The sequence below is a fragment of the Ambystoma mexicanum genome, chromosome 6p, assembly GCF_040938575.1.
Source record: "Ambystoma mexicanum isolate Mex_15411 chromosome 6p, UKY_AmexF1_1, whole genome shotgun sequence".
Classification (NCBI taxonomy): domain Eukaryota; kingdom Metazoa; phylum Chordata; class Amphibia; order Caudata; family Ambystomatidae; genus Ambystoma; species Ambystoma mexicanum.
In genome coordinates, this window is record NC_090935.1 from 1,084,200,510 (window position 1) to 1,084,272,598 (window position 72,089).

At 46.2% G+C, this 72,089-nt stretch overlaps 1 protein-coding gene across 1 annotated transcript; it reads left to right on the forward strand.

Moving 5' to 3' along the window:
- Nucleotides 1-7,217: 7,217 nt before the first annotated feature.
- LOC138510189 (cryptic protein-like) lies at nucleotides 7,218-39,348 on the forward strand. The gene is made up of 6 exons (XM_069625673.1): nucleotides 7,218-7,420; nucleotides 19,098-19,144; nucleotides 19,236-19,415; nucleotides 21,332-21,446; nucleotides 23,769-23,881; nucleotides 39,094-39,348. The coding sequence occupies exons 1-6, from the start codon at nucleotides 7,395-7,397 to the stop codon at nucleotides 39,219-39,221; spliced, it is 609 nt and encodes a 202-aa protein (XP_069481774.1). The 5' UTR covers nucleotides 7,218-7,394; the 3' UTR covers nucleotides 39,222-39,348.
- Nucleotides 39,349-72,089: the final 32,741 nt, after the last annotated feature.

Consider the following 72,089-nt stretch of genomic DNA (forward strand, 5'->3'; position numbering starts at 1 on the left):
TAGCAGTGTGCAGTGCTATGGGCTACGTGTTGGAAGCATGTTGCTACAACAAGCATCAGAGCAGAAACATTGTGTCAGAGACTCCTCAACCCTCCTTCAAAGACGTGCGGGATCCTCAAAGCAGTCACAAAGCGGTTGGAAAGTGGTAGCAGTCTGCAGTGCTACAGGCTACGTGTTGGAAGCATTTTGCTACAGCTACAGCAAGCGTCAGAGTGGAAACAGTGTGTCAGAGTCTCCTCCCACTCACCTTCCAAGACCTGAGGGATCCGCGAAGCAGCTGCAAAGTGGTTGTAAAGTGTTAGCAGTCTGCATTGCTATGGGCTCCGTGTTGGAAGCATTTTGCTACAGCTACAGCAAGCGTCAGAGTGGAAACAGTGTGTCAGAGTCTCCTCCCACTCACCTTCCAAGACCTGTGGGATCCGCGAAGCAGCTGCAAAGTGGTTGTAAAGTGTTAGCAGTCTGCATTGCTATGGGCTCCGTGTTGGAAGCATTTTGCTACAGCTACAGCAAACATCAGAGCTGAAACAATGTCTCAGAGATACCTCCCACCCCTTTCAAAGTCCCCGGGATAGGCAAAGTGGTTTTAAAGTGGTAGCAGTCTGCGGTTTGCGAAAAGCCACAGTGCCAGCAGCCGCCCTGGTCTTGGTCGACCTGGGGGAATCTAGGTGGGTGGTTTGAAGTTCCTCTCCATTTGCCGAAGGATTGCCATCTTTAATTGCAAGTTTCTCTCCATGTGACTGTTCATCCTGCTAAATTACTGCTGCGTTTGTGAACTGATACACCAGCACGCCAGAGGCATGTAAGCACTGCTTCCATTCAGGCTCACGACGCCCGGGAAACTCTCCCCGGCAAAGCCTATGAAGGGTCAAAATAAATGGTACCATTTGTAGAGCAAGGGTATAACCTCACCTGCTGAGGGGACGAGAATCAGCCCAGGCCGAACGGGGAAAGCCGCTCGGCCTCAGGAACAGGGGAAAATGACAACCTTTTTCCCACAGCGACAAAGTAAAACATATCGTAAAGCGGTGCACCCTGACCACACAATTTCAGATCTCTAGATGACGGGTGTCATGGCGGTGGGTGACACTGTTTCTGAAGTTTCAGGGCCGGTTCTCAGTTAAGTAGAACACAGATTGAGCATGTCTCTTTTAAACGACTGCGTCAGTCTTGAGACTGAAAATGAAGCTATTGAAAGTGTCAACACCGAGCCTTCTCAACACCCAGGACGCCAATACCACTCCTGACTCTACAAATCATGACTCTGATGCCGGCTCAGACTCCTCTGTCAGGATAGGTTATTCTTCTCTTCCGTTCCAAGGGAACGTAACTTCCTGCAAAGACCACTCTAAACGTAGCATGAGTTTGCTGGCTGATTTGAACATTGTCTTGCAATCGTTCATAGGGTTGTATGATACAGTGGCACACGAGGTCAGGGCAAACTCGGCCATCTTAATCAAAATGTGTGCACTCTTGACGGCGCAAGCATATAATCAACCTGAAACAACCATAAAGGTAGTCATGCCTGGGAAGAAAAAAGATGATGAAGTGAGGTCAGGAGGTTACCTCAACTCTACCTCCATTGTTGATTCAAATACAGCTCCCAGGATCTGACAGAATGAGCATCTACCAAATATCCCATTGGCAGGTGAGAGACAGGATACAGCTACAACGCCCATGAAGGAAAACTCGAAGAACATCAAGGGGACTTCTAGGCAGAACAACAAAGGATCAAGGAAATCCTTAAGAAACATCCTATACGCTGTTGAGAACAGATCAGCACAACAAAGAGGATGGCCTGTTGACGTTTACCATCTCTGACAGTCGGGGGTATAGGTATGTCAGCTGGAACAGCTTTGAACACTGCATTAATAAAGTCAAAGTATACCCTCAAAGAATTCAATGTGGGGAGTGTGAAATAACAGAGAATGGTAGCCAGTGAAATGGAGGAAATCAAAGAGAGACTTGAGGACGGGTTGGGGTTGTGCGTCCGATGCACCTATTTTATATATAATTGTTCATTTATAATGCGCTTAATACCAGGAGTGGTTTGTAAGTGCAGGATCGGGATTCGAACCTATGTTGCCCTGCATTGTCTTGCTTCTAAGACAAACACGCTGCCCCTGAGCCATTCTTCCTCCCCCTACGTGCACTCAGACGAGCATGACTTATGAACTTGACAGGAATCCTCTGAGTACAAGATCCTGTAATAGTCTGGTCACCAGTGCATTTGGCACCAACGTTGTAGTGACAATTGTACAGCCACTCGATCCCTGGAAGGAAACAAAACCAAGGATATTGTGTCCATACAAGCCCACAGCCTTAGTGAGTCAAATCCAAGGAAGACTGGTGAAATACCCACTAGAAACAGATCAGGGTCGCTGCAACCAATAATTGTGTAATCGGTATTCGAAGCGGTTCGCAGCCTCTCCTTAAATAGATCTAGGATATTTACCTTACTTTCATCAGTGCCTGAACTAAGTTATATCGCATCCCCGATATAAAATATGGGCATCTATTTGACACATTTTGCAAGGGGAAATGCTCTGTCAATTTTTCTTCAAAATTAATTGAGAACCATGTGTCCCATTATTAGGAAACATCCTGCTAAAAGGATTTGAAAGTTAATATGTCTAACAATCTGAAGGTCTGGACCAATATCCTCGCAAGAATCTTACAGTGACCTGCTAATTTGAAAACGATCAACGGAGGCATACCTACAGAGATCAGTCCTCATTAGGATAGGAGTTGCTTGCCAATGCCATACCGGTGATCCCAGCTTCCAGACCAGGCTGCTAAGATTTCTGTTTTATGTTGGAATTCACGTGGCTAAACTCTTTCACACAAGGCGAGCAGTTTAACGCCTTGAGTAAATAGGACTTTGTTTTATTGCAAGAGACATGGTTGACCGCCTGTCCATTGATTGACGGGTTCATTTTGAATAACAAACTAGAAAAAAAAGTCCACGTGGGCAACCAATGGGGGGCTTGTTAACTGCCATAACGATCAGTAAAAATCGCTTCCTACAGAATTGGAAATGTCTGTGAGAAGCCTGCTGGCCACTGAGATCATTGATAGTAACGATAGCAACACCTCACATATTCTAATAATAAATATCTACTTCAATTCCATTCGATCAGAGATAGATACACTGTTAGATGAAATCTAAAATATACTGAAAAAGGGGCAGATTAAACCTCCAAAGAGTCAAATTATTGTAGGAGGCTAGTTTGACTGTGATTGTAATCTTAACGAGGCTAATCTGGTTTTATCTGAGGAGAGCAAAGTTACCTCTGTCTCATAACCTGGTGGTGCAAGGAAGAGGAGTACTTACAGTAGAGCTTGGTCATCTTTTTTTTCTAGATGGGGATTTTTACAAACAAATCAGCTATTCAAAGGTCAATGGATGAAAGTCCTGACTTGGCATAATTTGGTAGCAGCAGCCACTATTGACTATCTGTTTCTTGGGAACAGAGACAAGTTGAATGTCGGTATGTTTGAGATAATAACCACCCCCCTGAGTAACCAAGCAATGTCACATCTAGTGCTCATCGTGAGTCACACAAAGGTAGTTGAATTGGGAGGCCCACAAAATGTTGTTGTGACTAGTAAAAACAACAGTATTCTGCAAATTGGTAATAATAACAAAGCAAATACCAGATTAAGAAGCTGGTGGGTCACCCTATCCAATGAGGGAAAGGACGTATTTTCATATCCAAACAAACTTCCATACTTTTTATCTAAATTGGGAAAAAAACATCTATTAAACAGAGCAAGAGCATGTTTTCTTGCACACCCTTTGCCTCTGGCATCGAAATTGGTTTGACATAGAAATAAATAACAGGAAGGAAAAATGAGCTGCGGATCTCAATTAAACTATTGAGGAAAAGATCAGTAACATCAAATGGGACGAAATCATGAAGGAAAAAACATACTAAAAGAGGCTTACCATAGATGGCTCAAGTCCATAGAATTCAACAATATATCAATAAAAATCAGCTTCTGTTTAAGAAATTAGTAAATAAAAACACATGTTCAATATGGCGAATTTTAAACGACACTGATGGCTCCCAACCCAAGATGAAGTCCTGTTGTGTGTCAGAGGAAGTCTGCGTAGAATATTTCACTAGCAAATTTAAAGCAACCTCTGGTCAATCAACACATTTTGAAAGTAATGCTCTGACCGTAGCTAGCTGGACGCTTCCATTTGACAAAACAGACATTGAGTTGTTCATTGGGGAACTAAAAACATCTCCAGAGCTAGCGGACCGGATGGAGCTGCAAATCGAATATACAAAGATGATCCTGCACTATGGGTGGACCTTATATTTAAACTCTTTTAGCATATCGCAGCAGGAGAATTCTGCCTTAGCTCTTGGCAAAGATCCCTAACGCAACTGTGCGCCTACTCCTTGGCTCCGCTAATAGAGCTTTATAAATTAAAGGTAACTGCAATGTTCCTATATAGCTGTGAGTTGATCCCATTCAAGAACAGGGCATTCTTGGACTGTCTCGATGCGAAAATCTGGACATCAGTTCTGGGCCTTCCTAAAACAGTCCCAATTAGTGCGATCAGACTCGAACTAGGCCTGACATCATGGTGGGCACAAGATATAAAAAGAAGCTTGTCCCTTTTATATAAACTAATACAGTCGGAAAACCCACTTCGGGTTTCTATTTGTATGACTGTTTAATAAAAAAGCCTGACTCAAGTCCCTTCTTGATCCAATTCTATAAGAAAGCAGTATGCCCTGAGCAGCAGGGGCATTACCGACTCAGGAAATGCCCCGACGCTCATAGTTATTAACGAAGGGCCCGGGGCATTACCTGAGTCGGTAAAGCCCCGCCTCACCCCGCGAGGGGCATATAGCTATTACTACTCCGGCCTGCAAGAACTGCATGACCGGCGCACTAAAAGCTTTTTTTTTGTTCCGAAACGCTGCCCCCCCCGGAAAAAAACAGAAGGTAAGTGAGATTGGGAGGGCGGAAGGCAGGGGAAGGGAAAAAAAGAAAAAAAAACAAAAACCATACCGCGGTCTCCAGCGGGGGACGATGGAAGCCTCCAGCCATGTGGAGGCTTGGAGCGCGGATGGCCCCGCTCCGAGTCTCCACACGCCTGGAGGCTGCCATCGTCCCTCACCGGGGACCAATGGATAGAAAGGAAGTGGGGTGGGGTGGGGAGGGCAGGGAGGTTCGAGGAGGGAGGAAAGGGGAAAAATAAAATTAAAAAAGCCTTACCTGAGTAAGGCGACATTATTGGATGGAACATGCGGGGGACACACCCCCGCAACCCCCAATTTATTTATTTATTTATTTATTTATTTATTTATTTATTTATTTATTTATTTATTTAAGGGGGTTGTGTGATGAGCAAGTAGGAAGAGACAGGAAGATGAGTGAGGAGCATATGGGAGGATGAGTGAGGAGCATATGGGAGGATGAGTGAGGAGCATATAGGAGGATGAGTGGGGAGCTTATGGGAGGATGAGTGAGGAGCATATGGGAGGATGAGTGGCGAGCTTATGGGAGGATGAGTGAGGAGTATATGGGAGGATGAGTGAGGAGTATATGGGAGGATGAGTGAAGAGCATATGGGAGGATGAGTGAGGAGCATATGGGAGGATGAGTGAGGAGCAAATGGGAGGATGAGTGAGGAGCATATGTGAGGATGAGTGAGGAGTATATGGGAGGATGAGTGAGGAGCATATGGGAGGATGAGTGAGGAGCATATGGGAGGATGAGTGAGGCGCATATGTGAGGATGAGTGAGGAGCATATGTGAGGATGAGTGAGGAGCATATGGGAGGATGAGTGAGGAGCTTATGGGAGGATGGTGAGGAGCATATGGGAGGATGAGTGAGGAGCATATGGGAGGATGAGTGAGGCGCATATGTGAGGATGAGTGAGGAGCATATAGGAGGATGAGTGGGGAGCATATGGGAGGATGAGTGAGGAGCATATGGGAGGATGAGTGAGGAGCATATAGGAGGATGAGTGAGGAGCATATGGGAGGATGAGTGAGGAGTATATGGGAGGATGAGTGAGGAGCATATGGGAGGATGAGTGAGGCGCATATGTGAGGATGAGTGAGGAGTATATGGGAGGATGAGTGAGGAGTATATGGGAGGATGAGTGAGGCGCATATGTGAGGATGAGTGAGGAGCAAATGGGAGGATGAGTGAGGCGCATATGTGAGGATGAGTGAGGAGTATATGGGAGGATGAGTGAGGAGTATATGGGAGGATGAGTGAGGCGCATATGTGAGGATGAGTGAGGAGCATATGGGAGGATGAGTGAGGGTGCCTTGTGTCGAGCTAGGTGGAGGAATAACTATGTCCAAAGTTCTGATCATAGTAGTATAACATGTTACTGCCTCGTGCCAGGTCTCAACTGGTTTTAAGAGCTCTAACGCCCATCAGCACTCAATGTATCAATTTCGCAAAGAGGCTCTAACCTGTGACTGCAGCCTGCAGACACATCTAAGCTGCGAGTCCTTAACTCGTTGAGCAACCTACCAGCATCATTATGTATAATGCACGGGGGGTAAGGAGGAGGTATGGTAAGGGGCGTAGATGAGTGACAAGTGATGCTAATTAATGTTAATCGTGTCCTTAAAGGCTGGTGATAGAGGGGGCGTGGGTGAGGACGAAGAGTGGGGAGTGATGAGTGCAAAGTTCAAGAGATGACTGTGAAACCAGGGTGCCCTTGGCCCCGGGCACTGGGGAGTGAGCATTTCCTTTTATGTATAGGTTCTGTAGACTTGACCCGTGTCCAGGGGACCACCAGAGTCCTAAATATCCATTGGAGTAACAGAAGCCATATAATCGTACAGGAAGCGAGAATGTACTTTAGTGGCTAATGGCAAGATTAGAAGTAACCTCCTTATCGTTTAGTTAAGCATACATTTTTCATTTCTTGAGTTAGGCATGTCTAAAATGTCCGCTCATTTTCCCCATTAGTAGCAGCCATAGCTGTCTTCTTGTTGGTTACCATGGATTCCTTTCCGCGTTCCCAACCGAGCCCTGCGTGCCCCGGCCCCCCACACAGCGGGGACAGCGCCGCATCCTGTAAATGCAAATGGCAGATAAACATAACGTGCTGTGCGCCGTCGCTCCTCCCACCGCGCCCAGTGTGAGCGCCTGGGAGGGGAGGGGCCTCCTCGTAGCGCTGGGGTGAAAGAGGCGCTCCGGGGCTTATTTTCAGATAGACCGAGGCTGAGTAGCAGGAAGGTGCTTCCCCGCCAAGCGGCGCGGCTTCTCATTGGACTGCCCGGCGCAGCTCGGGATGGAGTGATGTGTGAAGGCCAGTTGCGGACATGCATCCCGCCGCCGCCCCGCTGCCAGGGACTGAACCCCGTTTGCTGCGGAGGGCTCTCATCAGCATTTGGTGCCTGAGAAAATGCCCTGGGGGGAATCGCGTGCTAGGTAAGGCTCGTCTACTTTTTCCGGGGTTCCCTGGTAAATAAACTGCCTCGTACCCCCTCCCAAAAGTATCCTCAGACTTCATTAGTGAACTTGGCACTGGACGTGTAGCTAGTTTGGTACCTTAACGACCTAACCCTGTGCACCCCTACTCTCCCTTAATACCCTGCCCCCCTCCCGCGCTCACTAGCTGCTGTAAACAGAGCATCCAGAACGGCCGGATTAGGAGCCTTGAGGTGTGCCTCGGCGGGACTTTGAACGGTTTCCGCCATAGCGGGTGGACGCTGGTCTGAGAGCATGGCTGGGCATTTGGGCCAGGAGGTGGGCGACCTGCTTATGGGTTCGGTTCTCAGACCTTGCACTTGGGCGCCGCGGGTACAACGAGGCCAACGGGCAGGGCTTCTTGTCCGAGAGCTACGGCCGTAAGCCGGCTTCAAGGCGGTGGAGCAATACCAGTGCTTTAAATGGAAGGCAATAAGTGCTACGAAGCCGGGCCTTCCAGCGCAGCGCTTTCGGCACCGGCCGTGTCTGCATGGTACCTTGGGCACAGGTCCCTATCAGGCACACCATGTTGTGTGCAGGAAGTGCCTGGTGAGATTCAATTATGTGGCAAGGAGCGCACACTTTGACAAAGAAGTGCATATTGTGATCCTTTCACACAACCTTGTAGTTAGTTGTTTTGCATAGTGTTAAGAAAGTGTGTGTGTGTATATGCCACCCAAAAGTGCTCTTCCTATGTGCTGCGCAAGTTAACCATAACTACAGAGCCGCTAGCACAGGCCCTGTAATTAAATGAGACTTTCTTTTGTGTGTATGAAACTAGCAGCAGCTATCCTAGCTGTGAACTGAGCTTTAGAGGGTGAGGTCTATTACTGCTGCTTCCATTGCCTAATGAGTAATGTGGTAGGTAACTGGAGCCGTTTGCAAGTTTTCAGTCCAAAACGTTCCAACACAACTCCAACTACGTAAACATGTACACATTAGGATAGGCACTGCTAATAACAAAGAAACATCTTTAAAAGGTAATTTCCCAGTGTTATAAAATCATTCGCTGCTCCCTCAAAGGACACCAAGGGTAAAGCACACCAGTGTGCTGCAGCTGGCGTGCTAAGGGCACAGTGGGTAGACGCCGCAGTGGCCTGCTAAGGGCACAGTGGGTGCACGTGTGTCTCTCCTTTTGTCATGCAGGGGGGGGGTACCTGGAGGAGATATCATGGGCACTGCGGGTGGTGGAGAGGGCAAAGGCCGCAGAAGCTCTGCCCTTGAAGGTACGGGAACGTGAAATGAAAAGCGTTCATGTTCACCTCGCAAAATAGGTGAGTACCAGTACTCTCTCTCTTTCAGGTATTGATAAGTGCAGGTACTCAAATGCTGAAAAATAAGAGGTGCGGGAACTGAGGGCCGGGTAGGAGGGGCCCATTAGAAGCACTGCATATACCCACTGCGGGCGGAGGGAGATGGCCGGCCGCGGGCCCATCGTCTGGAACTCGCCTGATACTCCTTCCCAGAGGACTGGGGCCCTGAGTGTGGGCAGAACGCTGCCAGGGGAGGGTTCGAGAGCAGCCGAGGTTAAAGTGGCGAGACTGACAAGGAGGCTAGGTCAGGGACGTCATTTAGGGGTTGCCAGGGGTCTCCCTTGCGACCCCTGGGGTCTCCCTTGCTACCCCTGTGGTCCCCCTTGCCTTGTGGCCAATGCCATGTGGCTATTTGAGCTATGTGTCATTCTGGAATTCCATACAATAACTGCTAGACTCATTAAACTGCTAGGCACACTTATGTGGGTGAGTATCTCTATTCTTAAACACCTCAAATTCGCATTGCAGATAAAAAAAACAAAGTATTTAGAGTAAAATAAGCATCCATTTCGGACTATGTATTTTGCTTTTCACAAGTTACAGTTATAACATGTTTTTTTCTGCTGATACATATGGTGATCCATTGTTGTATGAAATATATATCATGTTACAGTAATATTGTAGCCTTATTTTTCATAGTGTATTTAGAAAACAATGCTCTGTGACTTTAAACACCACATTTGCTAGTGTGAGGACTTCTCTTTGATAACTGGAAAAAACATTTCCTTTACCAACACGCCCCAATGAAGCCCCTGCCCCCAAGCAAAGCGTGACCTGCGGCGAGTTTGGTGACCTCCTGCAGGTCAAGGGCTCCTGCCAGGTGGATCTGGCTCCGTCTTTCATCCTTGTGCCCCGATATCATTTGGAGAAATTGGGGTGCGGGGTGGATCATGGGCTGTTAAGGCGGTTGTGTTTTGTGTAGAGCGGAGGTGTGAATAGCCTGCACGAGGCCTCGGAGGATGAAAGGCTGGTGTAGCGCCTGCACGTGCTGCGCACGGAATCTGCGACTCTGGGCGCGTTGTTTACAACAGCTCCTTCCTTGCCTCGGTCTCTCTTATCCCTGGTTCTGTCGGCCCTCCCCTGGCCAGTAGGGCGGTCTCGATTGGGTTCTGTTTGCAATGCCTTGGGTGGGGGTCCTGGTTTTTTCATAGTCACCCTGGTATTTCTGGCTCTGTTCAGTGTGCTCCAGTTTAACCCTCATCTGTAGCTGAATAAATAAAGAGTACAGTTTCAGCGCGTTGTCTCCGTACTGTATACTACACATGTTGGCGTTGAGAATGGGATGCCTCCATTCAGCTTGGAGACAACACGCAGGAACCCCGCAGGAGATGGTAAGTACAAAACTGGAAATGTACTCTACTTCACCAGTTACAGATGAGGGTTAGACTGGAGCACAGGAGATCTACACCCTTACAACTCACTGTCCCAGGCTGAAGTCCTCAGCAACTGTCACTCAGAGAACCTCCAGCCCCATCCATTCTGCGTTCCACCAGGCCTTCTCCCAGCACACATGCATGCAAGATACCACAAAATGCACAGATGTCAAGTGCGTGCTTGATTCTTGCTGGCATAGTGGCCTGTGGCCCTCCTGTTGCTCTGTAGCCCAGATGAGGGTGGATTAGGCTGTGAATTGTTTTTCTCCAATCTTTGGCACATAGCTTTAGTATAGTAGCTGTAAACTTCTCCTGTTCTCCTGAGCACACTTTTCCACTGTGGTGTTTTTATAGGCTTGTGAGCAGGGGTCCGTCCACCTGGTGTAGATCGTGCAGTCATTGCTGCTAAGGAGTTTTCACCTGGAGTTTGAAGGACCGTGACCAGCACAGGTTGGTCTTGCTTTTTCTATGGGTGAGGTGAAGGCTATTGTGACAAATCAACTTTCAGGGCAACAGTGGTCCAGGGATGAATATCGGTTTCTTAACCATCAATCAGCACCACACCTCTAGTACACCAGCAGGGATTGGAACAGATTGGAAACACAAGCAAATCATAAACCTCTTTGTCCCATTTTGGTAACGTGGACGGAACAGCAGGCTTATCTCTGAAAAGTAGTCCATCGTTGGTTAGTTGTAACACAGCGAATATACAATTATTACCCAATGATAAAAGGGATTGTCCAGACAAGGTTGTATACAAATATCTACCTTATTATTATCACAACAGACCGTTTTAGCACCCTACAAAAAACAACCCCCCCAGTAAAGGAATGCAGAGGACAGGCAATTTCAAAGAAGGAAAAGGGATGTGCTCTGGATACTGATAGGAGGGTAGTCGGTATAGTAAATAACCACAACAGTTAAAGGATACTTGGTATCAGCACAAAGGGAGCAATGGGTCGTAAAATATCACAAGGGGCCTTCGGAGAAGGACCAGGGGGACAGAACCACAATGTACCTTGTGCTTGTAGATGGTCTTGGTGCCCAACAGGGTCGAGTCGGTTACAGGGCACTTTGCAGCTTCTGTGACAGAGTTCAAGATGAGAGACCGCTGTGGGTATCAGGCGGCAACCAGGTCGCTGAGCGTGGCTGGAGGGATAGCTTCAGGCTCGCCTACACGGCAGCTCACGGTTAGGAATCGCCGCACTGCTGGTTGTCACTTCAGAAGCACTGGCCGAGGTATCTCGGGTGGCTTTAGCAACTGCAGCATAACAGTCAGTGGTGCAGTCGTTTTCAGCTCAAGGGCTTTGACTGGCTGGGAAATGTCCTTTAAGGTCGTCGTCGGTAGATGCTCGCCGAGGCACTTCTCCTAGCTTCTTCACTGGGCTTGTGGCATCCTTTAAGGCAGACGGGCCAAAGCTGAGGAGTGTGTTGCAAACAGCTGCCTTGTCCTTGGTTATTGGTTCAAAGACTCTCTGGAACTTCCCACCTAGGAAGCTTGCTGCACAGCACAGTGTGTGCTGGCTGGGTACTGGTTCTGGAGCTTCTGGAGGGTCCTCTGGATTCAGTATCTCCCTCTGTTCTTTGGGAGATGTTTAGGGGAGGGATCTAGCTTCCCCCCTTCGAGGTCCTGGCCTTCTTTTACGGTCAGAAGATGAAAGGCAGACTGTACCTTCAGCCAGGGTCCCATGATGAATTCTTCCTTATGCTTCTGGTGAAGCCTTCAGATGATCTGCCAAAAGAGGCACACTGCCCTTTTAAAGCCAAATTGGGCACAGTGATTGGTGTAGGCTAAGCCTATGTCAATGAACAAATCGTGGGCCCCCATCAACAATCTTCTGTATGTGTGAGGTCATAACCAGAGTGTTTTGCGACAGAAAAGGTAAAGGGGTGAAAACACGCAATACTAAGTCCCACCCATCTTCCTGTCTGTTGTGGATCAAAGGGTCTCTCTGGTTAATGGAGCTCTCTGTGGTTCCTGATTGAAGTGTCAGGTCTCCCTTCAATCTGCGGCAAGACCAGACTTTCTGTCTGCGTCAAACCACATACTTGTACCTTCTGAATGGAGTCCTCCTGCGGGGATGACTACTGTAAACACTCAGTCCCAAACATGACTTTTCACTGTCAATCGATACTGAGGGTGGGAGCTAGCATCAGGTTGGCACAGTTGCATATGAAAGGTTGTTGGGATTTCCTGTCTCCTTTGCTATCCTCTGTAGCCAGGCCCCATGTGGACTTGTTTGCATTACTTTCTGATTAGGATGTGAATTGCTGCCACCAGCTGCAGGGTGCATCCATGGAGCCTTTGTTAGTTAATTACGCTGGCCATAGCAGGAGGACGGTTTGGACCCCCACTTCCGGAGAAGCATTGTGTACTCCTCCTGTCATATCCCAAATAAATATGACAGGGGGGACTACGCCTTTGGGCTGTGTTCACCCAGAGTCCAGGGGTCTATGTGTATGTAGAGCTGGGGGAGCCAGGGATTTCATGGGTAGGACGGAGCCAGGGGCCCTGGCCTGGCCCTAGGAGCCCACCACGGGCCAAGCCCATTAAATCCCGGCACACCAGAAAAAGGAAAAAAGTTCAACGCAGCCCAGGCAAGCCACCATCATGGTCGGATATGGGCATGCCCAAATGGTCCAAAATTATTTTTGAAGGTAGGAGATCCCCCGGGCAACTAGTCGGGTTCATGGCTCTCATAATGTCTTCAATCTCTGCAATTGAGATATCTGGAAATTTAAATCTTATATGAGTAGATTTCAGTTCCTCATTTATAGTAGGTGTCTGATCGATCGGATGTTTGATTCCTACATTCTGTAAGTTGTGGGAAATTTTACTTGAGGTTTGATTCTGTAGCTCTCTCCTAATTTTGTCTCGGGCGCGTAACAGTTTATTTGCGAAGGCTTTCTGTGTTCTAACGCAATCCTCCTCAGTTGGTGTAATGGTGTGATTAAGAACTTCTGGCTTCACCCAGGATATGAAGAGGCGAAAGAGTTCCTTATTATCATTATCTGCTGTTTCAATTTGATCATTATAATAGGTTTGCTTGGCCTCTGAAATTGTTTCTTTGTATACTTTCTCATGTAGTTTCCAAGTGGCCTTATTATTTGAGTTTTGGTCTTTAAGCCAGATACGTTCTGCGCGTCTTTTGCTCGCCTTCAATTTAGTTAGCTCTGGTGTAAACCAACTTTGTTGGCGCACAGATTTCCTAGTAGTTTTAGATTTCAATTGGGCCACATGATCCAATAAATTAGTTATGTGCGTATTATATTCTTCCACAAGTGTAGGATGATCTCCCACATTCAATTTCATTTCAAATTCAAAAGAAGCCCAGGCGAACGCATACCCACTGTGCGGATGGTCGAATTCCTCACAGCTATGCTTCGCTTTCTCTCCTTGAGTGGGCCATGTTGGAACCCCTTGCCCATGCTCTGCCTTGCTCAGTCTTACGTGGTAGATACATCGAGTGTGTGCTCGCCCCTTGGGTTCCTAACAACCATCTTCAAGGCAAGCATTGAAGACAAGTGCGTTTTATTAGTCTCGTGGGACTATGTGGCTACAATTGTGCCCCGAAGTTCAGCTGTGGTTGGTGCAGATGTGTGCAGTAGTTGTTTCACTTGTGCATCCTAGTGGTGGTGTTTGTTCCAGTTCTGGTGAACCTTGGGTCTTCTGCAGTTCCTGTTTGCCAGAGTGTGCTCAAGCCGCTGGTGCCCTCAGAAGGAAGAGAGCTTCCCTCTCAACCCAGTTTTTGAGGTGTACATGAACGTTGCCCCCAATAACGTGAATTTACTGCAGTCTACGTCTTATCAAGGATGGCGCCTTTTCTAGGATTCCTTTTTTGGGACTCAAAGATAAGCTTCACATCTCAATCCTAAAGCCATCATGACCCAGAGCTTGTGGCTTCTTGCTACTGGTAGTCGGAGTATAATTTTCGGATGGGTGAGCAGCAGCCTATCCCAGTGCCTCATTCCCAGTCCAGAGAGTAGGTCCAAAATTTAAGGTGCAAGACAACTCTGGTGCTTCTTTAAAGAGCTGTTAAATTTCACCCACAAAGGGGATATCACAGAACTAAGCACACCACTGTAACCCCACTCCCCTGTCCATAGTCTGGAAACACTTTAAACTTAGAAGCACAAAATGGAGGCATTTGCCAGTGGAACTTGACCATAAATACATTTGGTCTCTGGCAGCTAATGTGAAGCCCACAGGATTTGGGGGTGATGTTGCACTACACCATTAAGGGAATATGGCCCACAATACCTTGTGATCCATCGCCACCCTTGAGCCTTGCTCTTGCTGGTCAGTCGAGCATTTCTGGGAGACCACTTCCTGGCCCAACAGTGCCTGTCCTTCAGAAGTGCACACTCCAATCCTTGGAAGCAGGGTCTAAGGGTCTGCCCTGGCTTGCATTGGGCTATTGAAGATGTGAGGGACCAACACTGGCGCTTCTTCCTCGATGCCCCCTGGCATGGATCTCTCACTAAACCATCTACACATTGAATCCTTAGGTTTGCCTCCTCGTTAGCTCAGACTCTTCTTTGTCGCTGGTAGGTTGATGGCCGAACCTGCTCTTAATGCGGTAGGCGTACAACTAGAGCTGCCTCGACTGGTTCTCTGGCCTAAGGGATTTTCTCTCCCCCAATGTGCGATAAAGCCTGCTCTCGGCTCGCCTTCCTGGAGAGAGCACCTCCTCTGTTAATACTTCTAATCCCTGTGCAGCATCTCCCTCTGGGGCGTGACAGTGTGACATGTTCTCCTCACTTTACCGCTCTTCGTTCAGAGACTTCACCCAGAGTCAGATCCGGTCTGGTTTCCAGGCCCTCCGGTACCCACGGGTGAGGTTTACATATACCGGACACGCTTTGGGTGTACAGAGCAGGGTGTCCGTACAGCCCTGCCTGCCTTCCAGATTACGGTGCTTGGCTTGTTTTAGGATTTCATGCTATGCCCCCAACCTGGAAAAGGAGGCAGGAGCTGGCCTATGAAAGGCAATGGCGCATACATCGAAGCTCTTTCTACAGACTGAGGCTCAGCCGGCACCCCCAAATAATTTGATGTGGCCACATGAGGTTGCTTTTTTTGTTTTGGCTATTTGCTAGTGCTTTAAGGCGTAACTATTAGCCCGGGAAGTGAAGATAAGCAAGATATAGGATGTTTGGAGTGACACACAGCCTGTGGTGTCTTAAGTCTCCCATTGACCGATCATGGCCATATTGGTTCCTATGCTCCCTGCCTAACACACACACATACACACACAGATCTCTTTGTGCTAGCTGCATGCTATTAAAGAGATTTCAGTGTGTTTTTTTTTTATAAGCAATCTTTTGAAAGATGGCTTAATTGCAGCTGTGCGTCAGCTTTGTACGTGTACCTTCAGCCACTTGACTTATAAGCAATAGGAGTGTCTGGGCATCCATTGGCAAAGCCAGCAGTTTTGTCTCTCTGTATGGGTATTTGCCACTTGCTCTCGTCTGGCCAGGCAATACCACTGAGGGAGTGTCTTGGGTTATGCCAAAACTGTTTGGCTTATCCAATGCGTGTTTCCCTTTTTGGTTTAACCTCGGGTGCGAACACCTCTGCAACACACTGCCTGCAGACTAGTCACCACCATCCCGGTGATGGCTTTATTCTCACAAAGCTTCACTGACCACAGGTCCTGGCCTGGCTCACCTTTAAGTAAAACTTTTTATATTGAGCTATAGAGCTTCTTGAGCACCACCTGGACACGTGCAATCCCGCTAACACAGAAAAGTGGCCCGGGTGGTGGCAGTCCCACTGGGTCTCCATTGAACTCACTCGCTGCAGGAAAGGACTGAGTGCCTGGGTGTGCAGGTAGCTCCTTGCGCGTGGCAATGACCTGTGCATGCTTCCCTCCTCCTAGGAGAGGGCCGCAATGCATAGTTGCGTTTGTACAGTGCTCTGCCGTTTTCTAGCTGTACTTATGCTATATAAATTCCATGATAACGTAGCAGTTTGCATTGAGGTGCAGTAAAAAAGACACACTTGCTGCCCTGTATTTCAGCTTGTATCCCTCTGCTTAAAGCGATGGTCTTCATACTGTGGGGCCGGCCCTCCTAGCATCCAGGGTGCGCACGGTTGTTCACGAAGGGACTACAGTGGCTGCTTTGAATAGAAAATATAAGCAGCTATGGCATATGCGTGGTGTGCCAAGCAACAGTATTTTCACTCCAGGTTGCGAGTCTGGAGGTAGGGTTCTGAAGAAAGTTTTAATACCACTGATTTAGGGAGATGGCAGACCCTGCGCTTCCCGCCTCTCCATGAGTGACATTGGGGGTTTCATCCATGGATGCCACCTCTTCTCATTATACTCCTCTGCTTGGAAAACTCCTCTTCCCCTTCGTATATTCCAAATGAGGCTGTACTTGCATTTGAAGGTACTTCCCCTGGCTTATGTTGTTTTTGTTAGGTTTACCTTTGGCATACTTTGACCCGCTTGGATCTTTCCATCTGCGATCGCCGCTTTATGTGATGCCATCAGGATGAAAGGTCACCCGGTGGTATATTCTGTGATGCCATTGAGATCAACAGTCCTGTGATGTCATCAGCAATGTGACTGTGGTTACCCCCGGCATTTCAGTGAGTTATTGTGTCACTTAACACTTAATATAATGTGTGTGTTCTTGGGTGGCCTGTGCTGTGGTTGTTTTTTACTCAGTTTCCTTTGTCAGTGACATCCTGGTCAAAACACAAATGTGTATTTTACTATGTGTAAGAAAATATTGAAAATATCTTTGCTTTTCAATTATTTGGTCGACATCAGGAATCCCCTTGCAGCAGGGATCTGATATTCTGGAATTTAAAGTGCCGGCAACAAAATTGTCAGTGACTAAGTGAATCTACAATGGCCTACAATCTTTCGCAACTTTTTTAGTGATAGGCTCAAATATATATATATATTTTATACATATGAAAAATTGTAACCAGTATTCAATTTTGTAAGATCACAGGCTTTTATTTTCTGTGTGGATCTGATGCATTTCAGAATTTCAGACTTGCCGTTTTTCATGAATCTAGAATATTCGCTAAACATAATGTATGTGCACTGATTCTTATCTTTAATCTACAGTACATTAAAATTAACTGCTACACAACACCACCTTACTGCCCTGCTCTGCCATTCCTAGTTGCAGTCTGTAGCCATCCTGCAAAACAACCACTTGGTAAGGAGTTTCAGGGCCTGTATGGTGCCTTTTGGAGGGATTTATCTGTGTTTTTACTTTGTTTTCCAATCCGGTTTAAGATCGGGTCTGCTCCTAGAGTGCCCTGTCTTTATGGTTTAGTGCTTTGTTGGTTTCTGGCTTTTTTCCTTCACCTTCCCATTCTCCATTTCTCCAGCACCGCTCCCAGGGCAGCTTTGCCCACGCAGCCTTCAAAGGGCCCAGGCTAAGGGCGCCTACCATCCCTGTTCGCCCGGCACACTAACCCTGCCAATTTGCTATACATCTACAGCTCCTTCCAGATAAGGGACGTCCCCACTTGAATCTTACCACTACAGTATTGTACCACACCTGCATAGTGCTTCCCAAGGTGTTCCAACGGGGGGCTTTTTCCTTCAGATCTCACCACTGTTTGCATTTTGCCCACCAGGGTGTACCAAAGGTATTGAACCCTATTTTGAATTATGCTGCTGTGTGGGTTGCACCACATTTGAGTTTTGCCGCTGCATATGTTGGTTAATGCTGCTTTTGAATTTAGCAACACTAGATTTGCAACCAGCTGCTTTTGAATTTTGCTGCACTAGAATTGTAACCTGCTGCTTTTGCATTCAACTGCACTTGAATTGCAACCTGCTGCTTGTGAATTTAGCCACACTAGAATTGTAACTTGCTGCTTTTGAATTTGACCCCACTACAGTTAAAATTAGTTAGTTAACGCTGATTGTGAAATTAGCCGCACTAGAATTGCAACCTGCTGCTTTTGAATTTAGCCACAATAGAACCGTACAGATTTGGCGTTCGCAGCTTTTGAATCTAGCCATACTTGAATTGTACTGATGAATTAGTTTAGATTTAGTTTGGACAGGCCACTCTGCAAACCATACACCAGTACCAAACACGGGACAATATAGAAGGAAGAACCAACACTAAAAGTACTCCATACCCAGAAATCACATGAAATCAACTAACCACCCCCTTCTTGTCTTCACACCCTCACACCGCTCCCATACTACACACACCCAAAGAGCTAGTGAAACAACTCACTAAAAAACACACCCCGCACACCCGTCTCTAATCCTACTGCAAACCCAATACCTGCAAACAAAAAACAACTCAGAAACTGGATGCCACTCTTACGAGCACAACAGGTCAGTGCACATAACAAAGCACACCCAGAAAGCACACGTACAGAAGCCAGTTCCTCCTGGTTGTGCACGCATGAACAGAAGAGCACACAATCTATCCTATCCCTCTCTTTCTTCACTAACCAACTCTACCAACTTTTCTTACAAAGCCACATGAGCGCCTGGAGACCATACAAATTGCAGTGGTGCACGTTATAAATCAACATAAAATAACATACTGTGAGAACAGGGCCACTATTTATAACATTGAAAAGATGGACTCGTGCCCCATTTGCATTGAATTTGAAATACCTTGAACATGGTTCACAAAGGCCCTTTTTGATGTACAGGGAAGTCCTGACCTCATCTAAATATGTTGCGTCGATGGGCAGATGCGGGGTGTGCGCGAGTAAGTGGCAGGGGTGTTGATATTTTTCAGTGAAGCAGTTTACTATCCATAAGAATACTTATTAACATTAAAAGGTCAAAGTGGAAATAGGGTTTGATTTCAATTGCAGTGCATTGGTACATTACCCAATAGTGGCTCTCAAAATCGGGCTCGCCTCCGTGAACGGGGTCACTCGAGAGAGGAGTGTGTATACTACTTGTTCAGTGCCTTACAGCTATACTTCATTTCTCCTCTGGGCAGATTAATTGCAGTGACCTTCGCAGTGCTGGCCTTTAATTTCGGAACAGGTATGTTTTGGTCTAAACGTGAAAATCTTGGTTCTTCTCTGATCATGGGGGTTGGTTGTTTGGACTCAATGAATCTGTGTGGCTTTTCCAGGCACTGAAGAAGGGAAGCCTGAGGCAGACCCCCTGGAGAGAGCAGCTGTGACACCCAGGAGGCAGCCGGCCAAGGACCTCAGCAGTTTCTTGGAAACCTTTAAGGGCCTGAACGGGAGCTCAGAGAGCAAGAAGCTCCAGCAGCAGGTGGGGCTGGTCCCCTTCACCGGCCTCACACAGAGTGAGTACCGGCAGCAGCAGCGTAATGCTAGTGGTGACGTAATGTCGGGGGTATATCTCAATGTCGGGGGTATATATCATGCGCGCTACTGCAGAGGGTTATTAGGACAGGCCGTCCTAGATCCTTTGGTGTGAGGCGAATATGTGACCCATGCAGGGCCGGCCTTGGCGGTTTTCTAACCCTTCCTGCTCCGATGCCTGAGCAGGGAGTTAATCACTGGAATAGGACTCTCATCATGAACGCCATATTCCAATGAAAACCGCCTCGCTTCTGCGTATGAGTGGGGAAGTAATCATCGGAATCAGCACCCTATTGTTATTAAATGCGCCCGTCGCCACGAACGCATTTAATAACAAAAGGGCACCTGCTGCGCCAGCTCGGGGGAGCCCTTGAAAGACTCCTCCGAGCTGGTGTGACAGGGGGCTAATGGCACCCTAGGAGGGCATGGCGCCCCGGGCAGTCGCCCAGCCCGCCATGCCCTAAGACCGGCCCTGGACCCCTGGCTAAAAGGTCTCCTGTCTTTTTATCTGTGCAATGTTTGCTTTAAGTTCTAAAAGCAAATATACCTTCCAAGTTGTGCATGCAGCAGACAGTGTACAAGAGGGAGCTTGGCTCTTACCTGAACTTCATGTGGGTCTTGAACCCCAATTTTACCATAATCATTTTCTAAATAGCCATGTTCCTGATGCAAGCCATCAGAAGTTTCCAAGTTTTCATCCGGCCCCAACCATTGCATTTCTCCAATGGGACGGAAAAACTGAAAAACAAAAAAAATGGTTGGTGCCCACTCTAGCCCCAAATCATTGCTCTGGAGAAAGGGGGCGCATATCACTCCTCTGTGGACTTGCATTGTGATGGGCGGTTTTCGAGGGAGAAGCATTTCCTGTTAATAATGGCATTCTCCACTCGAAATGACGTGATTTTAGGTGTATGAAGACATGGGGCCTGATTTACTGAGCGTTTTTCAATGGGATTGCGTCAATGTAAAACGCTATTGTAAATCAGACCCATGGTTTCAAAGCTAGTAGACCAAAAGCAGGCCTCGCCCTGGTATGTGCATGAACATGTGTCACATGTAGTTGATGGTGTGTGTGGGAGGCCATGGGGGTGGAAGGAGAGTGTGTGGGTGTTTCCTCTGGGCCAATTGATATTCCTTAGTCGTTTGTATTTAATCCTTGTGTAAACAAAGCTTCCTCAACTGAGCAAACACTTCTAACGGGCGGCTAATTTGACTGCACCAGAGCGCCATAAAACCAGACCTCTCGCGAACCTCTTGGAAAGGAGCGGGGGTGGGTGAAGGGGATTTGGCAGGCAGTGAGAGTCTGTGACACGTCACCGTGAAGGCAAATCAACCTCGGTCGGGAAAGACTGAGAAATGCCCGCGCGAGCCTCTATTAGTGGGAAGGGTGCGTGACTAGAGGCGCGTGACTGTGAATTGATGTCACATCCACCACTGTTAGTAACAGGGGAAGCAGATGGACTGTCACGTCGGCTCCGTGTGGAGGGTAGAGGGAGCCACACAAACGCAGCTAAATATCTCCTTCCCTTTGTAAGGGGTGACGTGTCATTGTGTCGTGTGGTCGTGCCTGCCCCTGTTTGCAAGGGGATGTTGAGGCATGTCACAAGAATACCTGCTTTTGGTCCTAAGTGGCGGAGTGTCCATAGCTGCCACTGTCACCAAGGGGGTCTGGAACCTGTCGCTGAAAAGTGGGGTGATATCTGCCTTTGCTTAAGAGGTGGGCTGAGACATGTCGCTCTAAAGTCAAGCTAAATCCGAAACTTTCTGCAAGAGGGGCTGAGGTATGCCCCTGTGTTCGTGCGAGGGGAGGGGGCGGGGGGGGGTCGTGGGGGCTGGGGCATGACGCTGTGATTTAAAGTAATATCTGCCTCTGACAGAAAGTCTCTTTTCTCCGCAGGCAGCAAACTCAACAGGCACTGCTGTCAGAATGGGGGCACCTGTATCCTGGGCACTTTCTGTGCCTGCCCAAAACACTTTTCAGGGCGACACTGTGAATACGACGAGCGAAAGCGGTGAGGGCACATGTAGACATTAAAAAAAAAAAAAGTGAAAGCCATTCTGTTTACTTTATTTGTTTGACTTAACTTCCAAAAGTGCAAATGAAAAGTGGCGTATTAGCTTTTTTAATAATATCCCGGATAGTCCAAGCGAACGATAAAAGTTATATTGTATATTTAGGACACAGAAACACCAACGTAATGAGAAATATAATTTCTATAAATTAATAATTTTAAATGTCCGTTTTGTGAAATGGGGTAAAAAATGATGTTATGTAGAGAATGTTTTCTATTGTGTCAGTGAAAGGGCAGCTGATGCTGTGCAGTGTCTGTAAAGTACAAAGTTCGCCATTTCAGGCCATCTTGCCTCTCATGGCTATTATGGGGGCAGTCATTTGTTCCTTATGGGCAGGTTTCCCGCTGGGAGGATGTTCCTCTTGGAAGAGGGATGGTGGCAGGCGCAGGTGTGCTACATTAACAGCTACCTATAGCACAGAATGAGTGTAACCTTTGGCTCTGGGTTGGCCAGTTTTTTAGGCCTTCCACAAACGCCTGTGCATCAGTTTCAGTGCGTGTCTAGTTGTTGTAGTGGCTTGGTTTCAGTTGTTTACTTGTATGTTGCTCATAACTAATTTGGGTTCCGTTGATCTGGTGTTTTGCGCTTGGGATCTTCACTAGCTTGACGTTTTGGAAGTATCAGGCCCGGCTCTAGGAATGTTCATCTGGGTGGGCCAGAGTTGGGATCAGGGGGCCCACATTCCATTGGGTGTGGGTCTCGGAGTACACTCAACAAAGTGGGGCCGTTGATCCAAATTTCCCAGATCCGTGATCCAGCAAAAAATGTCTTCCCAGATAAACTGTACATAGCAAAAGAGAAGCAAGGAAAATAGTGTTGCAACATCATTCTACCTATGTTCTCCTTCCCATCTGCTCTCCCCTTTATGTTATAGCTGATCCTCCACCTTTCACCGTCCAGTCACCTTCCTTCAGCTGCCCTAACCACGTCCCCATTTACCTCCCCTCTCACCCATTCACACCAGCACCCAGCATGCCATTCGTGGACTGGCTTGGGAGAATTGAGGGTGATGCCTCCTCCTCCTCCTCCTCCTCGTCCTCCTCCTCCTCCGAGAGGGATGAGCAGTGAGGTCCCCAGTCTTTGTACCATCTCAGATAGTGTCTGTCCAACAATATCTCCCTGAGCACTGTGGCTACTCCCAGCAGGCCCCGGAGGAGATGCTTGTGCTCGCTCCCTCTTGTGAAAGATAGAACGCCCCCACCCAGAATACTGAAGCAAGGAATAGGAGATTTTGTTTCCTACAAAATTTCATTTTTTTCAAACCTCTTTAAATTTCAAGAACAGAACATAGCATGTCCAATCAATACAGGTAGCCTTGTTGATCTAACAATATTTTGAGCACAACAACATACCCTTCAATAACATACACATGTATACAATCCTCCCTTCACCCACCCCATGATGTGAAAAAACACTATATTCCCACATAAAATAAACATACTTTATATTACAGAAACCAACATTGTGATTTTATGTTTGAGAAAATAGTTGCAGGCAGCCTGCTTGAATAAGTGTGCTACCTCACTTAGAGGTGTGACTGGCCCTCCATCTCCCTGGTCAGTTGTACTTTTATGGCTGTGGGTCATAAATCATTGCCTAGGGCAAGAAAACAAATCCTGGCTGGACCTCCTGAAATTCAGCCTCTCAGAATGATGTCTCTGAGGTTGCTGCTGAAAGTTTAGAGTGACATCCACCCCCCACTCCCTCGGTTAACACCACTGACATGGCCTCCTTTCTAGGGGGGGGGCAGAGGCTGGCTCTGGGGGGGCGCCCCCCCCGACCCTCTGCTGGAGCTGGGCCTGGGAAGTATAGAGGATAGTCGATGAATAGGTTTACTGGTGCATGTGTTTGTAATCTTACAAGTATCATTGAAGAAGTTGCAGGCCACCTTTGGTGGCTGTGTGAGTTGGTGAAAGGGTTGGAGTGTGTGATGGCTGAGGTGTGCTGTGGCCCAGTGCCTCATTTTCCTGTCTCCAAAATGGGCAATACATGCTTCAAAGTACGCCACTAAATAATTTTTGGTGATGCTCCTTCATTCCTTGGATTCTCCACTCAGACTACCAAGCAAGGAATCGGGGTTGTCTTGGTGTAGTGATCAGAAGCATTCTTTGAAGTGCACATGTGCAGCTAGCTCTTATTCGCATGAAAGGCTCCTGTTTTTCATCTGTAGGGTGGAAAATGCTACTTTCATTTTAACTGGTGTAATTCTTCATACACCTTTTTTTGTTAATAATGAAAATGCTAAACCTTCTGCCCTGTAGGAGATGTGGTGCCAAGATTGAACATGGGGACTGGGTGCGCAACGGCTGTCAATTGTGCAGATGTGGTTATGGGACGCTGCATTGTTTCACTGAAACAGCTCGAGAAGAGTGCGGTAAGGCATTTTTTGTGCTATTGCATTATTTATGTGTTCTAGGAAGTTGCCATATGCCGACTTACCTTGACTTCATAGCTTGCTTTGGAGGACCTTTTCTACTAACCCCAAACCACCAGCCATGGAGAACCGGCAGCTTCATACAGAAATCTGACCACCTATTCACAGTCTTGATCCTTACATTGCTCAAACCACGTTTAAATAATGTGTGAAGGGTGTTGCAATTGAAATAACGTTGCTAGAAAAAATCGGCAAGTTGTTTTTTTGATGGTACTTTTTAACCACTGGAGGAACAGTGACCAGTTCTGGTAATCATACCTCTGCGGGCAGAGTAGCAAAGTAGGAAGTACTGAATGTGGCGGCAGTGGCTGGGGCCACCGCTCTGAATGGGGATCATGCTTTGCAGTGTATACTCTATGGCAGCATCATCTACTCCGTGAGGAATACGTTCCCAGGCACGCCATTTTAGAAATATACATTGTACTTGATTCTTAGGTATCGCAACATTTAATCTTCACGGTGTGCTTAGATTCATCCGGGGCCTCAGAGTACCATGCTATGAAGGTAGTGGCACCAAGATGGCAAATTAGCACCTGGGCAGGCGCACCAGTCAATCTGGTTGCTCGGAATGTGGACTGAGTTTTACAGCTGCTCGCTCCCGCTCCGCCATCATGAAATCCCTACCTCTCCCCAATACCCCACGTCTTTCTCCCCTCCTTTCTGGCCTCCCAGTTACCTGTTTGGATTGCAGTACCACCTCACCTTTCTGCCATGTCACCGGACCACCATGGAAATGGAAGAGAGGCTGCACAAATTCTCAATCAGCCCAAAGAATTGTTTACAATTCTTCATACTCTTTCCGTTAGTTCTATTTCTGCAAATTCAGTTTCTCCTTCTCAGACACGATGTGACTCCTTGTCAAATTTTTTCATTGACAAGATTGATCTTATTTGTCAAAAAATATCTTCTTTGTCTAGTCTTCCCACTCTGCCCGGCCCTAGAACTGTTTCTACCAAGCAACATTTCTCCTGGTCTGCCTTTCCTTCTGTTTGTCTTGATGATATCTTACAGTCTACAAACAAATTGAAATCTTATTCTCCCCTTGAACCTATTCCTCTTTCAGCTCTGAAATCAATTATTTCTGGCAACGCCCCTTTGGTCACTTCTGCTCTATTCCCTCTACTCTCATACACACTCTGGTTATCCCACTGTTGAAGAAACTCTCTCTTGACCCTTTGCTCCCTGCCCACTATCAGCCTATTTCTCTTCTTTCTTTTCTGATGAAAGTTGTAGAATATTTGGTCACTCCTATGCTTAGTTCTTTTCTTGAAAACTCTTCTTTCTTTGATTCTTTTCAGTCGTGATTCAGGCATGGCTGCGGTACCGAATCGGTTTTAGTCTCTGTTGTGAACGATGTTACACGACTTTCTGATCAAGGTATCACTGGGACGCTGATTTTATTAGATCTACCTTTGACACCATAGACCACTCAATTTTATTGAATCGACTAATGCCCAGCTGGTATCTCCTGTTTGGTGCTGGCCTGGTTTGGTTTGTTAACAATTATTCCCACACTCTCACTTTGTCTCCTTTTCTATTCTCTTCCCAATCAGTCACATGTGGTGTCCCCCAGGGATCTGCTGTCTCACCTATTCTTTTTAACGTATATGGTCAGTCACTTGCTAAACTTATTCAGTCTTTTGGCTTTCGCTGTTACACATATGCTGACAACACTCGGATTGGGATCCCTCTCAATCTTGACCAGTCTGTGTCAGTTACTAACCTTAATAACTGCTTGAAATCAGTCAGGATTGGATGTCCCGAAACTGTCTCGGACTCAATGGTGACAAAACAGAGGTACTGGTGATTGGGCCCTTATCAGCCACCTCCCTTCGGATGCCTGAGTTTTGGGTAATTTCTCTTAACCCCTTCCTGTGACTGGTTTCAGTGGTCAAAGATCTTGGAGTAAAAATATCTGCTTCTCTCTTGATGGAAGCACAAGTCAACTCTGTCTGTCTGCATGGCCATTTTAGATTGATGGTTTTGCGTAAGGTCCTTCCTTTGCTTCCGTCTTCTCTTCTGACCCCTGTTGTTGCTGCTCTTATTTTGGGCACATTAGTCTATTGTAATGCATTGTATCTAGCTCAACCTGCCTATCTTGTGGACAGGCTTCAAGTTTTACAGAACTCAGCCGCTCGTGCTGTTTCTGGCCTATCTGTTCATGATCGCATCTCTCCAAACCTACATAGTCTTCATTGGCACCGATAGCATTGCGCATTGATTTTAAATCACTGTGTCTGGTCCATCGCGCCTTTTCATGACTTCATTGGCAATTATTTACAGTGAAAAATCTGCTGCTATATGCCCTTCACTCTGTTCTGCGTCTAACTTTTTAGTTCAAGTTTGCAGAGGCTAGTGGTCTAGAACTGGTGGACATGCTTTTTCTGTTGCTGCAGCCCTTCTGTGGAACAAATTGCAACACTCCTTGTCTCCTTGTGAATGATTGCTGACCACCTATCCTTCCGCTGCTGTCTTAGAAGGTATCTGTTCTAATGTTTCTTTTGACTTCTTCTGCCTGTGTTTGCTGCGTCTTCTTTTTTAGGGTCCTCTTTCCTAGCACCATGATGCCCTCAGTTGTCAGTTGCACTCTAAAAGTTCTTTTAGAGTGACATATGATATGAGTCATTTATAACGTGGCTGTATACTAGTGTGTCTAGGCTAGACAAGACAAGGAAGGAGAGACAAAGAGAGGACAAAACAAACAATCTTACTAGGTCTTCTGTCATTTAGATCGTGCACGTGCAGGGGTAAGGGAGAGGAGAATTCCAGTGGGAGGGAAAGGGATTGTGCAATGAGCAAAGGTTGTAAGTGAACGCAAGGAGGCAGGGGACTGTAGGGTTGCACATAGAGTCCCTAGTGCACAGTAGGCCCGGAGGCAGTGCATGGGGCTACTGGTCGTGAAGTAGCCTGGTCCCCATAAGGTTCAGAGGGAGGCCAGGTCACCAGTTAGTGCAGCAGACAAGAACATCAGCAGGGAAGAGGGAGAGAGAAAGCAGAAGCAAAACGGACGGTCTTGAGTTGCTTCTGGAACCTGAGGTGGTCCTGCTTATGTTTGAGAGAGGCGTGGAGATTGTTCCAGAGGGAGGCACCAGCCGAGAAGAGAGATCTGCCCTCACTTTCAGCCTGGAGAAGCGTCTGACCCTCAGAAAGTTGGAGGTGGATGAGCGGAGGGCTGAGAAGGAAAGTGCTTAGGAAGAGAGAGTTGGATGTAGTGTGGTCCCTGGCCCCAGAAAGCCTTGTGGATAATGCAGAGGGTCTTGAACTTGATCCTTGCAGCCACTGGGAGCCAGTGGATAGATTTCAGGGCTGGAGAGATACGATCCCTGAGCTTGAGGCCAAGGACAAGACTTGCAGTACTGTTCTGTATTAATTGTAGAGGGGGCAATGAGTAGAGGTAGGCAGATTCATAAAGAGACTTTTGCAGTAGTCCAGCCTAGAGAAAACCAGGGCTTTGTATATATGATATGATACCCAGAGGTTTCTAAGCGCGGACCCTGGGATCGAAACTGTGGTGCCCAGTGTCGTCTTGCTTCCAGGGCGAGCATGTTGCCCCTGAGCTATCGTTCCGACAGTGCGCTTCTGGGGGAAAGTGAGAAAAGGAAGCTGCTGGCACTGGGACTTCATAGAGACATCTGTGACATGACATGAGAAGAAGAGGGTGGAGTCGAAGATCACACCAAGGTTTTTTGACTCGCAGAAAGGTGCAGGTAGAGGGCCCAAGGAGGGCGGCCAGAGTGATATAGGGAAAGCAGGAGCAGTGGTCCCAATGAGAAGGATCTCAGTCTTACTGGCGTTCAGGCAGAGATCGTTAGAGGCACATCATTCCTGAATCGCAGAAAGACAATCAGGAATGAGTGAGAGAGGAGGCTGAGGGGAGCCTGAAGGAGAGGTGAGTGTCATCCGCATAGGACTGAAAGTTAGGAGAGGAGGTAGAGATAAGATGGGCCAGAGGTGCCAAGTAAAGGTTGAAGAGCCAGGGTGAGAGGTTAGAATTGGGAATGCCACATGTGGAGAGAGAGGTGGTGGAGAGAAAGGACCCCAGTTGAACCTGGGAGGGTTGATCAAAGAGGAAGGAGGTCAGCCAGGCTAGGGCCTGATCCGTGATGCCCCGGTTGTCGCAGATGATTGATCAGGATAGCGTGGTTGACCATGTCGAGAGCAGAGGAAACATCAAGGAGGATGAGGACAAATGAAAGGCTAGAGTCGAGATTTGGGAGCAGGTTTTCACAGGTGTTCAGAAGAGCAGTTTCTGTGCTTCTGGCTACTCTAAAGCCAGTCTGATGGTCATGGAGATGACCAACAGATTCAGTATGGAGAGTGAGCTGGGAGATGGGCAGCTTTTCCAAGAGTTTGCCAGGAAAGGAGTGATAGGGACCAGGCGGTAGTTTGCCAGAGAGGAAGGATCGCAGAAGGCTTCTTTAGGAGGAGGTGCACAAGGGAGTGTTTTAAGGGGAGGGAACATTTCCTGTGGCAAAAGTGTGATTGCAGAAATCGGCCAAGGCTTGAGCGAAGATGTCGATGTGGTCCTTGATGGTTTTGTAGCAGCAGGGGAACACCTGCTTAGACAATACTTTCATAGATCAGACTTGTCTAGAAACATTGTCAGTAGTGAACACGGGGAAGAGGAGAACAGAGGAGGAGAGGGAGAGGTGGCTGCAGAGGGGCCGTGAGAGGTAGAGGTAGAGGAAGAGGAGAGAGAGGGGACAGGATGTCCTGAGTTTTAGTGGTGAGGTGAGAAGCCAGTGCCGTGCAGAAGGCCTGTGAGGGAACAGGAGAGGTGGAGACTGCAGCAGGCTTGGCCAGCTCCTTGCAGATTTGGAAGAGCTCAGCTGTGTTAGAGGCTGCGGAGATGCGGGCTTGAATGTAGGCTCTCTTCTTGGACAGGACAGAGAGTCTATATTTCCTTTGGAGCCGGCGACAGGCCAGTTTGTCAGAGGATGCCCCTGATGCCCTCCACTTCCTCTCGGCCACCCTGCACTTGCGTTTAAGGGTGGCAAAGTCGGAGTCATAACAAGAGTTGCACCTGGAGGTGGGATTCAAAGGTATCCTCATGACAGGGGCAAGGACATCAAGAGTGTTAGTGATAGAGAGATGCAGATTAGAGAGGGCTGTGTCAGAGTGTAAATCAGTCGCAGGCATAGGAGGAGGTGAGAAATTGGCGAAAGCCTGCACTGACACACGCTTCATGGGCCAGATGGCTGAGAAGGTGGGTGGCAGTGCTAGGGTCGGCTTCGCCTGGGGGACAGAGTGTCAGTTGGGAAGAGAGAAGAAAGTGGTCGGTCCAACAGAGAGGACTGGTGAGAGGCTTTGAGAGGGTGATATTTTTTGACTTCCTTGTAGCATCCTGGTGTTGCCAGGTGTTCAATGGCCATTTTAATATAGTCATTTTTACTGAGGATCACAATACTTACTCCTTAATCAGCCTCTTTGATTACTATTTAATTATCTGATCTTAATTTTTTTAATACCTTTCTCTGTGGTGAGGTTGGTCCTACTCTCCCTTCAATCAGTGTGGTTTGTGTCTATCATTTTTCCTATGTCCTTTGTAACCGCCTTGTGAAAGGCCTCACTAGAGTTCCCTTGTTGAATTACTGGGATAGATTTGGATTTCATTTTTAGTTGGCTTTCCCTTAAAACTCTGCTATGTATACCCAGCTGGTCTACCCGGTCTGCCGCTGATATTTATAGGTTTAAGGCGTATAAAGTGCAAACTAAGGCCCGAAAGCGCTTAGGCGCTGGTATCGGCAGTACAGACAAAATTAGAAAGCTCTTTACAAAACACTACTCACTGAGAAGGTTAGAACAAATGGTTTTTAAGCACCTTGGGGAAGGGAAGGTACTCCTGCATTGATCTGACAAAGGAAGCGAATTCCATAGCATAGCAACCATAACTGAAAAGGAGCGCCCTCCCAGCCGTGTCCGCTGGTGCCTGGGTATTTTAAGAAGTGATTGAGAAGCAGAGCACAGCTGCCTAGTTGGATAATAGTGCTCTATCTTATTTTTCAAAAACTCTGGGCCTGTATTGTGTAAAACCCGGTGAGTGACACGGAGCACCTTAATCTCAATACTGGAGGCCATCGGGAGCCAATGGAGGTGGTGCAGAAGAGCTGCAGAGGGGGTCAAACGGGGCGCATTTAGCGCCAATCTTGCTGCTGAATTTTGGAGTACCAGCATACGTTGTATCTGATATTAAGGTTGCCCCAAATATATTCTGTTGCAGTATCTCTAAGTTTTGTTACCAAGGATAGTAGGGCTCTAGTGTCAAGTTTTTTTTTTATAGTGAGTGCACTTCTTGAGTTTTCTAGTGCATCATCTTCTCTGGGTGGCTCCAGGGTGTGGAAGAATTTCTTTAGTTTTAATCTGCGTGTGAATTTGAATGTGTTAATCTGTAGATTACCATAATCCTTTTTGACATCTGAGGCAAACAAAAATTCCTTGTTTAGTCCTTTCATGTCAGTGTGGTCCAAGACTTTATTAGATAGGTTGAGGACTAATTTTACCTCCTTCCTGCCACTTCCCTGCTGTGTTCTGATCGGGTGTAACACGCACACCAATATTGTAATTGTGCCTTGAGAAAGCCCGGGAAAGGGCAAAACAATTGCACGTGCCTTCAAATGCAGTATGTTGGCGCTTTGTAAACCTTGTGTATTTGTGACACTGGACACTTGTAGCTATTTGTAAAATATGATAATTTGTAACAACGTATAAACTGTGATAAATTCCAACGTCTTCTTGGATTAGAATCAATAAAATAATGCAATTGAAATCTTATGTGTAGATCTGTCTACTTTAATTCAAAAGCTAGGGGCAAGCAAACCAACAAACTCATACCTAATAGTCTACTTACTGACTGACTAGAATTTCGGTCATTGCTGGGTTCTGCTGCTAGGCATGGTCACTGGGCCACACTCACTCATTACAGACCCTCAAAATGAGGGGGAGGCGCATTGCCTATTATCCACTAATCTTTTCTCACCTTATACAATGTCCTTGTGTCCAACCACAAAGGGGATTCTGAACTTGCTAATGTCTTGGCCGGTGAACTGGGTGAGGTGATTAGCCCTGGATGCTGACAGAGGTGCTGTAACAATGTCTGCTTGACAAGCATGGATTGGTGTCTGTCGACCTCTCAGACTAAATTACTTTTTAGGGCATATTGGACATCGGGACACATGTTTAATAGACCCCTTTCAGAGAGTGACCAGTGCCGGAAATGTAATCAGGCAAGGGGTACGTTGAGCCACTTACTTTGGTTTTGCAGCAAGACCAGAGACCTTTGTGAAGGGGTCTGTGAGAGGATGAGCCTTGTGTTGGGGTGTACAATTCCTAGAAGGTCTTCCCTTTTGAATCTTGGGGATATCACTCTATTAGCGAATCTGTCATTTTCAAAGAAAGTTTGGCTGCTACAGAGCTGCATGCTTGCGAAAAGGATGATCCTAGCTGCATGCAACTCCTCCAATTCCTTCTGTACTGATGATTGGGTGGAGGGATTGTTGATCTTGTCCACCTATGAGAGGGCCATTTTCAAACACAAAGGGGAGTCTGACCAATTCAATGTTTTATGGAGACTATTCCTGGATGTATACGGCTGATGTGCTTACGGGATGTGTCATCTGAAATGTTTGTATCAATGTGATTTTGGTTGCAATGCTGGTATTATAAAGTGACCTGTTGTACAGATTATATGCATGATAAATGATGTGAATAATATTGCACTCATATTTATTGGCACCTGGCACAATCATAATGATGGTTAATATGTGATTGCCTTATTTAAGGGATTCTTAGCTCGAATGCTAAATAGTTCAAGATAGTGCAACTAAATTTGTCTGGACAGCTCATGTAGCTCTAGACCCTATTCGGGTGTGAAGGATGTCCGGCGGGTCGGGGGAAGTGCTGGGAGGCTCTTCAAAAAGGAAGTATGTTAATTGAATTTTGTGAGAAACTAAAAGCAGGTAATGGCATCTGAGTGGGGCATGCAAGAATATTTTTACTTCAGGGGTGGGGGGGTGGCATGAATATTTTTACTCAAAAAAGGGTGTTCAACCTAAAAAGGTTGAACACCACTGCACTAATACCTTTTGGCATCAGTAAGAAACACTATCCAAATACTGTGCATACAAAAATTAAGGGTGCATTTCAGTCTGTACTGACATCTACTCGCATAAGCAAAACATTATTATGTATTTTTTTTACCCGGCTAGATTGAGCTGCTATCATTAGTTCTCGGGGACGTATCTTGGTTAAAAGTCTGCGGACTCTGATCTAATTCGATATAATGTGAAAATAAGTTCCCTCCCCATTCCTGGTCTTGTATAACTCGTGCAAGGCTTTTTTTAATGATCAAAATACAGGCCCTTAAGAAGTGATTTGACTCTTTTCGGGAGCGTAGTTGGATTCACAAATGACGGCTCAAGTCCGGATCAGGAAAAACATATCAGGTGGATTAAGCCATGGTATTCGCTTTGTACCAGATGTTACGGCATAACGCAAACCTCAGTTGTTATTTCGATGGGCAATTATGTTTATCCGCTGTGCTGAGCCTACCGACTACCCATGAAATAGCCATGCCAGGAGGGCATGGCCATAAAAAAAAGTACTACTGTGAGCAAATTACCCGTTGGCATACACTTCAAGGAGGGAAGCCTATCCAACTAAGGTAACATAGGGAAAATATCAATTACAATAAAAGAATGTGTAGGCGGGATATGGCTTCATGCCAATAAAGAGGTCACTGATGGATATTGGGTTGTGACTGGCTGATGGTAGGGGGAGTCTATGAAAAGTCCTCACCCTGGAGCTATTTCTAGATTCCTTTTGTGGGGTTCATTGTTATTCGGGGAGGGCATCTCCTATCAGTTGGTTCCCTCCTAGCGTCCATGCCTTTGCGGGATCAGTGGGGGCACCTGGATACTCATATGGCTGCTACACACCCTGATGCAGCCGGAACTGTCAGTGGACGTGGTCTTATGGCACCAAGGAACATCCACTATAACTGGATAATGTTGATCTCATAAAGGAGGGTACGTGTAATGGTAACCGTTTCAGGGAGGATTATGGTGCGCATCAGAACCAGGGAAAAGGGAATCGTGTCCGGGCAGTACTGGCCTGTGGCTTGGGTGTAATTGCTTCTTGTTGTGTGGTCTGTTAGCCAAGAAACCAACTTAACAGGTATTATATGCTACTTGGTATTTGCAAAGCATTTGACTGTCAAGGTTGAGGCCTCAGACTGATTATCATGCATCCGGTAGTGCGTTGGCGCACCTCGCGAGGTTTCGTGTGGACCACAGTGTGACACCTAGCAAACGTTGCATTCAAAATGGCATAATAATTACAACATTCAAGAGACAGTCTAAAGGCTCTCCGGAAGTGTTCCCAAAAGGCTGTGATCAGGAGCTATGGTGTAAGGTGGCAGACGGTGTACCTTGCAAGGGTAAATCACTGGCTGTGTGTGGGTTCAAAACGGAGCGCGGGACCAGTGAGAAATTAGCGGACTCCCGGCAAGAGGTGTTTAGGTGGTAGTGTGCTTGGTACACACACAATTGTTTGAAATGTGCAGGCTCTGTCTTGCGTCGCATTGTGACAGCGATTCGCCACCAACCATGAGATCGAGTCTGAATCAGTCCTATGAAATGATAAGATAGGTTATTTATAACGCGCTTAATACCCAGAGGTTTCTAAGCGTGGACCCGGAGATCGAACCTGTGTAGCTCCGTGTCGTCTTGCTTCCAAGGCGAGCACATTGCCGCTGAGCTATCCGCCCGAGGCTATCCTCCCTATCCTGTACTGTCACGCATACTGGTTCCCATTGACATGCAGGTTAGCGGGAGAGGACACATTCTCCATATAGGTTTGCAGGATTTGGCCGGGGCAGAGAGAAAGGGTTGCTTGTTGGCAGAAAAATTAAAAAAGGGAAAAGTTGATGCAGAGGGGGACTTTGGCAAAGAATAGCCAGTAAGTCGGCAAGCACTGATGATTCACTGGACGTAGAGAGGGGACTGACCACACAGGCCAGATTCTGAAAGGACTCGCCCATGCAGGGGTCAGAAGGCGTTCACTGTAGCAGAGGCGCATCATATTACTTTATGAAATAATGCCCCCTTTACAGACACATTGTGTCTATCACTGCCTGTCACGTCCCTGCTTCATAGTGGATTTAAAGAGGAACTCAACCCATTATAAAGTATTGGCATTGGGAATACATTAACTCCTTTACTGCATGGGGGCCATGTTTCCCTTCAAATGTGATCCCTTTAGATATGCTGCCCCGTTTTTGAAATGGGGGTCTTGTCACATCACCTCCACGGCGTCCTTGGCTCCTGCAGCCCTGCTTTGTGCTGTACAGCTTTTTGCTGGCTCAGGACCCCTGTAGCATCGCTGGCCGTTGCCATTGCAGTTTTCACCAGGAGATATGTTTTGTTTAGCTATTTCTTTTTTACACTTTTTATTTCCTAGTTTCCTAACCTTTTCCCTTTATTTCCATGACATTTTTAAATGTGTTTATTTTTCATCGCTTTATTTGCCAGCATCAAACGTTATCAATTGCAATGTCACTTGACTTGAGCATTTGACAGATGGGTGCATTAACTCCCGATCGGGCCCTGGTTAGTGTCTGTGAGGGTGATACGTGTTATCAGTTGGTCCTTATATAAACACCGGGGCAAACCATAGCCTCTTAGTGCGACTGGCAAGTCCCCGAGGTGCTTCCAAAGGCGACGGAGCCAGAAAGGTGGCTGCACTCTCTTTAGAGGGAAAGTATGTATGTTTTATGTCAAACATGAATACGCATTGAAGCGGACTAGCATATTCCATACCCACTAATACGCACTGTTGCCCGGCTGATCCCATTATTGCAGCCTGGGGCGCCCATTTGCCTGAACAACGAAAGCGGCGACCCTTTGTATGTGGATGTTTGAGGATGAGGGCCCAGGGGTGCGGTGTTATCTTTGCCAGAAGATCTAGTTTGCATGGCAGAGGGGTTCATTTTTGAATAGTAGCTCACATTGGGAAAATGATCTGGAGAGAAAAAAACGCACGCGCTCTATTGCAGACATGTTGCATCAAGGACCAAACAAACGAACTTTCCTGCTGCGTCACATCCACTCGATAATTGCATTATGTGCGATATTTTAAATACTTCCCAAGTGCGAGAGGCCGATAGCAAATGCTTAGTTGGGCATTTACAAAGTAAAAACATGCTGGGGGGTAATCTTAAAAAACCTAAAAGGCCTGTGCCATTCTCGACGCTTGTTTGACCGCATTTTAAAAACCTTTTGCAACAGGAGTGGGAGGCAGGAGGGGACATGCGTTTCCTTCTCATTCCTGCTCCACCTGCAAAAGCATCTTGTTTCATGCCTACATGACTCTTTCATGCAACCAGGTTCTGTAACGCAAGTGGATTCCTATGGACTCCATCTGCATTTAGCTCCTGCTTAAAGCAGGCGGATTCCATAGGAATCGTCGGCAAAGTGTCATTTGCAGGTGACATTTTCATCTTTCACAAAAGCAGAGTAAAATCAAAGAGCTAAGGCGTTTTCACTGTTTTCCTCTTTCATTTTCCACTCTGTTTTGTGAATGTGAGGAATTGCATGCAGGGGACCCAACAACACATGTGGTGGTGCCCTGAATGCATCTACCACTTTTTGTGAAATTAGGCCCTTTTGCTTTTTAAGTAGGTTTAGATGGGGATTTTCTTTTCAAATATTTCCAGGTAAGAGCTTGCATTCGATCTCTAAAGATATCTATTGGAATTATGACCCAGCAATTAAAGCAATACCAACTCTTTACCCCATTACACCACATTACACGATATCCAGGGCCGGCCTTAGAAGCAGCAGCACCCTGGGTGAATTGGCACCCTCCCTTCCCCTGCGCGCCCCTGGTCAACAGGGGGCGGGGCCAGGATACGCCAAGGCGAGGAGGTAATGATATGAATAGGGTGCATTAGCATCCTATTGCTAAATGTGCTCCGCCGCCGTGGCCGCGTTCAACAATGAGGCGCCTGTCATGACTCTGCCAACACGCCAGCTCAGGGGAGCCCTTGAAAGTCTCCCCGAGCTGGCGCGGTTGGGGGCTAATGGCACCTTTTGCTAACAAAAGAGCCGGCGGTGGAGGGGCGCACCCAATAACAATGGGGTTCTGAGCACCCCACTGTCACCAAATGCAGCGGCTGCCGTGGGCGCATCCAACAGCATGCCTTCTCCCACTACGCCAGCTTGGGGGAGCCCTTGAAAGACTCCCCCGAGCTGGCACGGTGGGGGCTAATGGCGCCCTGGGGGGCGTGGCGCCCCAGGCGGTCGCCGGCTCGCCCCCCCTTAAGGCCGGGCCTGACGATATCATGTGTCAAGCTCCTTTCCTTTCCATTGTAAAGTTGCAGCACTTTCAAAGGTTTTACATAAAAAATATCACAGGTTTAATAAATACATTGCACTAAAAATGAAGCATTATAAATAGGCAATGCAAATAAATCATAATTATACATGTAACATAGCATGCAAAGCAATATTTATTTTTACAATGGCCACCTCACACCTGGGTGCTGATTACTGGAGACATTTTCATGTCTGCAGACAGGGGAAGGGGGCAGAATTAGAATCGTCCGGGAGTGAGCTTCAGTCCACAGAGGGGTCTCATCTTCGTGCATTTTGCTATGACTCCCAGACTTTCTATCCCCTCCCCACTCCTTGCAGACCCGGCAGTCTGGGTATGAATTGAGACCGCAAGGGATAATTGTTACAGCTGCCAGAAATGAACCCTTAGCAACAGGCTGTAGACCAATCAATCTGCTATTAGATTTTGCCGATGTAGGGGGGGCACTTCCCTTGGTTGATTCATCTTCTGCACCTGTTTCTCTTGAAGAAGAATTTACCTAGTACTCTGTTGGCAGTACTGTCTGATCCAAAGTCCTTTCAGAGAGTGGTTAAGACAGAGAGCTTCAAGGATTTGGCAAGCTCTTATCCTAAGCATTCCCATGGCCTATTTGTAACGACCAGCTGGTTGGACAAAGCTGACTGAAAATTAGGCACTTAAACAGAGGACCTGCTCACTGCAGGTGACAGAACCCTGCAAGTGAGCTCTACAAAGCTTTCTGTTTGGGATGAGCAGACAAAAGGACTCACCTTGCCCCTGGCACCTTGGACTGGGTGCTGCCAGCAAGTGCCATGCCAAGGAAGCAGCCCAATGCCTGTTTACCACCTCCAGATGTTTTTTGAGCTGTATCGACTGTGCTCAACACACTTTGAGCTGCTACAGGATCTTTGGTGCTGCCTTTAGCACTCCAAGAACTTCAAATGCCAGTGCCTACCCTGCAAACCATCTCAACTCCAATGCCTGCTCGACTCCGTGGAAGACCCTGACTCATCACGCCTTGATTGCTGACCCGATCCAACAGAAGTATCATCACGACATGACTCAAAAGCAGACCAGACCTGTTGAAAGCCCTCAACTTGACCTGTCTCGAGCACTGACTTGTTTCACTGGAAGCCTCTTCTTGAACTTATCTTGACACTGACTTGCAATTGGGATTGTACAACTCGACTGACTTGACTGCAGAAAGCACCTAGAAGCTTGGACTGGGACTGTTTTAGCCCTGAAAGACAAGAACTAAAGGTTATAGTGGTCCTGCCCTCCCTGGTCCACTTTGAAGGACCCTACTGATTTGTATGCCCCCTTCACTGCCTATTCAATACCTTTAACATTATGCTGCTGAATTCTTGGACCGAGCCCTCTCTACAAACCCACAGTGTCCCTTTATTTTAAAGTCTGCTGTCTCCCGTTTTTTTCCGTTTACCGGAGTGGGCCAGTAGTGTTTTTATAAGCTGTGTGCAATTTTGTTAGTTTAATTAAATATCCTATTTTTATAGCACTCTGGCTACCTTCTATTATTTTGGCACCCATGCACTATTGTTGTTTCTACACCAGATCCCACCTCTCCTGTAGAGTATAGCCTGCCCTAGGTCTGTGCTACCCCCAAGCAGGGCCCTAGGTATACTGGCCCACCCTCCTCACATCCTTACCAGAAGTGTTTTTTCTTTTTTTGCGTTCTATTTTATGATTTTTGTATTACATTTTAAAGTCAGCGAATCTCTTTAGATCTTCACTTTGTTTAGTTATTTTTAAACGGAGTTATTTTTATTCTTAATTTTCAAACTTCTCATTTTTCCTGTGCTAATAATTTTTTACTTCTACCCTTTAACATGCTATCTTTTGATGCATTATAATACTGCCACACAAAATAAGTAGCATATTCAGAACAATTCACATATTTCAAATACGGTCCCGAAGATACAGACTTTGAAAATAGCAGGGCCACAAAATTCAGTGGAACAAGCTCCAGCCATGGAAGCTAATGCAGTCACGGTACTCTCCGGCAGATTCAAGCACATGCAGTCACGGTACTCTCCGGCAGATTCAAGCACATGCAGTCACGGTACTCTCTGTCAGATTCAAGCACATGCAGTCACGGTACTCTCCGTCAGATTCAAGCACATGCAGTCACTGTACTTTCCGGTAGATTGAAGCACATGCAGTCACAGTACTCTCCAGTAGATTCAAACACATGCAGTCATGGTACTCTCTGTCAGATTCTCTGAGCAATAGGAGGCCCTGCAGAGGGATATTGTGAGAAAGTGTTTGTCAAAATCAGCCATATTTTCCCAGGCGTTGGAATGATTTCTGAATATGATCGGTTGTTTGGTAAAATCCTCTCATGAGCTGAACTGCTCGCGATGGCTGCTAGCTACACCTCCATTCATGATCAATGGTTAAAAAGATCAATAACTTCTACACCACAAGGGAGATCATTTGTAACAAAAAGGGATAAATGTTTCTAATGAAATGTTCTACACTGTATCATTTTGTGCATAGGATTTGCATCCACGTTTATTCAGTATAGGCTGTGGGCTTGGCTTTATGGCCTGGGTATGTTGCTACTCACCCTGAAAGTTATCAGCATGGACTCTCTTTGAGCATTGCTTGCAAACTTGCTTGTCTGTTTCACACAAAAAAAATAATGTGTTTCTATATCTCGATGTGGCTAAATGGACAACACTAAGCCGAGCATTTTCTGCGGGTGCAGAGTTGTCATGATTTCTGAGGTGACTGTGAAATTAGAAAGGAAGATGGTGACTCTGACCCTTTCTTGTCTTTTCCAGAATCGACGGAGGAGGAGGAGGCTGCATTCATCGAGCTGTATTCCAAAAGTGCTCCCGTACAGACAGTTCTGCTCTTCCTCATTCCTCTTGCCTGCATTATGCTTTCTTGCACTGCCTTGGACATGTGACTAACTGGAAAGGCAAATCCAGAGAAACTGACGTAGGACTGGAAAGTCCCCCTTTGCACCTTGTGGGGAATGTTTTGATCGACGTGGAATTCGGAAGACTTGACACGTTTGAGGCTATTCAGGGCTCCATGGCTCCCTGTGCACTAACTGGTTCAAGTTGTGAGCAATGCTTCTTCCAATGGAAGAATCGAAGAGTATATCTTTATATTTATAATTTATAAATCTTTAATTGAGTTTCTCTATATATGTGTGAGTTTTCTTTCCAACAGGCCTTTTATTTTGAGAAAAGTGCTTATATCGTCAGAGAGAGGAAGTTTGGTAAATTTTTATGTAGAACCTGTAACGAAGTCGACTTCTCTCGGGGCGCTATGCTATATTCAAGAAATACAAGAAAGCTATGAAAAAAACTGAATACGAGTTCCATAAACATGGCATTTAGAAAAAAGCCATATAATCAATAAAACCCTCTAAACACTTCTATGAATTTGGTAAATTTAATGAAATCATTTCATGAAATAGGGGATGAGTGCGGGTTCAGTAGACCGAGTGCAAGCCCCTCTCTCTGCATAAGAATGGCTTTTTAGAGGCATACCAAATCTCTACCACTGTGTTCATTGTATCTATTGAGTCTCATAATTGGGTGGCTGGTCTGGAATTATTTCTATTGTCAATTTTGCTCAGACGCTCAGACCAGTGGTACAGTAAATCAGTCTGTTTTATTAACTTCATCAAAGGTGGACAAATATCTTCCCTACTGGACCAAGGTTTGTCCTCTGCACCCTTGTCACTAGAAATATTTTCCAAACGTAATTAGTTATTTTATACAAACACAACATGGTCATTATATGCCTTTCCAAACCTCTATAGACACCATAAATATATTATCTTTGTATTTTGGCCAGCGCCAAAAGCGTCTCTTTTTTAAAGCGTTATAAATATTTTATACATGAAGGAATGTTGGCCCTATACAAATAGGATGATCACAAAAATATCTATTCTGGAAGAGTGGGGCGATAAGCAAAGGGCCATGATGAATCGAGAGAAAAGCATTAGTACCTTCAGAAGGCATCCATGTGTTGTGATACTGTGGATCCGTACTCTGGGGTGGTTTCCTAAACATACGTGTAGGCAGGTGCTTGCTATAACCATGTCCTGGGCACTGAACCTTCAACGAAAAGCAAAACAATAAAAAATACTAGCACTCAAGTGGGCATTTGATTTTGACTTTTTCCATCATTACCACATCATACCAATTAGGTTCTGTTTTCTGTAAGATACTTATGCTAATAAAGCAAATACAAGATCAGAAATGTTGATCACAAATGTTTACTGATTATGGAATACAAACCTCTCATCATCAGTGTTAGGGCCCAGTGGTTTACTAACTGCAATAATGCATTTTGACCTAAGTTGTCAGAGTTGTAATACTGTATCACCACCACAGACCCAAGACATGGTTGAAACCACAGAAACACACTTGTGCTGGGTTAATATTGGGTTTAGTGAAGTGTATGACCATAGAGCAATTCCTGCCAACATTCCTAACGCTCCATATTGTAAAACGTTCCTTTTCAAGGCACAGGTGGGTAATCCTATGCACATTACACTAGAGGGACACGCTAGAGCATTTACTGTGTAATCGGTCTCACAGGATATAATGTTTATGATGTGGCACATTTTACCACAGGCAAATCATTGATTATTGATACCACTTTGAAGGCTTTATATTTTTTGAACTCTCCCTGTGATTGTTCTTCCGTTAATCCGTTCATTTGTAGTGGTGTTGGTTACCACCTTTGTGATGGTATTGGTTGAAGTAAACCAAGGTATGGGTGATCTTTCAAAGATCGTGACTTTAGAACTCTGCCTACAGATGTACCCCTACCTGACTGTAACCAAGGCTACGGCTTTCGTAATATGGCGTGGATCTGTCCTGAGTGGTGCCTCACACCAAGCACTTGACCAAAGATCTGCTTATGTGACCATTAGTGCTCAGCTATTTCACCACAGAGAGTACAGAGGAGGTAAGGATGAAACATATTGAGGAGGGGCTGGCCTCGACCACACGTAATGGAATGAACTCAATAAATTGGATTCCTGCAACCTTGTTCTGAGTGTCCGGGCAAGATTGTTCTTCTAATACCGAAACACAATTCTTCTGTTAAATTGAACATGTTGTGTGGCTTCACGTAGGCCAGTGAGAAGAGACTTGGCAATGCCAATGGTCACCTTTGTAGAAACTCACGATTTACTGAGAATAGTTGCTTCAACGCCCATGTAACCCAACCATTTCTGGGTCTGCTTTCTCAAGCACAAGCTTAACCAATATGGTTTTGAGTTTTACCCTTGCTGGTTCTCCCCCGGTCTCAGGCCCTGTGCTGCTTCAATACGATCGCTCATTGTGTTTGCTGATTGTGCATTTATTTCTCTGACATGGATACAGATCTCGATTTATTTTCCTCAACTGTATTTATTTTGTCCAGTTTTCACTAACAAGGAAAAACAATATAAGCTATGGCATTAAACATGTAGTGTCAGATGTTCTTCCCCCTACTGCCTTTGCTGAGCATATAAAAGTGCTCCTAGGCACTGTGATTTGAAACAGCACAGTACTTCCGGTTGATCTCTAGTTATGCCTAAGAAAACCTAGCAAAAATGTAGAATGGACATTTCCTCTTAGGATTTCAATGAAAATGTGCGCACAAATGGTTTGCATAATTCTTTTGTGGTTGTATCACCACTATGTCGCTGAAAACATGCTGTTGCTAATGGTCTAGTACGTTAAAATGTACAACATAATCCGCCTAGTTATTCTCCAGTGCCCTGCATAGTCAGTGCTTCTGCCCTATTGTGTCCTCTGTGGGAGGATGGGGGTGGGGGGAATCACCACCACAGTATATTTCCTGTAGGGATTTCAGAACACAAATATCAACCTATTTTCCTTGATAACAACTAAGTGTAACATGTCAGGAAATGTTATGGTTAGTGGAGAGAACTTTTTTAAAAACTGAGCTGTGAATGTTTACCGGTCCCCCTATGCAACATTTGAGTGACTCTCTTATATTCGTAGGTCACTCCAGACTCCTGAAGCCCACCACAAACTCGCAGCGTGATCTGGAAGCCTGTGAAGCTCCCTCAATCAGAACAGTCAAGCTGCTATTTCTGGCTTGGTTTTCGTGACAGAAATAGTGTTTTTGTATTACTATTTCTATCACCGATGTGCGAGCCCCACCTGCACTGGAGAAGAAAAAGACTATTCTAGCACGTACCGGTTTCCTTCTAAAAATCCTCCATGCTAGAAAAAGTCCAGTGCCCAAATCTCTAGCGAACGCTGAAATATATTTGTTTCTATTGCAGGTAGGTTTCACATCAGAAATGTCCCCTGCCACAGATAGTGATTCTGCTAGTCACTTTTGTTTAAGTGACTCTTCAATCCCCTATCACTTTGATTTGCTTTCTGTTCTTTGTTGTTTGTCCACGTGAGCGCCCTGAGACATTCAGGTTAGCATACAAGAATTTATTTAGTTAGTTAGAGAGGTTTTTGATAAAAATGGGAAGCAAAATGTCCTCAGTAGTCGAAGTGGGCGGGAGAGGTGCTCCTACTTTTTTTTATTGTGTTTTACTGTTCCTATACTTCTATTTAAAAAAAGAAACCGTAATGGTTTATTTTGAAAATAAAAGTGTAGGAAGAAGTTCAAACGTGTGGTCACGCTCTTAGAGGAATAGCAGGCGCGTTCGTTTTTGGAACCTGCTGGATCAGCTCCAACCACAGAGTTGCTGGTTTTTTCCCGTGGTCTCCTTGGGACAATGGCCATCCCCAAACCCCGTCATAGGCTTTCTCCTGCAGTAATGTGAATTTTTCTTTTGCATTTCAGCAACTTAACTTGAAAATACCGCAGGCACAGCTGTGCGTGCAGTTAATGGGTAGGTGGGAGGGGCGGCTTCAATCCTTAGGTGATTAGAAAGTGGAGGGTGTGTATGGCATGGTGTGGGGTACAATGGGGAACCATGAATAGTGGGAATGGGGGTCTTTCACTGTGTTTCTTTCAGCCTTTGCACAGTGGCGTGGGTGGAATGGAGGAAAGATGGACACAGGTATGGGGTTTGTATTGGGCGTGGGAGGGGGCAGGGTGATGGGATTTGTGGGGGTCGGGGCGGGCCAGTCGGGATAATAGTTCCACTACTTCTTTTGGTAAACTCTGAAAACTGAATTTGCATTTTAAAGAATATTTAATCAGTTAACACTGGTCAAAACTACTAACCGCACAGTGAAGTAACATCAAACTCACCCACATACGTGGCCCACTTTGACCCAAAAAAGGGCTCACACTTGCGATTTATGTTTTTGGTTTGGGCATTGCCCTATTGCCCTATATGCCAGTCTGAGACTGGCAGGAGCCATGTAGCGGTGTGACCCCAATTATCAACGTTTTAGAATCCCTTTAAATTCTGCCGAGTCATAAGCGAACACATCATTTAATTCCGTTCATACGGGGCTCCATTCAGCAGGCTGGCTTCTTATTTTGTTAGGCATGTAAAAGAGCATTTACTGTGCAGTCTGTACCCGTTTGGAAAGAGCCGCTCTCCTGCCTTTTCTGGCAATAGCCCAACACACTGCTCCATAGTATTGTCGATGTCACTCATCCCAGTATTGAGGCCAGATCTCCCAGAAGTCAACAGAATGTCGGAAGTGAAAGTGATATTGTCTGTGTGTTTGATGGTCCAGTAGTTGCCATCCTGAACCCCGTGGGGTCTTGATTGATAATTTTCCCAAATGCAGGCGGCGTGTTGTAACATATACCGATAATGGATCATGTTATATAGTGCTGCTGGGTTCACCAACATCACTAGGCAATAACCCCTATTATGCCTCTGTGACTTAAGAGAGCAAGCATTAATTGTTGGGAAAGATGACCATTTAGGCTGCAAGCGGAGAACGGTGGTCTTGTAGCAAGTTCCGTAAACTCAGCAGGAAGGTTCATGCCAAGAGCCCTCGTGGCACGTACCTCGGGAAATCGGGGCTGTACCAGGACAAAATGTTCTGGATATCAAAAAAATGGCCAGGTGCTCCCGTTTTCATAGCACCTGACTGGTTCTGCCAAAATCAAGCAGCATCTGGTGCAGGTGACTAAACGCAGCAGTGTTCCCTTATAAAACTACAAACCAGCAGGATACTAAGATTCAGCCTGCTTCTGGAAAGACTATAGAATGCACTATATTTGACTTGCACATGCCTACCCTTCTGCATGCACTTGCTCTAATGCCAACTTGGGCTTAATTATATGCCCCGTCTGTGTTTTACCCCATTCGTTCTATAAGACCTCGATTTTTGCTGGCGTTTTAAAATATCTAACTGTGCAATAAGTTATTCAGTCCTTGTCACAACAAAAAATGACTGAATTCACACAGCTGCCTGTGGGCCGATTCTGATAACTTCATGCGACGGCACCTCGCAGGTACTGATCCAACCCTGACCCCGACATTTCTTATGATTGTAAGGTCCTCACGAGTGAAATGCTCTGTGAGATGTTACACACAGCCTTGGATTATTCTGATCTCATTGGTTGAACCTACAACAGGATCTAAGATGGCAGCTTTCGAGGACATGAGGTGAAAGGCAAGCCCATGATTGTTTTCTTTTTGACTTACTGCACAAAAACCCAGACTCGTTTAGAGTGGAAAAGGTCGCTTTAATGTGGCAGATCAAAGCTTACAAATAACCGCTTACCTGGCTCCCTGGCCTTACAAACAAACAAACTATTTTAACAGCCCATTAACAATTAAAACTTTCATTTCCCCAACAATTAAATAAATAAATAAATCAACTTCCTCCCTAAACATCCCTTGTTCCCAACAGTCTCCTTACCACTTCTCAAGGCGTCCTGTTTTTTCCCTGGGGCCATGCCCCTTCAGGTTCAATATCTGCTCCCCCGCGGTAGTCCGTTTGTGCAAACAGCACCACCCCCATCCTTTCCTGTGCTATTCCCCCATTGTGCTTCCCTACCCCCACATCGAAAGGGGCGATGCCCCCGCAAACCACAACAGCTTCCCAGACCCATCAAAACTCCCCTCTACACCAATCTCCTTTTCCCTATGACCTGCAGCCAGTCTGACCTGCCACATCAGCAACGGATAGTATACATCACAAAGACAAAACGAATGCCCCAACCTGTCACATAAAACTACCGAAACAATATAACCTGAAAATGGTACCCAAAAGCCCCCAGAAAATTAAAAAGAAAATTGATCCCATGACAACAAAATTAAGGGAGGGGACCCCCCCTAACCCCCCTCGAAAACTAAAGCCCGATACCTGGAACAACCCAACAACCAAGGGGGGGCGTGCCAATCCAAAGTCCCCAACCGTCACCTGCTTCCCGAACCTTCCCTGACCCTTAAATAAACCCATGGGACGCTCTGCACAAGGCCACCTCCCTGGCCTGTGCAGCGTCAAAATAACCCCGGGGGGGGGGGGGCCCCTTCTGGGGAGCAAGCTTTGTGGACAATATGAGAGACGATCTGCCTTTTTGTTTCTTTATCTTATGTGTACATCTTGTCAGTCATGCCACATCATACCTTAAGCTATCAGAATACACATTTACATTACAGCACATTAATGTCAGCTCTCCTGTCACTCTTATACACATCTGTCAAGCTCGCCCATTCTTAGTACCCTGCCTTCTTCACCTTGTCGGTTTATCTCCCACTACTCTCATTTTCCTCCCAAAGACTAAAGGTCTTGCGATCCCTGGCTGGGTACACAATACACCTACATTCTGAAAGCATGTACACTGTGTGCGTTCAGACCATTATGGTGGTGATTTGATGCAGTATATTAACTCAATAATGAATACATCCCTTCAAGTACTCGCTATTAGAAGATGAGGGCCCCCCAGCCAGGGGAGTTGCCAGGTCTGGAAAAGACCCGGGGCTAAGCTGATGTCCGAACTGTTGGGACTGGGGGATAGCTAGTCTTTTGGCTGTAGCTCCTGAGATTCTATCCGGGGCTACAACCAAAAGATCAGGGGCTATAGCCCCCTTAGCCCCCCCTAGCAACGCCCCTGCCCCAGCCCTTGCTGCGTCACTACTTAGCTTTCTCTCATCCTCATCTACCTCTGTACTCACCAGTCTCTGCTTCCCCCTCCCCATCTTCACGCGATTTCGTTTCTGTGGTTTTCGAAAGCTCTCCCCTCCCACAGTGATATAGAGGGGTAAATCAGAGGTGCGCCCTGGTGCTACTTTGGGAAGTAGTGCCACCATAGAGGTGGTAACTGAAGTCTCACCACAGGATGAAGCATATGCCAGGCATGTGGTGTTTCTTTAAGTAACCACGGCCATATACAACAAATAACGGTTTTGGATTCCAAAAAGGCCTCCCAAACATTAGACCCCAAGGGGGCTTAAAACAATTATTTGGAAACTCCTGCCTGTAACAACTTGGCAACCTTTCAAATGCAGCTACAACATTTTTTGGAGGTAGACACATCCAAGTTGTCACTGAAGTTCAGAGTCAGAATCGATTTGAAAGGCCTGGGTCAACAAAATGTCCCCCCAGACCCCTTCAAAAAAATAGACTGTCCGTCATAATGAAGGGCATTCACCCGCTAGTATGCAGCTGAAAAGGTCTCTGTGTGAACTGTCGCAAAACAAGAAGCACACAAAGGAAAGGCTCCAGTGAGGAAGGCATACGGGCCATCAAATTGGGTCTGTCTCCAAGCTTATCTGCCTCCAGCTGTGCCCATCAGATTAAGAAACCGACTCAGCCCCTCCCCCAGTACTATACACCCACACCCACCGCCACAATTTCGGAACCTTTACGAATCGGGGCAGGTCTTACTCAATGCAGGCAACCCATCCCTTAACTGCAGATTGCCGGCAGCAAACATTTGATGTTTACTGGTGCTACCGACCTTAACAAATACCTCTACTCAAATATGGAAGCGCGCCAGCGAGAAATCTGGTTGGGCCTTGTGCACATATTCCCTCCCCGCGTGGACGCTTGGAGAGGAAGTCAGCGGAGCGAGCACATCCATCAAGTGCGTCACAGCTCAGCGGGCCTTCCGATCACCCGTGCAGCACGGTACACTCAGGGCGAGAGCAAATGGCATGTAATGCGTCAGCAGCGGCCTCCTTCACTCTCACCCATCGGGCGCAATGGTCCTTGCACAATGCCACCCAGGAGCAAGCATCACGCCACGCCAAGTTCCACCCTAACAATGGGACGTGTGCAAGACAGAGCATTTTTAGGTTATTTTTAAAATCATGGCTTGGGACGTTCATTTTGTTAACACCACATTATTCGGACTTTTTTTTCCGGTTCTGAGAAAGACCCTAAACAAGCGCTTTCCGTAGCCCTAAGAACACATCGTATACTAAAATGGACCTTCCAAACCTCGGTGGTATGAGCTGAAAATGTCCACGTAATGTATGTTGGTGAAGAGTACACAACCATTTACAAAAGCTTTTTTCAATGCTAAAGTGCCATTGAAAAATGATGTGAAAATCAGGCCCAATGTATCCTCAAATATTACAAACAGGAATTATTTTTCGTTATCCCCTGTTTATGTTCATTGTCTAAACGAACGGCCCTCTCCTAGATTTTTCTGCTGCAAGAGCACCTATTGCTCCTGCGTAATCAGCTTTGCCAACAATGTTGCTTTCTATTGAAAGTGTAGCAAGAGCCAATAGCTTTCTTCAATTGGTGACCTGCGCTATTCCGAATGCTCTGGCAGAAGCAAGAAGAAAGGGGTGAAATAAAGGGAATGATTTAGACTGTGTTGAAAAAGGAGGTAGGCCCCACCTATATTAAGTAAGATTCAATTATAAAGTGTGCCATGCAGTGACGTCCTTTCACGAAAATGCCAGGGTTAGCGGAAGTGAGATCACCCGACCCTTGACCTCTGATGACATCACAGCAAGTGATTGATCCCCCCTTCCCCTGAAGTGACATCACGGGAAGCGATGGAACACGACCTTTAACCACTTGACAAAACAGGAAGTGGCATCACATAGCATTGTTTCTAAATACAATACACTATGAAAAATATGGTTACGATATCACTGTAAAGTGATATACATATCATACAAGAATGGATCACCATATGTATCATAAATTTCAGCGCGTATAGGCCCATTTGCCAAATTACTGTGAATGCAAGCAGACGTCCAAGGCCAAACGATAATGCTGTGTTATATTGCATTTACGCTTAAGTGCTTCATATAGAACAAATATACATACAATATCACCCAACCTGTGTTGGTGCACATTTATCAACCTCAGCTGGATGAAAGGCTCAGTTGACATTGCCGGGAGCCAAACCTGCAACCTGCAGATCACACGCACATTGCAGCAGCAAGCGTTCAACCCACTGAGCTATCGTGCCGCCTATAGCTGTTAGGAAACCAGCCACTCCAGAAAGAAAGAGCCACATGCTGCTGGCCACAGCCCGGGAGCCTCAATAAAAAAAATATTTTTTTTAGGAGTAGCATGGGAGACCACAGGGGTAGCAAGGGAGACCACATGAGTCACAGTTGCGACCCCTGGTGACCCATAAATGATGTCCCTGGTGCCATGAAACTACTTCAACAAAACAAAAGAGGTGATGGCTGAAAAGTTTAGAATTAATCTTAACCTCTCGCATTGCTCTGTGCAACCCTCCAGACCATGTTCTTCGCCTGCCAAGCCATTACAAAAGGGGAAAGGCCATATGCAAATCGGGCTTGGTGCCACCTCTAAAGGGGCAGTCCAGCCCAAATTGATTGGCCACATCCCTTCTGCATGAGACCACAAGCATACCCAGACATGTTTTAGCCTTGCTGGGCCTCATTATTGAGGAGTAGCTTGGATCTCTAGGCCCAGCAGACACACGGCCCATGTCTGGGCATACCGTCCCACTTGGGGTGACTTTGTAAAAAACAAAAGATGTGATGGCTGGAAGGTTTTTAAATAATCCTAACCTATGGCATTGCTCTGGGCAACCCCATAGACCATCGTTCTTCACCTGCCAAACCATTACAAAAGGGGAAAGACCATATGCAAATCAAGCTTGGTCCCACCCCAAAAGGGGTAGTCCAGCCCAAACGGCTTGGTCACATCCCTTCTGCACGAGATCACAAGCATCCCCAAACATGTTTCAGCCTTGGTGGTCTCCCTATGTGAGAGATGGTATGCCCAGACGTGGGCCCCTTGCTTGCTGCGCCATAGGGAATCAAGCTGCACCTGACTGAGGAGGCCCAACAACGCTGAAACATCTCTGGGGTTGCTTGTTTAGCAGTTTGGGTACAGCTGTTCCCATTGGTGGCGGTACCTGACTGATTTGCATATGGCTGGACTCCTTTTGCAATGGCGCAGACAGGCTAAAAAATGGTGGTGAGAATGGTTGCCCAGGTCAATGCCAGTGGTTCAGATTAATTCAAAACCTTCCACCCATCACGTTTTTGGTTTAGTTTGTCTCTGTATGTAAGAGAGAGTATACCCAGACGTGGGTCCCTTGCTCCCTGTGCCATAGGGAACCAAACTGCACCTCACTGAGGAGGCTCAATAAGGCTGAAACATGCCTGGGGTTGCTTGTGTTTCTGTGCAGAGGGGTCCTGGCCTAGCAGTTCGGACAGGGCTATTCCCATTGGTGGCAGTAACTGACTGATTTGCATATAGCTGGACCCCTTTTGAAATGGCACAGACGGGCTAAAACGGTGCTGTGGAAGGTTGCCCAGAGCAATTTCAGTGGTTCAGATTAATTCAAAACCTTCCACCCATCACTTTTTGGGTTTTATTAAACTACTTCAAAGCGCTTTATGGGAAGACACTTTTCCCCTCCCCCATCCCCTGCACTTGTGCAATCTCAATGTCACTTGGCCTAGTAACATCGTTATCTCTGTCCTCCCTCTGTTCCCCCTTCCTTGCCTCGTCACGCCTTGAAACACTTGTGTATAGGCACATTATAAATGCTATATCATATCATATTAAAACAATATGCATGTTGGAAAAACGCCTAATCTAACCCAAATCTAAGATGGGGGCAAGTGTCAATCATCAAATGAAAAAAGTGGCAGTCCTTGTGATGGCTTGTCAAAATAAAAGGCCTATACTAAGAAAAACCGATTGCCAATTCTTTACAATTAATTACAGAAAGAGTGAGGGATAGGCTTTTCAATAAAGAAAGAAGTGTTCTCAAATAATATGTCAGGATGGGCTTTTGCCAGGGGTCTCCCTTCCTCGTGTTTTGAGCACAGGGTAAGGTAGTAATCCTGTGCACAGCACCCGCTCAAGCTTTCCCAGCATGAGCTGACCGTTCCTGGGCAAGTATCAGATTCTTCCTTGGGCAAGTCTCTTTTAACAAAGGCCTCCTGCCTCCAGGGACCTGATGGGTTTCAAAAGTAACAAAACAAAGGTTGCTCTCAAATGTTAGGTGGGTGATGCCTTCACCCCTGTGTCCCCCTCTTCTGGGCACAAATCCACAACAAGTTTGTATCAGTATCAGGACCTTCGAGGACCTGGTGTATTACACAAGCAAACACAAAGTTTTGTTCCACGTAAGGCTCTGGGTGACGGCTTCACCCCTGTGTCCCCCTCTTCCTGGCGTAAACCTCTTATGAATCGTATTCAACAAAACAAATACAAAGTTCCTTTCCAAATGGACTTTTGGGGTGTTGACCATCCACCCCTGGATCTCCCTCCCTCGGGTTTGGACCCCTCTCAGACATCAGCCTCTCTCTTGTAGGTTCACTCTTGCCACCCTTTGCTAAACAGTTCACTGTCGACATCCCTCGGCCGGGTTCACTCCTGTTAACACACTGTCCATAGGGACTTCAGGCTCTGCCCACTTTTGTCAGCATTCCTCAGCCGGGTTCACTGGTGCCAATTCTATCAATAATGTCTTTTTCAATCACCTTCCCGTCAAAGACTTTCGATGGTACAGAGGATTTTCCAAGACCCCTGTATGACCACTTTGACTGTTCCTTTGCTGCCTTCCCAAGACCTTCCGGTATTAGCAGTTTCAACAAACACAGGTTTGACCAGAGCCTCTTGAGTAAGCACCCAGGTGGTGCCGGACCCCGCTGCACCTGGCCTCTCCTCTAGCTCTCCCAGAGTCTTCTGGTTCCTGCAGTTTCAATGCAAAACACAAGGGGGATCAGCCAGAATCTTTAACACAACCACCCATGTGGCGCGGAAGCACTCTGCAGCTGGTCTTGAAGGTTTTGTTTGCATCTTGCAGTTGCACCACTGGTTCTCCCTCTGTCGGGCTCAGAACCTTCTTGAAATTCTTCAAGGTTTTCCCTCTGCCAGGCTTGGACCCCTTTTCAAAAAGTCACAATGTTCAACAAAAAAGGGTTTTGGGACTTCTAGTATTTTCCTTTCCTGTGTTCTATATTGAAACAATAGGGCTGTAGATCCAAAAACCAGCACATGACTCAGGCATTATTGTCCTTCCAGAGACTGATCCATGTTAATTGGGAATGATCAGCAATCAACCGGAATTTCCTCCCTGTAAGGTAGTACCGTAATTAAGACACAACCCAGTTTATAACTAGGGACTAGAGTTCAATTGTGGCGTAGTTTCTCTCCCTCTAAAAAAGCTTTTGGCTAATATAAATAAAAGGGTTTTCATTTCTGTCATATTCCAGGGAGAGAACTGCCCCTAATCCAACCTGGGATGTGTCTGTTTGTAAGATGAACTGCGTATTGAAGTCAGCTACCTTTTAGGACTGATTCACTGCAAAGAATTGGCTTGAGGGTGTTGAAACAAGCTTAGTCTTCCTAATTCCATTTTAGCTTTTTTTTAAGTTTGTCAGTAAGGCAAGGTGTTATAGAAGACTAGTTGAAATGACATCTTTTATAATACTCCACTAACCCAAAGATAGCTCTCAGATCTCTTTTTGTTTTTGGTGTTGGGGTTTCCTGTATGCCTTTACTGTTTCTGTTTGTGGTTGTAAAAGACTATTCCCAACAAAGAAGCCCAAGTACTTTACTGCGGATTGGGCAAGGTGGCACTTTTTAGGGTTCGCAGTAAGTCCTGCCTTTCTCAGGGCCCTTGTTTTTATGTCTTGCCCTTCTGAAATAGATGTCAGGGTCTCTTGGTGTTTCCATTCGCAATCCTTTTTGGGCCACATAAGAAACCCATTGGTTGAATTGGGGCAAGTCACTTCCTAGTACTAACTGGGCCATTAAGTTAGGAATTACAGCCACAATGATCCATACTTCCTTTCCAGAATGTTTATGGGCATCTGGGTTTCAAGGTAAGTCTCTTCATGGGCGTGTATACACTGTACCTTCTTTTGGAAGAGAAATTGTGGGTGGATGGAGCAACCCTTGCTTCTGCTATCTACGTAAGCCCAGGTCTTTTCTCCGGCATTAACAGTGGGCACCCTATAGATGTTACTATTGCTTATGAACAGACAGGTGTTCTTGTCCTTTTTCATGGTTCTTTTTTTCTTTCTAGGAGTACAGTCTCTGACCTTATTTTCTGCGTTTAGAATGACGTTTCCTGCATAAAGAATGATGGTGAAAAATCTGTTGGAACTATTTTCTTGAATGTCCCTGGTCTTATTGGTATTTAGACTATACCCAGGGTCTCCTTCCTCAGGTCTTAACAAGAGGGGAGGTACAATATTCAAGGGACAATATCTCATGAGGTGTCCAACGCCTCCACAGGAGTAGCACTTATGATCTAAGGTAGGAGATGGGGAATCATGGGTGTTATATCTCCCTTTTCACACGCTATCACTATAGCATCCAAACCTGGTCCACTACCTTTAGGTCTGTCCGGTGTCTCCAATCCCCGTAAATCATTGAGGGGTGTGCCTGGGGTAGATGGTTCACGCTCCTCCTGTTCTAAAGGGCAATACCTGGAGGGAATCCACATTCTTCCAATGACAAATCTGTTTTGAGGGTCTAGAGGATGGTATCTCTCCATCATCTCCTCCTACTTCTAGGGCATTATCATCCCAGGAGGGAGACATGAAGATGGTTTCCTTGGAGGTTTCACAGTATTGTACAGTTGGCTGGGAGTTCTCCCTCAGTTGTTCAGGGATTTTAACATTCTTTGGGTTCAGAGGGTATTCTTTTCCCCTTTTAGTCCGATAATGTCATCACCCTTGTGGAAGGACATTGAGGCTTTAGGCTTCAGACTTTCTATATCCAGAGGGCAGGAACCGTACAGAGTTTTTAGGATACTGGGAAGGTTGGTATTTTCCCACGAGGAATCGTCCTCTGCTTGCTCATGATCAAAGTCAGAATCTAGCTCAGCCCCCCCATTCTGAGTGATAGAAAATGTTTTCTTGGGTCCTATTCTACACAGGCTGATTTTCAGGGTGAGCTTCCTCTATCTCCCTAGGGGTTGGGCTGTACGAAAACGCCCCTAGTTCCTCATATATCAAGTGTCCACCAACTTGCACCTTACAATCTTAACTGGGCTTGATGAGAAATTCAAGAAAGCAAACTTCATTTCCAAGAGGGGTTTCCCTGCCTCAACAAAACTAAAGGATGTCTGTTTCAGAATGTCCAAAGTAAAGTTGTCCGTCCTGTGCACAAATCCTAACCTGATCCTTTCCTGCTAAACTCAAGATAACGTGACAAGGGATATAGTCTTTCAACTGGTCTTTTGCATCTCATTTCCAGAGTCCTAACATAAAGTTCCAAAAGGAGCAAAATAAATAAATAATCAAAGTTCCACAATCCTCAGGAGATGTTTACCTTCCCCTGAGCACTTCAGGCTCTTTACACTTCACAGTTTCAGAGATTATGGTTCTTTCCCTAATCGCTTTCTCAATTTCACAATGCCAAGAAGTTATACCTCTTTCCCTGACTCCTAGGCACAGTTCACAAGTTTCCAATTACCAGGGAATTGCTTCCCTTCTCTTGGTTACAATATGCTCATTTAAAGCCCAGGGGGCATGACTCCCTTCCCTTGGATTTCAAATACTCAAGAGGTTGACTCCTTCCTCTTGATTTCCTTCATTTACATGCAGATTATTGACAAGCATGAGAGTGAGTCCCAGACCCTCCTCTGTTGGTCTTGCACACTCTCTTCCTTTGCTTCCATATATTTAAGCACATACAATTGGGTGTGAGTCGCAGATTCGTAATCACTTCACCTGGTTTACTCTCCTGCCAGGACTTTCTCAGTTCGTAACAGTACAACGCTTTTATACGTTCCTTAGTTATGCATTGGGTCATTGACTGTCTTTCACTTTTTTCACTCAATAACTGTTCTGGTGTCCGAGGTCCCCTGCTCGGGTTCACCCAGTTCATATATCTGTCCTTTAACGGTGTGCAGTATATGCCACAAAGCGCCCCAGTGTCCCAACTCCCATCTCTGGGCTCACCAGTCTCTCCTGGCTGGGTCAGCATTCTCCACACTGTGCAATTCCACCAGCGTCTTGCTTCCTCCATCTGTTGGCATCCCCTCAGCTCTCTGGTACCCACAATGCTTCAACCTTTGTTCCACAGTTTCTCTGCTCTCGGCCTATATGTGGTGAAACTTTGACCTCCGAGCCTCCCGTGGCGGTACCTGCAGGAGCTCTCTAGCTCCCTGCTGCAGCTTGCTTCCTCTTGGTTTCCTGACCCACGCCGGGAGTAATGGTTCACCATGTTTCTTGACGCTTGATGTTTTTAAACGTCCTGACACCTATAGGATCCTTTCAACAAATAGAGCGTGTCTCTGGTTTTGCGGATTCAGTGCCAAGCATTGCTTTAGTATTCTTCCTCATCTCAGACCTTTTACTACAAGGGTATTAAGGAGCCTTGTTAATATTGTGGATTGGATGTTCTATTTCTATATTACAATAGGCCACAAGGGATTGGGAATTCAAGAGTTTGGTGCCATAACCCGAGTGGAAAGGGGGATATCATGTTCCAGCGAGTGAGTCCACCTCCCACCCATGAGGGGTTTCTCCCCCCAAATGGTCCTCCCTCAGATAGCCACCCAAGGGTCAGGATCAGGTACTGGGTGCCTTTCCCTGGCCATATTGGAGGAGAGTTTCCCCAGAGTGGCAGTGATGACATCACTAGATTCATCACATGGCTTAGAATGCTATGCAAGTGGTCCTTCAGAAATGTGGAGAGCAAGGAGGTTGGATTTAAATAGAGATAGAGTGCAAGTAGGGCACACAGGGACAGGAAAAACATTCTAGAGTAAGGGAGCAAGGAGAGGAAAAGAGCGGAAATGAGAGGGCATGCAAGGAACACAAGAGGTGACAAGGAGGTTCAACGGGAGCGAGGGGGAGTAGGGAATAAGATGGGCTGATATGTATGGTGGGGCAAGACTGTGTATAGTTTTTAGGATGATGATAATGAGTTTATACTTTGACCTCTGTCTCATAGATAACCATCCTAGCCGACTATGGGCTGGAGAGGTGGAGGTGAAACAGGCAAGGGTGAAGAGTGTATGGACAGCAAAGTTGAGGACTTTATCAAGAGATGAAAAAGCATAGTTGGGAAGGCCATAGAGTAGGCTGGCACAGTTGCCAGATTGAGAGAATACTAAAGAGGAGATTAGGTGCTTAGCAGTGTTGAAGGGAAGAAGATGTCTTATTTTTCTCATGTTGAGGAGATTAAGTCTGGCAGCAGTGGCATATTTAGAGATGAAGCGTGAGAAGTTGTGAGAAGGATCAAAGACAACAACAAAGTTGTGAGCAGAAGCCGGATAGTGAAGGTAGTCAGGAGAGAGGAATAGAAGTGGGGAGTGGAAGAGATACCGTGTTTGGAGTAGAAGTAAAGAACTTGGAGTTGTGTGAGTGGGTGATATGTTATCCAGTATTTGATGGCAGAGAGACAGAAAATGTTGACTGTAGCTCAAGGAGTGAAAGGAGAAGTTCTCAGTTCTGAGTGTCATCAGTGATGAGTTGATAGGATAATTCATTGGAGGAGATCAAGGTACCAAGAACAGCGGTATAGAGAGTGAAGAGAAGTGGACCTAGGACTGACCCTTGGGAACACCAACAGTAAGGCATGAGTGGGCGGTAAGGCTGTCACAGGACACCTGGAAGTGCCTGGGGGTGAGATACGAAGCAAACCAAGTGAGGGCCTTGTTCCTGATGCCTCGGAGGGACACTGTTGAGAGAAGGTCAGAATGGTTGACGGTATAGAAGGCAGCAGAGAGGTCAGGAAGAATACAAATAGATTAACCATTAGCATGACTAGGGGAAGAGATGTAGTTGCTAACATTGAGGAGAGCTTACTCAATAAAGTGCATAAGTCGGAAGCCGGGAGGTTGTGTGTGTAAAGAAACTCAGTGAGTCAGTTGACAATTACACGCTTTAGGATTTTGGAATAATGGGGTAGAAGAGAGACGGGATGAAAGTTAGCAGGACATTAGAATCTAAGCCAGGTTTCTTAAGGATAGGATGACAGTAGCCCACTTGTAGGATGATGTAAAAGTGGCACTGTCAGAGGTGTTGCAAAGGGAAGTTGGATATGGAGCAACACAGGGAGCTAGGAGTTTCACTATGCATAGGGAAAGAGGGTCCATGTAGGTGAAGGCAGGTGTGATGCTGGAAATGCATTGGAGGGACAGGGCCTCCATGTCCTTGTCCAGTACTCCCTTATCATAGGTATTCTGTGTTGTTTTCTGCAGAGGGACTCCTGGCAGTGCAGCTCTTCCTCTTTTTGGTTGTGGTGAACAGACCCTCTGGATACCCTTATGGCACCCATGGATGGTGGTACAACCCTGTACCCCGAGTGTTTGTTTTTGGGCACCTGTGTGTGGCCCACAGAGCAAGGTATGGGCTGGTGGAAGCTCCATGCTGAATTTGACAGGTGCTCTGAGTATCCTCCATTTTAGGATACCCAGGCCCTGCCATAGGAATCAGTGGATTCCTGACAGGAGACAAGATGGCCCCTGTGGCCTCTTGATTTCTCGTAACTGTTACTTTGTTTTCCCAATGTCCTGGAAAGCCCTGGCTCTGTCCTTTCCCCTAACTGCCTGTTCGGTGGAAGAACCATATATGGTATTTGGGAAAGTCCAGACCAGAATGGCTGGAGCCTTCCCAGTGACTGTATGTTGTGGGTACACCCTTGGGGTGGGACCTGGGTGAATGGAGTGTATGACCAATATGCACGTCATGTTATGGGTGTATGCTATCTGTGTGTGTGACACAAAGAATGAGACAGCCCTGCCTGACACTGACATGAATGCAGTGTGGTGTGCTGAAAGGCTGGGTGCTTGCCCCAATACACATTCCTTGTTATGGGTGCCTGGATGGAAGAGAATAGCCTGAATGCACTGTAAGCCTGATTGGCGGCCTGCCTGCCTGAATGCCCTTCTGAATGATTGGCTGCCTGAACTTGGGTAAGCAGTGTGAATGAGAGACAGAACAGTATATCTTAGGACCTCTCACTTACCAGAATTGTTCAGAAGCTGAAGTTGAAACCTGATGCTTAATTGAATTGAAGCCCAGCTGGAAGAAGAATGCTCTGATGCTGCTTTCCTTCGACGCAATCTGAAAGCTTTCGTGTCTCCAAGAACTGTTCCAAGAGCGGACCTGGCTTGTAGACCTCTCCCCGAGCTACGAGGGAACATCGTGCAGAAAGCTTATCTTCAGCGAGGTACCCTGGAAGCCAGTCCCGAAAGACTGTCAACCGGAGACAGGGACCGCAGAGGAATCTGAAGTGAAGCACCCAGGCATCGTAGTCCGTCATCGTCGACCAGGGTTCGGCGGACTGCCGTAAACGTTGGAAGCCCATCGAGTCGTATTGCCCAGAAGCAGGGACATCTTGACGACGTGCTGTCGACGACTGGAGCCGCAACACTCCATCTTTGCCTAAGACACTTTGAAATCAAGGACTCCCTTGCCATCACCGTCGACCGCTTTGTCCCACCGGATAAAGTCGAGGTTGTCAACGAACAGAGGAGAATCCGCCATTGGGTTTCCCGCCACCCGAATTCCAGAAATATGGCGACAAAGATCTGAAAGACATCCGTGGTTGAGTCTCGAGCGTTGATGCCAATGCTGACACCCGACACCCGGGCCTACGTTCTTCATCAAATACTCCTTACGGCAAAGCACTCTCGTCATCGAGGTGTACCACACTCCTCATCTTCACAGGACATACACACCTGATCGTCGACGAGCACTGCAAAGGTCAAAGCTGCTGTTCCAACGACAGTGTTCACATTTTCTTCGAGGAATCTCGACTCCCTGTTGCTCCTGCTTTAAAGGGAGTTCACCCACCAATTTCCGTCGATGAACCATCAAAGAAACTCTGCTAAACCAGGTACATTGGGGTAGTAGACATTATTTAGCAGGAAACAAGACTAGTTTAAATATATATGGACTGGACTTGTTAATACACTTTATTTACAGGTTGCCCAGGTGGGGGGATCCTCACATAGAACTGTGTCTTAGGTAAGGACAAATTATTCTGCCATTTGTTTAACCCAACTTGTCTTCCTTCCTATGTCTATTGTTGATTCACTTTATTATTTGATTTGTATGCCATTGAAGCTGTCAGCAGTTGGTGCATTTTAAAGGAGTCAAGAGTAACTGTGGTATCACATAGACACTGTACATATTCATCATATTAGTATTACCAAAGCACAAAGTGTGTTTTTGATTGTGTATAGAACTTGAACCTTATTTATATAAAGAACTGTTATCACCTAACATAGTGTGTGAACATTCCTTTGTGGGGGTTTGGGGAATACACTGTACTTAAGAACCAGCCAGCATCACCTCCTGAGAGCTTAAGCCTTGATTGCTCGACTTTCGCTACCATAGAGAGAATCTTGGCTGGGGTGCTCTGTGCTTCTACTCTGCCATATAGAGGGCAGGAGTACAGATACCCCCTCCAATCTTTACAGCAGGGGCATGAAGAGCAGCAAGGGTTTCAGTCTGAGGGAGGTATACAGGATAATAAGGTAAGGGAAATATGATCAAGAGAGGGAGAATGGGAAAAGGAAGTCAAAGGTAAAGGAAGTCTTGTTACAGACAGATTGTGCATTCCAAAGAGCAATATAAAGAAAGTGAGATGTAGAAGCATACTCATGTTGAGTCTGTGAAGTAGAGAGGTGCTGGGGTAAATGCAAGAAGAGGAAGTCTGATGAAAGTTAGGGTTGGAGGTTTTTTGTGGTTAGAGAGAGTAGGTGAGCGAGAAGAGGGGTAGCATTGAGGAAAAGAGATGATAGAGACAGGAAGAGAGTTTAAATGTTTTTTTAAACTCTGTTTATTGATGGTCATAGCAGATACAACTTATTGCACATTACACTTCACAGTACATACATTGCTTACGTTATGAGATACTTATTTAGAAAATACATTTGAATTTATATGGAGGTTTCATCATCTGAGGCCATTTCGCACAGGTACATCCGGAGCAGGACTCATATGTCTTTGTGGCGACTGCTTGTTGGTACAGTCAATGTGTATTGTTCCTCGCATTCCTTGACATATGTTAAGTCTCGGGGAAAGTTCTCAATGTTTGGTGGGGAAGAGTTTGTCCAACATTTCAGTATGCATCTTTTGGGTACTACACAGAAGACATTAAACAGTCTCCTAATTGTTTCCACATTTTTGCCAATGTCACCGAACAGGTATTTTTGAGGAGTCCGGGCTGCTAGCATCTGTGTTATTTCTTCTACAATTTCTGCCACTTTCCTCCAGAATTCAGCCACTGGAGGACATTCCCAGTGCATATGAAAGGACCCCGTTGAGTTGTTTTACACTTAGGGCATTCCCCAGTTTGATCGATTGAAAATTTAGCCATCTTGGCTGTGGTGTAGTGGAGCCTGTTTAGGACCTTGAACTGGATCAGACGTAGGCCTGCATTTAGTGATGCAGATTTTGTGAGCATACAGTATTTGGCCCATTTCTCATCTGTAATGGTCATATTCAGGTACTTTTCCCATTTGGTTTTATCTTCGTTTGTCGTGGGGGTGTATGCCTGTGTTAATGAATACAATTTAGAGATTCCCAGTCCCGTGCCAAATGTTGCTGACTGTAAGCATGGGTGGTAGGTGGTTCATCAGGAAAGAGTGGCCAGCGTGCGTTAAATGCTGACTTCATCCTGTAGTACTGGAGTGTTCTGAGTGGTCCCCTTCCCACCGCATTGCCAAAGTCTTCCCTGCTCAAAAGCTGCCCATTCGGGAACATGTCTCGCATTCTAATTTCTTTGTTTAGGTCCCAGAGTCGCTGCATTGCCTTATCTAATGTGGGCGGTATAACGGGGTATTTCCATAGGGGAACATCCGGGTTATATGGAGTATCTATTTTAAATTTGTTCTATAGTGTTATCCATGCTCGAACTGTACTTCCCACCGGGTCGTAGGGGCATGAGTCTTTGTAATGGAGGTTAAAGATAATGGAACGGAGGTCAATGGGGGATGCAGCGAATTTCTCCAGCCATATATGGGTTGAGCAATCTTCCAGATCATACCAGTGTTTTGCAAACTGTGCTTGTGCCACCATGTAATATAATTCAAAATCTGGTGCTGCGATTCCTCCACTGCTGTACGGTTTGGTCATTTTCTCCCATTTCATTCGAGGGGTCTTCCCATCCCAAACAAACGCTATCACCATTGATTGTACTTTTACAAAAAAGGTTCTACCCAGCCATATGTGTATGTTTACGAAGAGATAGAGCAGCTTGGGGAGAACTACCATCTTAAGAATGGCGAGCTGGCCATTTAGGGATATGGGTAATTTAGTCCATGTTTGGAATTTGGCGCTGAGTAGCGGTAGCACTTGTTCATAGTTGTCTATGTATAGTGCCTGTCTATCTCGGGATACCATTATGCCCAGGTATCGTATGTGTCTGGTCGCCCATTTGAGGTTCCCTATTATCGTCGGGCATTTTGTGGTTTGTGTCAAAGGGAGGATTTCTGATTTTTCGTTATTAATCTTATACCCCGAGTATTCGGCAAATGTATGTATGTTTTCCATGAGGGGTGTTAAGTTGGTTTCAGGATCCCGGATGTATAGCAGGTTGTCATCTGCATATAGTGAGATCGATTGGGGTGGGCCTGACATTCGTATCCCTCTGTCTCCATGTTTTTGTCTAACGAGTATTGCCATGGGTTCTATGGTTAGTGCAAATAATATAGGCGAGAACGGGCTGGTCTAGTACCTCTGCCCAACATGAACAAATCTGAAACCGTGTGGTTCGTGAGAACTCTCGCACCTGTTTCTGTATATAGTAATTTTACATATTGGACAAAATTAGGCCTATTCCAAATTTTCTAAGTACCTCCAGGAGCTATACCCATGACACCAAGTCGAAAGCTTTCTCAGCGTCTAGGGAGACCGCTATTGCTTGTGCTTCTGGGTTTATTTGCGCCATTATTGCAAACAGGCTGCGTAAATTCAAAGCTGTAGATCTTGTAGGGATGAATCAACATTGGTCGGGATGGACCAGTGTTGGCACGTTTGGCAATAGTCTGTTCGCCAGTATTTTTACAAATACCTTGGCGTCTGCGTTGATTAGCGACAGTGGCCTATATGATGACATGCCCCTTGGAGGACGTCAGGGTTTTGGCAAGACAGTTATTATTGCCTCTCTCATTGACTCGGGAAGTTTGTTCCATTCCAGTGCTTCCTCCCATACCTTCAACATGATCGGGACCAGTTCTTTTTGAAATTCCTTATATAATTCGACCTCTAGTCCATCCGATCCTGGAGCCTTCCCAGAACTTAATGCTTTTATTGCCTCAATGATTTCTTCTTCAGTTACCGGTTGTCCGAGAGCCATTTTAGCTTCTAACGGGAGTGTTGGGAATTCCAAGTTATTGGGGTATGCTTGTATTTCTGGTTCTGATTTTATGGTATCACTGCTTGCCCCAGGAGGCTAGTATATTCGCATTGCTGATCCCCTGTGTATGTGTTTCCTGTAACATCACTATGTGGGGAGGAATTCTATTTCCATATGCCCCAATTTTCTTGGCCTTTGAGGGGTTGTTGAGCTCTCGGACATTCCATGATAGGAGCTTAATATTCATTCCGTTCCCTGTACTGGCATTATTCATATTTATATCTATTCAAGGCTTTGCTGGTTTTGGAGTACCGTTTAGTGTGCGTAGTGCAATTATCTGCAAGACCATGTTAACGTCCATCCCCTTCCCCTCCCTTCCATCCCGCCACCCACATCATCATCCCCACCTTGATGATCATCCCTTACAAACTTTTGGAGTTCTCCTGAGGTCTCCATGTTACCGCCACATTGTCACCAGTTCCAGGCTCACAGCCCGGCTTTTATATTTGTGTGTGGAGCCCCCCACAGACGCCTGTTTTGATAATTTCATTATTATAAAGGATATCTCTGCATTTTCATTCAGTTAACTGGGTCGTGTCTATCTGCCTCAGGAGGGGGTCTGCCGTTTTGATCTGGTCTGCGGTCTCCTCTGGGGGGCAGGGGTATGGAGGCTTCCACGTAGGCCATGGCTGCTGCTGGAGTTTCAACAAAATTTGCTCTCTCCCCATGCTGGATTCTCATTTTGGCTGGGAATATTAATGCATATTTGACTTGCCGTGCTCTTAGAAGTCTCTTAACTGGTTCATATGATCTCCGCTTGGCTTGGACTCCTGCTGCGAAGTCTGGATATATGTGGATGCAGTTCTCCTCGTATTGCAGCGTGCCTTGCTCCCTTGCCATTGTGAGCATTGCATCTCTGTCCCCGTAATTGCGGAGGCATGCAAAGATCGTACGGGGTGGCGCTCTGGATTTCGGCACAGGGGCTAGTGTGCGATGCGCTCTTTCAACTAAGAAGTGGTTTGAGAAGGCATGGGCTCCGAATAGGGTTTTTAAGAGGGATTCAACCTGTTGTTCTATTGCCCCATTACCAAATTTCTCGGAAACGCCCACAATCCTTATATTGTTTCTCCTGGATCGTGATTCAAGGTCCTCGCACTTGTTTTGCACCTTGGCTAGATCATTTTTCAGTTATGCTATGTCTTGATCATGGTGAGCGATGGTGTCTTCATTGGTGCTGATTCTGCTCTCTGCCTCAGTAATTCTCGAGCTCTCCTTGTTCACTCTTGCCTTCAGTGATCCAATGGTGGTAACAATGTCATCTAGCTTGACATTTATTGCAAGCAATCCATTCTGAACTATGGTGGTCAGTTTATCCACTCTATCTCCGCTCTCCACTTCAGCCTGATTATTAGAAGTGGTTGGCGTTGCCGGCACCGGATCTGACATTTAGCTATTGGTGAACAAATCCATGGGGCCTTTCTTTTTTGTGCCTGCACCTTTTGTCATCTTCTCGGGTGTTTGTGTACCACCTGTGCAGTTCCTCTCAGTTTGTGGAGTTGAATTGTTCGGCGAGTTTGGAGTTGCTTTTTCACCAACCGTGCATAGCGTTATGACAGTTGGTCGTTGAGTTTCTGTATTCTTCTCGTAAAGCGAGCATCATTTCCAGAGCCCCCGTGGGGCTGACAGCTGGCCGTACTTGGGTTTGAAAGGGTGTCTTGCTGTGAAGGAGATTATGTCTTATTATTCTTGGGTATTTCCAGTTTCTCCTGAGGGGTTGTTTCCTCACAGCTAGAGATTTTGTTCCTCCAGGTTGCTAAGACAGCCAATCCCTTTATCTACTCCGCCCGTACAGGATTAGTTTCTCTGGCATATATACGTAGTGATTTAGTGTTCACTGTCATTTCATATGACCATGATTTCCTTCAGCACTGTATTCAAACTCCTGGCAGTGCTTGTCTCCTATATTTCAGCCAGGATGTATTGTTCTGGTTCCAAATCGGGGTGCAGCGACTCCCAAGCTGGCGTCACTGCCTGCCTTGTGTAATGAATTCGCCTCCTCTTGTTTTTACCAGACTGGGATTGTTCCGATCCCTCTGTTCCGGAAAGTTTGGAATAGTTTGATAACTATCTACACCCTGTAATGTATAGAAGTTTTCTTTAGTGCAGCCAGTTATTTTGGGTGGTTTATATCCTTCCATTCACTGTGTTTACCCCTTGCCTGTTGTTCCTTCACCCAATTAGTTAAATGCCAGTGTTGCCGTTTGCTCCTACTGTATGCCGGCAAGTGGGTTGTGCTCTCTCACGTAGTGTAGTGACTTTCTGCACGGTGTTCAATTCTTTCATGCCTTGAGCAATTATATTGGTCCTTGTTGGGGTTTAAGCATCACGGTTTGGATTCTGTTGTGCCTTTTCCTGTATTTCATGCAATCGTTCGGATTGCATATGGTAATACGCTGCTGGACCTCCCGCGACACCACGGTGTGTTGCTCCTGTTTTTCAGCTCCTCCGAGACCCACCTCCGCGTGGTTCTCGGTTTCGGGGCTGCGCTAGATGGTATCGCACCCGTCCCCCAGCTGTGATGTGGCCGCAGGGGTCAAGGCACCCAGGGCCCCACTTGTGGCCCACTGCCGCAGCAGGCCCCGAGAAAGGGGATTTATTTGCCCAGAGTCAAAGTTAGTTATGTACTCACAGCCTGCATCGCTTCAGCGACCCCGTTCCGGTGCCCACGGCTGGATATTGCGCCCGGAGGATCTGCGAACGTTGTCCTCGTTTCAGCCCCAGGCCCTTGTGTCGGTGGCTGGATCGGCGGTTTAGCCGCGCAGGGCTTGGGCGATACAGCGTTTGTTTTATTTCCTTCTTCTGGGCACTTGTCTCCAGCCCGCCTCAAAGGATAGATCCGCCTTCAGGCTGCCCCACAGACCCCGCACCCGGCACTTCCTTTCTTCCTTTCCGCGGAATATCGCATCGCACACCCTCGTGAATTGTACAATGTTTAGTGCATAATTCTCACCCCTTTTCATCCGGGGGCTCATGTTCAAGCATCTGCACCTTACAGTAACGAGATTCCTCCTCTCTATGGTTTGTCCGGCAGAGCGTCTGCAGCGCAGCCCTAGTTTCTCTAGGTACTAGAGCACAACTCACACCTTAGTCTTCTCACGGCCAGTTTTCACTTCGGTGTAACTTCGTGAAAACTGCACCATTTCTGGCCAGGATTTCTGCTGCGTACTCGTGGGGTCCTTATCTGTGCAATCTGCCACTTTATAGCCTCGCAGGGTGCTCCGAGTAAGGATAGTTTCTGATCAGGATGTTAGTCGGGCCAGAGCTCTTGGTTCAGGTGGCCATTTTTGTCGCACGCATCAGCGCCACCGAGAGTTTAAATGTTTTTGAGCAGAGGAGAATGAACGCTTAAGTAGAAGAGAAACAAGAGATAGTATGAGCAGTGCACAGTGAGGGCGGGCTGAGAAAAGACGTAATTGGTACTCACAGGCAAATATCAGAACACGGCAAAGCAATATCTCGAAGGCAAAGAGGCAAAGAGGCTGAAGGAAAGTCTGGAGGTTGGTCCTTAGCTGTTTGCCCTTTGCTTGGTCACCCAGGGCTGAGTCGCCCCAAAGCAAGGAGTTAAGTACTGGAAGTGGTGGGAACATCAAATAGCGAAAAGGAGAGCTGGGACCACCAGCCTGCTGCTACAGAGAAGGGCAGGCAGGAGATGGAGTCTTGGCCCATCTGCCCTGTTCTTCACTTGATGGATGTGCAGGTAGCTGAGGGGAGTGGCTGAATGGAGGATGCCATGTGCAGATTAACAGCATGAGTCAGTGGGGGAGCCAGGCAACCTTACAAATCACTGTGTGGCTCAGAAAAATGGAAAGTCCGACACCTGAACTGCTACCTGAAAAGGTGCTGATTGGAGCAAATATTGTTATGGAACTCCTTATTGATTAGTGCATCGGACGATTTTAGAAAAATAAACTTTAGTGATTTGGCATTTTCATGCCTTGGCATTACAGGTTGCTATGCCGACCAGAAATTCTAAGCTCAGAACCCCTTCCCCCTCTCTCTTCTGTAACAATTGTTTCAGAAAAACTTGCCAAAATCATAAACTGTAAAAAGAGTATTAAGCCATTGGCTGCATCATGGAAGGTAGATAGATATGGGCAGAGCAGGCTTTTGCCTACTGCCTCTCTGCGTGAGGTGCTGCTGCCTGGTAATTATGTTAAAATGTGAAGACTCTATCCACTGCCGCTGGTGGAAGTTTTAACAAGCCGTTCCTGCCATGCCCCTTGCCCGAACTGTCTATTTTGCCCGCCACTAGAAACAGGCCTGGCGTTCCTCAACAAATAATTTGTTCTAAAATGTCAGTGGTTGCTGTGTAAAGATGAATTAAAGTGTATTGGGCCATTTGCTTTGGTAAAACCTCAAAAGATTACAAAATGACCTATGCTAATTGGTGCCTTTTCAAGCATACTGAGTTAATAGCTCCAGTAAAACATGAAGGGCCTCATTACCGGTTGCTGCCGACCTCGAAACACTGAATCCGCCGCTTGACTTCCCAGTGCCACTGGGACATTACAAGTCCTGGTGGAGCGGGAAGTCAGGCGGCAGATTCCGACATGCCCCATTCCTGTGCAGTCCCGTAAGACTCAGTGGGAGTGAGGAGACGGAAACACCGGCACCGTTGCGGACGGTGCTGGTGCTTCAGCGACTACTCTGCCTACCGGGGCCGATGCGTCCGGCAGGGTCAGACATGCTGGGCGCTACAGCCCATGCAGGCAGACTCATAGTTTGGCCTTCCGGAAACAAGGGTGCCGGTAAGCTTACTGGCACCCTTGTTTCCAGACCGCCACACTCAGAATGAGGCAGAAATGTTTTAAATCCCACTTCATGGGTTGTGGCAGATATTTGGCAACTGCACAAGTGACAGTTGTGGCAACAAATGTGCTGAAAGGTGCATGTATAGCACATTGGTCAAGAAACACTGGTAAACTATGAAAGGATTTCAGACCACTGTAAAGTGTGGGTGGGGAGTTTGGAGACTGATGGTACATGTATGTGCCAAATAGTGCATGTTAAAGTAACAGGGACCTCAAAATGGGTGGGATTTAAAAAAGCTAATTGTTTCAAAATCAAGCACACTGGGCCAGTATCATTGGTCAGAAAGGGATGAGGTTTAAAAGGGTGAGTGGGGATTCTTAGGATGCTAGAGGTGTACCAAAGTTTGGCTTGTACTCTGTATTCCAGTCCAGCTACAGAATTCCGCTGAATACTTTGTGGATGACTTACTCCCAGCTGAAGTCTGCATTCCCTGACGACCTATCTTCTCTCTGATTGAGAACAAGCCAATCATACAGAGCAGCATTATAGGTACAGTCTGCAGCAATCATACAGGCGGTCAGTTTACAGTAAGTACTAATTGCATGCAGGAGACTGATAATGTAAGCATGTAAGTGCAGATGGACCCCCTGCTTGCAATGTTCAAGTTTGAAAGGCCAGTGCAAAAGTAGTGTTAAACCAGGCAAAATCACATTCACTCATTACTTTTACGCTCAAAGGATTCCTCTGCAATGGCATACTTTTAGCAGGTGCTCAGTAAAGGCGGATTCCATAAGCCTGGAGACCGCCTCTGTGGTGGTAACAGTGCGCGGTGTAAATCAACATAACATAGGGATACATTTGTTTTACACTTGCATAATAATCACATACAAGCTTAAAACACATGTATGTTCGTTCGTTATGCTTTCTTTCGAACAAAAAGCCATATAAGCCATACTTAACACGATAAAAACACATAAAACACAATCAGTTAGTCAGTTACAATCTTTTAAAACAATGTGCAGATAAAGTGCAGCGTTATAATAATTGTACAAATTATGCAGAAGGTACCTCAACAGGTGCTATGCAAAATATTCAATCACTGTAGTTTTACACAAATATTGCACATACTGCAGTACACCAGAATAATACATTCCTGCCTATATGGCAATCTAAGGGGGGAGGAAAGAGCCAAGGCCACTGCAAAAGCAACACTACTACCTATGAAACAGTGTAGCAGGTGATATGTGCCTGCCAGTGTCGCAATCTAAGTGGAAGAATAACAGCCTTGATGTATCGCACACACACCAAGGTGCTTATACCACACCGCATACCCCTATTTGCCCGACAGATGATGTTTCAATAGCCTATTACAGAAAAAGGGCCGATCTTGATAAACATCTAGATCTCCTTTTCCATTCTTTGAGCATATATTTCCCCATTGAAATGTGCTGCAAGGCTGTCTTTGGCATTGCTGCACAGAGCCATGGCTTCTTCAGTGTGTCTGATCAGATGAATTTTAAAATGTGGCCTAAGAATCTTTTTTCTGATATCGCCGTAGTGTGGACAAATGAAAACAAAATGTAAAGTAGTTCTGCTCACATTCAGTCAGTAGGGCGCAATTGAACTACTCCATTGTTTCCAGTAGCAGCTACAGGGAAAGAGATCCATGTGTTAATATCCCTGCAAAAATATCGCCATACAAGAATGGCACCATTTTATTTCCGGCGAAATTAACCCATGGAACCAGCGGGGGACACCTCTGAAACCCCTATATTTTCTTAAAGGGAGTGGGGGACACCCAACCGCAACCCCCACTCCCATTTACCCCATAAAGTATCCCCACAAATAATGTTGTCTGTGGCCTTTCCCGGCGACCATATATATGGCGACATTATTTGTGGGGATAATATTACCTGACACCAGGTAAAGTCCCAAAGCATAATTTTGTAAATAATGACCTCATTTGGTTCAGATGCATGTGGTCCAAGTAAGCCTCATAACCAAGTGATTGTCTTGGGCTCAATACCTTATAGATTGGTTTGATTGGGATAACTTAGCCATATCTCCCACTGCACGTATTGAGGCGTATGCTTCTTTAATATTAATGCTGCTATTCATTGCACCAGGTACACACTACAGATCACTCATGCCAATGGCAAATAATTCACTCTTCCAATGCAAAAACCATGGCAACTGGCTGCCCTCCTGAGCCAGGAAATCAAGCAATTCTTCTCTATATTTAACCAAATCAGCACTTGTCCACACATGCACCCAATAATACAGTGGCGTAGATTTACAAATCTCCCCAATACTCTGAAGATCCACCTATAAGTGGGCAAGAAGGTTGGATGCGTTAAACTTGTGCGTTAACCAGCAGAATATTATTCTAGCCCCAGAGTTTGGCACCAGATATTGCTGCCTGCCTGGCTTGCTTTTCATGGCATGACGTTTTTTTTTATCGCCAGGCTTTTTAAACGTGGAAAGAATAACAAAATATTTCATCGAATTTTCTTTGGGGGTGGCAAGACCAGATAAGGAGTTGGGGGTGTCGGGAATAGTTAAAAGGGGGTGGATGAAGGGGAGTTGGAACCCCCTAAAAAAAAAGAATCGATGAGCGTTATCGTTGTAAACAACAGGCGTTAGAAAGCCTGGCGAAGAAGGAACATGGAACCCGTTTCATAAGCTTCGAGGGACACTCCCACAGCTCCATCCCTATGCTCTCTTGTGAATCTTGATAAAGTGCCTCCATATCTGGCTAACATTGCCCCGGCTTTCACTAGATGTCCTTTACAACTACAGTCCTCTCTTATTCTCAGTTCCAGAAAGTCGTACGTTTCTTTTTTATTCTTATCCCCCCTAAGATCATTTTCATCACCAAAATGTTGAGAAAATCTCCAGTTGTCTCCTGATTCCTACCGGGGTGAGAGAGAGTAGGGCTGCGTCATCCGTAAACATATAGACTGACAATCAGTCTTGAGCCAACACTGGGCATCCACCAGCGTGTATAAAGGATTAGTAATAACTCCATGTATTAAACACAGAAAGGTTTAGGGGTCAGCACACAACCCTGACAAACTCCCATCCTAACATTTACAAGTGAGGCCATGCATCCATCAACCCCCAACCCCCAAAAAGGATTGTGGCACCATTCCCTGTATATAGCATCTTAACAGCCCTCTGCAGTTCTGCCAGGATTTTTCATGACTGGAGTGGACCCCACAGCTTAGCTCTAGGGACCCTATCAAATAAGGTTCAATCATAGGCACTGATCTATAGTGTTGATTCCTCTTTCGAAAACCCACGGGCAGGTGGTTCAATACACCATTATGCTCAATCCATGGTTTGAGAGGCACCAAAACTGCTTTTGCAAATACCTTACCTCCTGAATCAAGCAGAGAGATAGTTTCTGTAATTACAGGACTTTTCTCTGTCCCCTTTCTTAAAATTAGGGACTATTATTGCTGCTATACATTAATGGGAGTAAAATTGCATGGTTCATACTTTCCCATTTGATTGACCGTCTGAGGGGGCCAACAATTGATATTAGAACTGCACGACTCCCCCCAACAGAGAAGTCAACTCTGCTACGTGCTATTTCTCTGCCTTGAAAGCAAATAAAAATGTGACAGAGAGGTAAAAAAAGGTGAAAAAACAAAGGAACTCTTTTACTCCTTAATTTTCCACTCCATATAAAATGACCTCACTGCTTTTTGGCTGCCCCAGACTGTCTATACAGAAACATGCTGCTAAAGAGGATGAACAGTGAAGCAGAAAGGGGGACAGGCAGCAGGTAGGCACTCTCCCCACTTCTATTTCTGCACTCCTATCTCCTTCCATCTCTCTCTCCATTCCCCATCCCTTCGACCTTCATTATTGGCAATCTGCAGTGTCCCAGCCCGCAGACCGAGTGGCAGGGCCTGGAGCTCTGGCAGCCTAGCAGCAGTACCATCTGTAGACAGCCACCCATCGTAAATGATGGCTCCGTTTTTCAACTCGACTTGTCAACTCTTCCTTTGACCATAATTCTGTTCCGGAAGCAATTAAAGTAATTACCATCACCCCGATGGTGAAAAAGGCTGGCCATGACCGCAAAGATGCCAAAAATGTAAGGCCAATTACCAATTCTAGCCTTTTGTTGAAAGTCCTGGATAAAGTAGACACCAGCCAATTGCAAGCTTATTGTGAATCAGAATACATATTTCACGGTAAACAATCTGGGGTGTGAGGTGTTTGTATCACAGAGAAGGCCTTACTTGACCTGCAAACTAAAATGCTTCAGATGGTGGACCAGGGGAAAATCACACTCCTGGTCCTCCTCGATCTGTCTGCAGCTTTTGATTTGCTGGACATGATCACCTGCTTCTCACTCTTTGAGACCTTGGGAATTGTACATTCAAATCCGTGAGATGGGTTAAATGGTTCCTATCCAATAGACATTGCTCTGTATGCTGGGAAAGTGCTTCAGCTATACCTTCCCCCATCCTCTGTGGCATTCCACAGGGGGCCTGCATCTTTCCCATGCTATTTAATTTGTTTATTAGACACCTTTGTAGTCTTTTAGAAACACAATGGATCTTTTTTTACAAGCTACGCAGATGACACCCAACTGATTCTATAAATCTAGAAATCAGCGATGATTATGATACAGATACCTTGAACCTTAACTCCATCTATTGCACCATCGAACGCTGGATGACCGACAATTGGCTATGGGCCTCATTACACTAATAGCACCATGGTTCATGCCGGTAAAATACCGGCACCGCCTTGGCGGAAAGGGGAATTACCGCCCCATTCCAAGGTTGGCGGGGCGGTAATTCCCCCTTCCACCATTGCCCTTCCCCATTCCCATTTTTGCCCCATAGGGCTCAATGGGAATGGGGAAGGCGCTAATTACGGTACCGCAAATTGCGGTACCGTAATTAGCTCTCTGGGTCCCTTTGCGGGTTGGTTTTTAATGCCTGAAAAAAGCAGGCGTTAAATCCCCCAACCCGCAAAGGGACCTCGTAGTAAGGCGGTAAGGATTAACCGGTACCGGTATTTTACCGGTACCAGTAAATCCTTACCGCCATCCGGGTAATGAGGCCCTATGTCTCAATGGAGCGAAAACTGAGTTACTCCTGTTCAGGAGCCCCAGAGCCAGAGCCAAACTGGGGAAGGAATATGCCTGCTTTAGATTTAAGGACTGCTCCATCCCACTGGTTGATAAAGTAAAGGTGCTAAGTGTGTTCCTTAACTCTTCGCTTGGTGCCGAGACTCAGACAAGCTATATCTCAAGGAACTGCCATTACTAGTTAAGACTCCTTAACAACATCAAACCATACAACTCAGCAGCTAATTTTTTCCTTGGTTGCTCGAGCCATCATTCTTTCACG

Bases quoted from the DNA above. Each gene is read 5' to 3' on its own strand.
- LOC138510189 (XM_069625673.1), top strand. From the start codon at position 7,395: ATGCCCTGGGGGGAATCGCGTGCTAG. The intron at 19,416-21,331 runs GTGAGTACCGGC...TTTTCTCCGCAG, and splicing joins CTTCACCGGCCTCACACAGA to GCAGCAAACTCAACAGGCAC. The intron at 23,882-39,093 runs GTAAGGCATTTT...TGTCTTTTCCAG, and splicing joins AACAGCTCGAGAAGAGTGCG to AATCGACGGAGGAGGAGGAG.